The 60,948-nt window shown below is 42.2% G+C and overlaps 1 protein-coding gene across 1 annotated transcript; it reads left to right on the forward strand.

The window, feature by feature from the left end:
• Positions 1-30,922: 30,922 nt before the first annotated feature.
• dlgap4b (discs, large homolog-associated protein 4b) lies at positions 30,923-59,969 on the forward strand. The gene is made up of 13 exons (XM_083972479.1): positions 30,923-31,102; positions 31,724-33,028; positions 34,066-34,280; positions 35,812-35,913; positions 36,709-36,859; positions 38,279-38,534; positions 38,915-39,067; positions 47,778-48,217; positions 48,857-48,945; positions 51,438-51,937; positions 54,296-54,387; positions 56,827-56,997; positions 58,345-59,969. The coding sequence occupies exons 2-13, from the start codon at positions 31,799-31,801 to the stop codon at positions 58,591-58,593; spliced, it is 3,648 nt and encodes a 1,215-aa protein (XP_083828605.1). The 5' UTR covers positions 30,923-31,102; positions 31,724-31,798; the 3' UTR covers positions 58,594-59,969.
• Positions 59,970-60,948: the final 979 nt, after the last annotated feature.

Consider the following 60,948-nt stretch of genomic DNA (forward strand, 5'->3'; position numbering starts at 1 on the left):
CTTATATTAACACAAACATTCTTCTTCTGCTGCTTTAACAATGCTGAAATTTAGCTAATTAGAACCTAGCACATATTAGCCTATATGTCGAACCAAGTGAAATTTTGACCTGTTGATGGCACTAGATAAAAAGTTAGTTCTTGGGAACATGAATGATCCAAAGCAGGTGGATCAATCAACATTTCCCTCCATTCATGTTCATGTTTCCACCAAATTGTTGAACATGCACTGAACCTCACAAAGACATTAATTAAAAACATTAGTGATGTAAATTTAATGGCACATTGGTTACCTCTTCACTGAAATGTTCCCTGTGGTGTTTTAGACATCTAAAAGCACTACGCTCTGCTCCGCTCTGCTGCTCTGCTGCTCTGCTCATCTACAGGTGGTGGTAACATACAAACAGATACGCCTCAGTGCACCAGCACAGGCAGGAAAGAGCCAGACTGCAAAGTGGTAAATGTGGATTTAAACAACGTGAGATTTAAAATCAGATGAGATGCAAGATTTAATGTAAACATAACTTTTGCTTGTGTAAATAAAAACAGCACAGGATGCCGTAAGGTCTTGATCACCTGTCTCCTCCTTGCTTCACCTCCAGCCAGACTGTCTCCCTCATGCCATCAAAGGAAGTGAACGCATCGCCCCATTTTGTCGAATGCACCAAAACCCGTGGATCAAAGCCTTTCCAGAGGTTCAGTGACATTTTAAGCCTTCAAATGTCATCAAACATACAGTATGGTAATCGTTATTTGACGCAAGATCTGTCACTGTTTCAAGTGAGACGAAACATCAGTGTCTTCGGTATCGAGGAGCCATCTTCGGAAATTTTCTTTTTGATTGAGTTTATCTTCATTGAACGTCTCACATGGAGCCGGTCCCGGTGAAATAGTGATGAAACACCAGGCATGAGCTGCACAGCCAGGTGTGACATTCACACACCGGAGGCAAAGTGAATCAATTGAAAGGCAAAGCGTCGTGTTCATAGTTACCAGTCATTACACACAGAGACATCAGCACATCTGCTCTGTTTTTTTGTTTTTTTTCATACAGTACGACTCCACTTGCCATGATTACTGCACAACAAAGGCCAATCAAAGCTGTGCAATTATTACATCAGATAAATCTGTTCGGTAAACCCACAAATATGATGCAAATGTTACTGATTTATCTCTAATCACAGTGTCACTCACAACAAACCTGCAGATATCAGTTTTGCTTCACAGTGTTGGAATTCATTTTTTTCGGATTCTTTAAACATTTATCTCTGGTGCAGATGGTAACGGACGAAAAGCCGGTTGTCCTCGGTAACGGCTGGCTGCTGATCATTTGTCCGCCCCACCCCCCCAAGTCAAACAGCTGATAACAAATGAAGTGATTGTGTCAATTTCCCACACGAAGAAATCTGCGTGTATATTCTTGGAGGAACACCTGCGCAGTTGTCCGCACACAATCTTGTTGCTGCTGAGCCGCAGCAGATGTTTGTGCCAGCGCTCGAAGACCGTCCAGATGTCTGCTTCATGCTCGTTTTTTATCAGGAAGGAAAAAACAGAACACAAAGCAGACTGCATGGCATGCATGGGCCATTTAGAGACTATTATTCTGAGGAGAAGCATATTGAGACCATTCGGTGCTTAGCCTAGATTCCTCTCCATGCCCTTCTGTCCCCCTTTCTTCACTTAAAGTGGTTTTACTGAAGCTGCTTATTCTTCTGCATTATCTCTCTCTCTGAGAATAGCGGGTGGAGGGGGATAAATATAATTGGATTGCATTGTTTATTATGCCTCTGCACCGGCGACAACCACGGCCAGAGGCGTTATGCATTCAGGTTGTGTCAATATGGCCGCTCGTCCCATTTTTGTGAACGTCTCAGGAAGCCCTCGAGGGTCATTCTTCAAATTTTGGCACAAACATCCACTGGGACTCCTCAAGGATGCACTGATTGGAAATTGGTGGCCAAAGGTCAAAGGTCAGGGTCACTGTTACCTTGGAGCCACAACTCAAGAATTCACAAGCTAATTATGTTTATATTTCACATATACGTATGTGTAATCCGCATATAAATTACTTTATTAATCCCCAAAGGGAACTTCATTTAAATGATGTAGTAATTACATTTCATATCAAAAAGGTCAACAGTCTGCTTCATTTTTACTTTATAATGTTATGGAAAAACACTTTTGTAGCTGAGAAATACTTGGGGAGATGATGACTATGGTTCCCAGTTGGTCAGAAGCTGAAGACCTTGAAACTATGGCCACATCTGTCTTTGAAACAATGTCTACAATGTTATAATCAGCTTTACTGGCCAAGCATGCAAAAAAAAAAAAAAGATGCAAGAGTCAAACAAATCAGATGTATATAGGCTTATCCCTCTCACAAATCAAAAATTTGCCCCACTGGTAATACATTACTGGAGCAATAACCTCCACTCGTATATATTATGACCCTGGATAAACATAGATGTAAGCTGCTACCTGTTCTCTCTCTTTCCAGGTCAAACCAGCATAAAAAAGTCATTTTTCTGACACCTCTGGTCTGGTGGGATTTCAGATTGTTATAACCTTGAGAGTGTTAAATTATTGGCACGTCAGTTACACGTCAGGTTCCTGCAGCGGCTGTGAAACATACAGTATGCAGCTTTGTAGATATTTTAAGACCGTGACCTTCCTCCATTGGTCTCTCTCTCAGGTTTTCAGTGGCCACTTGAAATCACTGCTATTGAGGGAAAAAGAAAAAGGTAAAAAAAAAAAAAAAAAAACAGTTAGTTTCAGCTCAAATAGCACTAATACGCAGGAGCTGGTGACTTGTTGTAGCCACAGTAGGACCTTAAATAACTTAAATAAAAGCCTGTATAATCACACGTGCTGCACTGCTGCTGTTGTTCCGGCTCAGTAACGACAGGCAGCACTCCGCTGTCAGTCTGAGTGGTCTTTCTTTATCTATGAACATCCCGTGGGCTTTTACAGTAGGCCAGTCTGTTCTTGTCCTACTTTTCCAGTGTGCCTGCCTGTCCTCCCTTCCTTGTTGTCTGTTAAATGTGACGTGCGGGGGCCCTCCCTTTCGCCCCGACCTCTCTCCACGCGGTATCCACGATAGATAGACAGACAGCCGAGCCACTATATAGCCTTGGAGACGGCTTTGGCTTTGGCTCTGCGTCCATCCATCTTGTTTCCGTGCCTCTGTAAAAATCCAATTCCCTCCTCTCAATGCACGCATCCTCGCCGACACTCATCCATCTTTCGCTTCCCATGAATCTGGGCCGTCTGGTCAGGTGCTGCGAGCACATCATTTGTTTCAGTTAGTGTTTTATCCCCCTCAGCCTCCCTGCTCTCTCTTCTACACTCCCTCCTCCTCTTCTTCCTCTTCCTCCTCCTCTTTTCAGATGGCCAGGCTGTTGGCCTGTAGCTCACAAAGGGGCCCGGTGACGCTATGTTCAAGGATAACAATATCACAGTGGCAGGGACGCGATGAGCTTCGACTTTTTCCGCCGTCAGCAGCTGCTCTAAACCAATAAACAGGATGTTAAATGGAGAATCAGCGCCATATAGCCAGGTTGTTGGCAGTACCGTCGGCCATAGTCCAGACAGCGGTAATAGCATCATTGGTAATGCTGCGGGTCTCAATGGGCTGTAATTGAATGTGACTTATTCAGTTACACGTATACGTCCATGTCTCCCAGTGGGGCTCGGAAAGTGTCTCCTGAGTTTCGTCTTGCAATAAAGACAGCAGAGAGTTTAATAACAGTAATGTCAGCGTAATGGCTGCTTCCTGCCAGTGTAATTGAAAATCCGAGGTGTCATATTGCGTCTTTGTTTTTTATGGCTTAGTGATGCATTTGTGTTTCCTCCTCGGGAGATGGCTGAAAATAAAACTAAATCCCTGTGCGTCTCTTTGGTGATGCGTTTTTATTGCATATAAGTCCCATCAAAACAAAATACAAAAAAAAAGGGAGGGAAATAATCACATTACCATTAAGACCCAGCAGTCGCACACACTGACTGGTCTGATGTGGACACTTGTTGACCCCGGGCTCACTTCCCATTACCCACGTTGCCTTTCTGCAACCTTGCTGGGAGGCAGAAATCGCCACATTGTTCTCTGGTAGCTTCGCTGACATGAAATCGTTTTTTGCGTGGTTGCAGAGCTCGGTTGTGATGGAGTGTTGTTTTCTCAGCGAGAGCGTTTACTCGAATCAGTAATCAGTTGTATCTACACCATTTACAAACAAACACCCCCGCACAACAGAGCCTAACATCAAGTCTGAGTTTCTCTACTGGTACTGGCCAAAAAACATGAAGCTGTAGAGCTCAGCACTTGTCACGAAACACTAAATTAACAATAAATACACAACATATAAGATACAGAAACATTTGTGAACAGGTGAATTCACTGTTACAGGTCAAATATCAGATATGCATTCGTGTTTTCCCCTCTAGACATGTAGCTAGCAGATTAAAGGGATAGTTCACCCAAAATTCAAATTTCACTCATTATCTACTCACCCTCATGTCGTCTAAGGGCTGGGAGAATTTTCAGAGTCCTCCGTGCCTTCTCTGAGTTTTTTTTTTGGAACAATTTCTCATGTCGGGGCTTCAATACAAGACGGACATTACAGACGAGCAGTATGGAGGTATTTGGATGTTTTTTGGTGTGTCTTTTTGGACGAAGAAAAGTGAGCCCCATTCACAACCATCATATGGACAAATACTGCTGTGCGGACCCCCCCCCCCCCCCCGTAACTCTGAGAAGGCACGGAGGACTCTGAAAATTCTCCCAGCCCTTTGTCGACATGAGGGTGAGTAGATAATGAGTGCAATTTGAATTTTGGGTGAACTATCCCTTAAAGACACTTCATATCTTACATTTAGACAATGAAGAATGAAAGTAACAGTCAATAAATCAAAGACATTCAACATTTTAACTCTCTATCTGTCGTTAAATTATTATTATTGTTGCACATTTTTACCACTACCACTGATTTTATAACTTATTAGAGCCCAGTTGTTTTAAAGTAGAGTAGTAACAGACTGTTGGTGTGTTATTCTTTCCACTTGTAACAGCAGCTGTAACCTGTTGTTACTGCTAGGGTTACGTAAGCTCAGAACAGGCCCAGAGCTTCTGTATCCACCAGTCAGACATGCGTTAATTACAGCAGCTCTCTGTCTGTCTGTGAGACTGCAGGATACTGCTCTGATTCACAGCTGCAATATTCAAAAAATAATTATGGAAATCCATTGTCATTCATTAAAATTGTCAGCAGCGAATCGAGGCCCGTGACTGTCCAATCATTATCTTAGCAGCAGTCGTAATAATAAGGAAGAGCAGAGTTGGCAAGCCTGGGATTTTTCAACATGCTGAAGCTATAAGAGCAGAAAGAGGAGTGACGGTCGGTGTCCGAGGAGATTAGACGGTTGTTTCTTTGTCAAAATACAAACCAAAAACCCAAGAAAAGGACGTGTAGTTCAGAGTTCAACGTTTAGAAAAATAATCTGTACTCTGTCAACTCCAGCTTTAGTCAGGACTCCCACATTTCCAAGTAGTGTCAATGGTGGCACTGTCATCACAGACAAGAACATAGTACATTACATTACATTTATTTTTATCATCAATCAGACAATGAATTGTTTGTCAGCCAAGCTAGACCCATAGGAATCAAAACAACATCAATACAACAAAATCAATATGAAAAATCAATTAAAGAATGGATCATATCCTCATTAAACGTTTGCAGTTTAAATAAATCCCAGATTAAACAATTCTGGGACACAAAACTACACACACACACACACACACTCATGGATATAAAGATTGACAGTATTTTACCGGCATAAAATGGAAAGAAAGGAGGGCTTTCATTACTGTCCGTTTCATCTCCCTCACCACATTCAATCATAATATCAAGTAGGTAGTAAATAATACGTTTTACCACCTCATGCCTCACACACACACACACACACACACACACACACACACACACACACACAGAGGCAGCTGAGATAAATTGTTACTGACACTTAAAAACAGTCGGAAGAAATGATGTACTTTAGTCCAAGTCCTTCCTCACTGCCCCCTCGAGCCATCTGTCACTCTGGACTCCCAGACTCCTGGTCACCTGTGTTTACATGAATGTGTGTGTGTGTGCGTGCGTGTGCGTGCGTGTGCGTGTGTGTGCGGCGCGTACAGGTATGTGTGTGTGTGTGTGTGTGTGTGTGTAGCTAGTGACAGAAAAAGCACCTTTTCTCTTCATATCTTCCCGACTACTTCATCTTGTGCTGCAGCTCCAGAGAGAAAGACAAGCGAGACAGAGAGGGACAGGTGTTGTCTGCCTCGGGAGACTGCATCTCTGTCTCATGTGTGTGTGTATGTGTGTGTGTGTGTATGTGTGTGTGTGTGTGTGTGTGTGTGAATGCACCCGGGGCAGCAAGCCTGTAATTGTGTGTAGGTGTGTATGTTTTTGTGTGTTTTCATTTAATAGTCGCAGCCATGCACAAACACATATGTACAGTATGCTCAGCGTGTGTGTGTGTGTGTGTGTGTGCGTGTGCGTGTGTGTGTGTGTATTCGCTGAGGGCAGTGCATCCCTGTCTCCTGAGCCAGGTCCTGCAGAGTTAGCGTGCTGCGTTCACAGTCGGTCTGCATTTTACCAGCAGTCTCCATTTACACCGTCTGCCACTCGGCTGTCGTCGACTGAAACATACAGCAAAAGGCTTCTGCTGTTTATAAGAGATACAGGTGTAGGTAGGTGCAGAGTGTTTTATGGTTTACAGTCTTATACTTATAAACACAAATAGGCTTAACAATACTACCACATGGTTGAAACAAACACACACACACTGCTCTGTCTTTTATCATATTCAATAAACAATAAAACAAGTGAAGAGGATATATTGATTGAAAGGAGAGTGTGAGCTTTGGAAAGTCTGAGCTGAGTACACAAGACGAGGGGACTGGTGTTTCAGGACTAATTTATTCTAATTAAGGGATCTGTGCGATTGATTTGGGCAGCTAATTGACTTGTAACTTTTTAATTCTAGCAAATAAAAGGAACCAGCTTCTCTGTCAACAACCAGTTTCCTCCAGAGGCTCCTCCACATCTGAAGTCCTTTCATCCAATAAGGACACAGGCAAAGTTAAAATAAAAGTTTGACAAGTAGCAGCCGACTCATGCCGGCTCTGTACGAGTTTTAAATCACACAGGACCTGTTTTTAATGGGATTAAAAATCAACATTAGAGTTTAATTTATTTATTTTTCAATGCAAAGTCTTGTGATTTGAAGTCAACTGAATGCAATAACAATAACAAACTGAAACTTAAACTTCATAACACAAAAACAGAATGACAGTGAAGCAGACACGAATCAAGATGAACGTACTTGCAAATTACAGGGTGCTGCTATTTTCTTCTCTTTTTAAAAAAAAAAGCGTGGTTGAAGAATATAAAAAGTAATTTCTTGGTTCATCTCTAAGAAGTTTGAGTGTTTAGACCGGCTCAGCTCAAAACATTAATCAGACTCTTCGCTCCGCTGTCAAAAAAAGCTCCTAAGTGGTTCGAAATACAGCAGCTGATTAAAAGTTGCATCGGCGGAAAAAAGAATAAAATATCGAGGGCAAAAATTACATTTAATGAAATCCTGTCTGAAGGAAACCTTTGGTGATCCCATTAAAACATCTGCAGGAAACAGAAGGAAAAAAAGAAACTGTGTTCCCCTAAAATAACAGTTTTAAAACGTTCTTGTCTGAACTTGTTCTTTTGAACTTGTTCAAAGAGAAAACCTGCCTAAAGCAAAACTATAGCACCTTAAAGTGGCCCATTTGTAAAGTTATATGACCAAGAAGAAACTGGTTTAAATACACAGAGGAGAGACGATGGAGTAAACTGGACTGTAATGGCTTGTTATTATGTGTCCTAATGATGTAAATGTTCAAATGTTTAATGCCTGTGTGCATGTTTGAGGAGATCAGAGGACGTCTGTGTTTGTATTTGATTTGTGTGGGCTGATTTTATAATAAAGAGCGAGGCGAGCAGATCTTTGTCCAGTGCTTCAAAGTCAAACCTCCTTAGAGGAGCAAGACCAAAAACTTGGCTTGGACTTTTTCAACTTATTCTTGTGTGTGTGACTGTTCAGCCCTGAGGACGGCCTGAGCTGAGCTGGCTGCCTGTCCACCTCCTTCTCTCTGTACTTCATCCACTCACTCGGAGCAAACATGAAAACAGACGTATAGTCCTCAAACAGCTTCTGATCTGCTGCAGAGCTCAGTCCTCCTCAGTGGTTGTATAAGATTTGGGCTCATTTAAATGTTTGTGTGTTTAAGTGAACAAGCTTCTGAAGAGTTATCAGTGTTTTATTAAGTTTTTACTTAAATTCTCTCAGTTTAGTTTTGTCAGTATGACAGATACAAAGTTTTTGCCCACAGAATTTGATTAAATATGATAATGCACGTCTTGGAAATTAGCAATAAAAGTGAGTGTGTTTAATATATTTAATCCATCTCATTAGTGAGATTTAATATCTTGAGTGAAGAAGTTTGCAACCACTCCCCTCCCCTCTTGCACTTTCCAAACTTGCAGGAGAAACTACGGTGGCCTGCAGGTAACAAAAAAAAAGAAAAAACAAAAGGCACTCTTTGAACCAGTGTTAGGTTTGTCCACTCTGGGCTACTGTAGAAACATGATGAAGACCGGCTTCCTATATGCAGATATGTAATTCTCAGCCAATAACACACAAAATATCAAACAGTATTCAGATACCGACTCCACATCCTTCAGAAAAATTCAGATTACATCTAACCCTCAGTCTGTTAATCACCACATCATGATAATATGATTATACAAAAAAAAGTCTTTGTTTCACGATCAAAGGGATTCAACAGGATTATTTTCAAATATTACATTAATAAATGAATATAATGTTGGCACTTGTTTTGTTGCATTAACACCCCACCCAACCCCCTCCCCCTCTCTTTCTCTTTCACTTTCTGTCTCTCACTCACGCACATGCATGTAAAATCCATTATTGCAGTGACCACATTTAATCCAGTTGCCATATCCGCTGCCAGCTACTGAGTCATTAGCATAATTATAACATGCTGAGAGTTTTTGGAACGAGCGTGTGATTCTTTCCAAAAGCGTTGTCACACTGTCTCACTAGTGGGATTCATCTTCAGTCACACTCAAGTTGCCTCCCATCTGCTCCCTGAATACTACTAATTGTATAAGTGGGCAAAGTTCTCCTCGTCCTCTTGATGAAATGGCCCAACAGCTTTCAGAAGGACCCTCGTATCTTGGCCTCTTTTTCACCAGCGTTTCACTCTTCAGCTCGATATAGTTTTTCTACAGCATCGACGTAACTGTGAGAACAATTCGTACATGTACTGCAGTTAAAGCTTTGGCTTGATATTGCATCTGTAACTCGGTGACCTCCACCACGTTGTGCAGTAATTGGATTTCATGGTTGAGAAAATTATTTTCCCTCTTATCCTTGCACTCCTGCATTACTCCAGAATGAAGGAGGATATTAAAAACATACACTTACACTGCAGTGATGATGACAGTGTTTTTATCTCAGTGATGTGTCATGTCATGTGTGGGTAGAAGAGCAGCAGCCATCACTCTAACAACTTGAGTAAGATTCAGAAAGTATGTGGTGAACAGTCAACTCAACTTCACAAGTGACTTGTGATGTATGTGATGCAGTATTTATATTCACTGTTGAACCTGTGGGCAGAGACACAGTCTAAATGGAGCGACTTTACCTCAGCCCAGCGGTTGGAGCTGGTCTGAAAGCCTGGACTGTGTGGACTGGCACATCTGGATCCACCACTGCAGCTTCAGTAATAATAGTATGCTGTATGTACTAGTGTGAATTTAACCCAACATGTGACGGCTATAGGAATAAATAGAGCTGCCATCGCAATCTGTGCAGCAGTGTTATAAAGGAGACATATATGCCCCCTTTCCACAAATGAAAATACTTCCCAGGTGTCTTAAAGACACATGTGTGACATGCTTTGGTCAAAATACCCCAAGGATCAAACATCACAGCTCTTTTCATGCTAAACAGCCCTTTAAATGCAAATGGTCACATGCAATGACAATAAAGTTATTCTATTCTATTCTATTCTACACTACACACGTTAGCGTACACACTACACCTCATTGGTCTCTCCTGACGTGGAGCCAGGGCTCGCATAGTTGTCTTCTCCTTTCCTGCTGGCGATGATAAAGCCTCCGCATGATGAAGACGTTCATCCGAGTCCCAACTAGGCTCCATATTGGGCATGGCGTTGATGCTGCTGGTAGCAATAACAGTATAATTATCATTGCCCACGATGCCATGAACTTGTTAATTCAATTTGCAAGATTGCTACTTTGCTAAAGATCTAATTTGAGGAGAGCTTTGGTGACATGACTACACCATACGCACACCTGTTTACAAACCAATCAGTGTCAATTGTAGGGAGACGCAGCGTACGTAGGTAATGAGGCCAGGGCGCCATTATGTCATAAAAAGTTCTTTAGTGCACTCGCATTAATGTAGAGTGAAACTAGAATCAACCGGCTCAAATGAAGAAGATGTAGCAAAATCACCAACCTAATGAGTCGGACTTTCAGATGTGAAAATGCTCTAATGATTGGGATTTGATTATCTGACAATTATAGGCTACATAAAAAAAAAGCAATCAGGGATAGATTCAGTTACCATATCAGCTAATATTTTGTTTAAATGTATACGTGACATGTAAAGTAGCTTGTCCTAGTTAAAGATTCAAAATTCAAGATTCTTTATTGTCGTTGTATAAGAACATATAATACAATTTGGCGCAGTCACAGACCAGCTCATCATAATATGTATAAATCTCTAATACGTGACATGACAAATATAAATATGAGTAAATCCTGCACCTCGAAGCAGAACAAAAGTTTCTGCATCACCATATCCCTGTGTTCAAGAGGCATGGACAGACCATAATGACCCTCAAGAGCTCTCACTAAGTGATGAATAATGCATCAGTTCTTCCCAGGACACCACAGGGACTGTTATCGTGTTTAGATCCACTATCTGTTTTGTTTTTTTGTCACATCACCTCTTGCAGGAAAATAGGAAGTTAAAGTCCAAAGTCAGATTTGACCTTTAGTCCTCGTCCTGCTGAATAAATGTTTTAGTGAGATTTTTTTTTTTCAATTAAAAGCTGCACTTTTCCAGCTGTGAGACATCTGCTGTGGTAATCGTCAATCATCAGTGCTCTCGATTTAGCTGCAAAATCTGAAACATCTAATCTAATGTAATTGTTTCTCATTTGAGGCCAATTTCCATCAGGATTTAAAGTCCACGCGCTCCATCACTGAGAGAGATTCTCCACAGTGAACAGACATTTATAATGCATTTCCCCTAAATGAAGAGCCCAATCAGCAGATCCCCCCAGCCTGATACCTCAATCTGCTTCCCAATCTCATTTCTAATTTATCTTACTCTGCCCCAATAAACCCCGGTGCCGCGAAGTGCAATTTGACATTAGTCCTCCGAATCTGCAGTGGGCAATGAAGCAAGAGAAGAAGAAGAAGTGGTTTGGCACCGATCCCAACCCCCCGAAACTCCATAAAGTGCCTTTCATTTGTCTTCTGTTCAAGTTCATCTGTGCTTCATGAATGAGTTTAAGAAACGTGTGTGAGGATCTTTTCCTCGGAGGAAGTGTAATGGCTTCCTGGTGTAGCTTCAGCTGTAAAGTTGAAGGAGAATCAGCTTTACCCATTAGCACCCACTGTCTTATAGTACATCTGCAGTCACTTCACACTTTAAAGTAAAAGAAAACCCCTTTTATTCCATGGTGCAATTAATGTGTTCTGTATTGATAATGGTTACTAACAGGGAGGAGGGAGGGGGGTCTATTACTGTATGTTTTTTGTTCTTGTCATTTAAGTTCTTCTGAAGCCGATAGGAGATGACCTTTAACACTGTTCAGAGGTGTGTGTGCATTTGTGTGTGCATTTGTGTGTCTGTGCAATTTTCCTTGACATTTTATGGCAAAAGGTCACTGCACTTTTGAGTTTTGTGTTTGTTGATTCTGTCCCAAAAAAATCAAAACTAAACTCAGTGGCGGCGAAACTGTTTTTCTTTGTTGTTTTTTTAAGGAATTTTACATCAGTTGTTGTGTGGACGATGTTCAGGTCGAGCTGCTGCGTCCATTGGCCATTCTGGACATTTTGTGCTCGAGGAACATGACATTTTTGTATTTTCGTCCACCTCTAAAGCTGCAGCAGGTTCATGCTGCAGTATCTAGGTATTAACCAACCAACCAACCAACCAGGGGAAGCTTAACGTTTTTAAAACCAGCACAATCCCCTGGTTTCAGTCTCCAGTTCATCCTGCATATATATGAACCAATTACACACAGAGAGTCTGGTCGAGGTGTCTCATGGCTCCTTCTCTAACATGCTAATCAGCTCATACTAAAACACCTTATACCAAGGCTTAAAGGTATACGTTTGGGGTTTTTGACATGGGGTTGTGTGAGGAAGTCATGTATACTCAGTACATCACCTGCAGTAGATTCAGATTTGCATATCGTGATCCATGGCCATGTTACAGTGAACTCTGTAGGTGTGTTTGTGAGTAGGGATGTGGTTGTTCGCTGGTTTAAAAAATATAGCTCCAAGGGACAGTGGTGTTTTCACAGGAAGATACAAATTCTACATGAAATTTATTATTTTGGTGAATATTTGCATCTAAAACCAGTTTTTTGGGGGGAGTTTTGGCCATGTGCACAGCAGCACACAGCTCTGCTTCTCTACCTGTTATCCTCGTCCGCTCTCTTGACCGATCACAATCTGCTGCAGGTGATTTACTGTGTCTGCACAACAACCTCACACAACCTCACCTCAAATAATCCAGAACTGTCCCTTTAAGGGGAAAGAAAGAGGACTAAGGATGTCAACAGTTACATCCTACGGCCTTATGAAGAGTAATAGTAACATCCAAACATTTGAAAACAGGTCAGAAAACTACTACAACCAGACATGGTGGACGGGAACTCGTGTTTCATAATATTTTGAACCTCTCACAGTTGGTGAATATTCAACCCTGTCCTCCTCACACAGACGATGTGACAGCAGAGGTCTTTTATTCAGACACTTAAAATGGTAAATGGTCGACACTTCTATAGCACTTCTCCTCCTCGGCAGACAAATTCCTTTACAGATTGTGTCTCATTAACCTGCTCACAGCTAAAGGGTGATGTTGATGGTGGCTGAGCTGCCTTACAAGGCTCTGGCCTGCACACTGGGTTCAGCCTCTTGAGGTTAAATAAGATGATTTAGTTGCAAACCATTGTTGACTTTCTCCTGCCAGAGGCTTCTTATGGTTCTGTGAATAGTGACTGTTGCCACTCAGAGGCAAAGGCAGAGGTATTATGTGGTTGTCACACCAAAAAAAAAACCTATTTGCAAGTAAGTTTGGGATGCATGGTGAGGTATGAGTTTTACAGGAGGGAGTACCATCGCTTCTTTTCTCATGGTGGCTGTCAGAACTGATGTCATTTACCCATATTTCCCCAGTTTATATCACAAACTTAACCAGAGAGAAAGAAGTGTTTTATAATAGGCTCTGACAAACATTAATTTCCTCCCTGTTCATCAGAAAATACCACATGAGTCATTTGGATCACAAACAAACAATTTTGTTATTAAGAATCGGAGCTAATTTCCGATGCTTCCACCTGATTATACATTTGGGAGCACTTGGGTTTGAGACAGTGATGCAGCAGCAGCAGTGAGCGACTTTTCATATTCCACATAATGAATGCCTTCCAGGAAAGACTGTGCTTTAGTTATTCCCTTACAATATTGTGTCTCTCCGATTATTAGCTTCTCGCTCCATCTTCCAGTAAAGTCTCTGCAGAGCAGCTGAAAACAAAACTAGCTCTGTTCTGGTTTGACTTCATCCTAAAATCATGGATCTGTGCAGAGACGACGTTGTTGTTTTTCTCTACAGAAGAAGATGAAGAAAAAGAAACAGCCCTATGAGACGCTCTGTTTTACCGTGTGAATATTCATCCATGTATGTGTCATCCACTGTACATTCACAGGTTTCTGATGCTGTTTGTTCTTTTGCATTAATTACTGGTGTTGTTTTGCGTGCCACCCGCTCCCTTTGTAAACTCGCTACTATCAAATACTTGAACAACAGATGAATACCAAAAATATCAAAGAGAATATCCAACCGTTTCCACGCTGTGTGAGTTGGACGTGTGTGAGGGAATAAAACAGTAGCAGGAAAACGAAAAAAAAAAACACTCAACACAGCAGCACATGAATATTAACACCAAGGTTGTACCTTTCTACCACACCGTGTATCTGAGTGCTTCTGGGATTGATGAACAAATGTGTTTCCTTTCTGAATTTTTTTAAGGAAAAAGATAGAATCCATAATGCACAACAAGAGAGAGTGCTGGGATGCAGTTTTGATGTGTGACCTCAGAGAGATGGTCGGTCTCACAGAGATGTTAGATGGCACTTGTCAGACCATGAGCCTTTTGTAGTCGCTGCTGAGAAGCTTCAGCTGCTTCTCTGATAACGGAAATGATAAAAAAAATAAAAGAAAAAGAAAATATACAGTGTGTTTGACAGGGTTGTAATGTAAACTTAACACAGACAACAAGAAATAAATGTAATAAAGTCAATGAATACAGCAAATATGCAAAGGCACACCATGCAAGTGCAAACACACAATCTTGTGTCCAAGTGCTGATCAAACTCTCTGTCTGTGTGTTATCAGACGAGACACATGGAGTGTGTGCGACTGTTTGCACAGGCCCGGGGGGTGGGGTGGGGGGTGAAGAGAGCCCCCCGATCCAACATTGTCGTAGCTGCTGTAACACTGCAGGTGTTAGAAAAGCGACTGGAATATGGATGAGTGGGGTAGACTGCCGTGATTGAAATGTGCTAAAGCAAGTCGGTGCCTTTGTACTACGCTCCGAGGTGTGGGAGAGAAGAGGAAGTAAAGAAGAAGAGAGGGAGAAAGTAGGGCAGCGAGAGAGTAAAGTCGACAACAAGGTGGAGCTGCTTTCTGATACTTCTCTGGCCTGAGCCTGCACACAAGTTGCCCTCAAGCCACTGGTTCTCAATCAGATTATTTTAACCCGATTCGCAATGCGCCGTGGCAAAGCCTTATCCTCGGCTCTGTTCGCGCCTGTGTGTGGGTGTGTGTGTGTGTGTCTGTATCAAAGTATGCTCTGGGTTTTGTTGTGGGTTAACAAGGAAAGCATGACACGGTTTTATGGGTTCATAGCAGACACAAACGCTGACAAGTTTTTTTCTTCTCCTCCTATCTCTTTCAGGAAACTTGATCGAGCCTTGCGAGCGATGAGCAGCAGCCAATGTGAGTAATTATTTTCCTCAACACTCACTCAGCTCTGGGTTGTTTTTCAATTAAATGAACAATAAGCACACAAACAATCGTGCATGCAGAGGGCTGTAGCCTTGAACCTGCATGTGACCTTTAACTGCCTCCTCCGCGCTAACCATCAGGGAGCGGGATTCAACGCCGACACCGTTTGTCAGCAGCTAATTGCTATTCCCTGCAAACACACTGATGGGACATCAAAGGTTGACTCACTGCAGGACAAGCCAGTGAAATTCAAATTTTCAAACAACCCCTTGCTTCAGTGTTATGCTACCGAGTTGCCACTTCTCCTTCTTCTTCTTTTTTAAGTTTGTCATCCAGTGCAGAAGGAAGGCTTAAGGCGCCATTAATAATGGATGAGGATGTGAGACTTTGCAGCGAGTTTTCTAGAAGCTTCAGTGCTTGCATTTAAAAAAAAAACTGGCTCTCTGTGCACCTGGAAACTCGGGTCGTCGCTTTCAAGCAGATCTGGAGGCAAAGTGGTCAGACAGAGCCGCTCGCAGCAAAGATAAGACGCTGCAGCCAGGGCCGAAGCCAGGGTTAGAGAAATGGTGCGCTCTAGGGATGTGAGTGTATGTGTGTGTGTGTGTGTGTGTGTGTGTGTGTGTGTGTGTGTGTGTGTGTGTGTGTGTGTGTGTGTGTGTGTGTGTGTGTGTGTGTGTGTGTGTGTGTGTGTGTGTGTGTGTGTGTGTGTGTGTGTGTGTGTGTGTGTGTGTGTGTGTGTGTGTGTGTGTGTGTGTGTGTGGGCAAATACCAAAGCATATTATTTGATCACACCTTATTGTTTTCTCTGTGTCTCCCTGCAGCGCTTAGTCTCGTCATCATCATTAGTGTCTAAGTCATATCTTCAATATGCCTCTTTCTCCTTCTGTTTCACACACTATAAAGAATATGCAGCCTCACATCTTAATAGTGATCTTTAACAATATACTGTAGAAGCCAATATGCAAAGGTCTATATTATCTTTTTTTATTATATTTTTGTCCTAATGCATTATAAATGAGAGTCTGGGTGCAGAGAGAAACTTAATAGATTTCTTAATACTTCCAGTAGTGCTGATAATCAACAACCAGGGCATGAGAAGGTGCGAGTGTGTTTGAGAGAGAGGAGAAGATGTTTCTCTAAGTTATTTATCGTGCAGTCAGAAAGCTGCTTCATCACTTTTGGACCTGACCCACAAGAATCTATTGTATTGTATTTTCTATTGAGCTCAGCTGAACTCAGGCTGACCTGCACATTACTCGCAGGCAGGGAGAGTGCAGGTCAGGAGAGACTGACTGAGCAAGAAAAAAGTGCTACTTTCAACCAACACACACACACATCGCCACAACCGAAACAGCCCTAATGACACTCGTGCACTCTCACGTGAAAATAAAAGAAAGAAAGCCCTGGAAAATCCTCCACAACGACGTGCATTATCTTTTCATGGCTGTATCCTCCCGTGACCAGAGGCATCCCACCATGTAAATTCCTGTTGCTGTCAGTGGAAGTGCTGATGATGCACTCGTGCCCTCTCTCACAAATCACAGCGGACACTGAATAACTAATCTGAATTAAGCATTTACTCATCCATCCAGGAGGAAAAGTTCTCAACTACTGTTTTTTTTCTTTCTTTTCTATCCAATTGGATTTTGCTTTGACTTTTATTTTTATCTATGAAAAAAATGACCCAGGTCCAGACCTCAGTTTGAGCTTTCACAGAATAAATAAAAAAGCTCACAGTTAAATGTTTTATAGTGCATCCACTTTTCAAGTCAATAAATGTTGGTAGTAAAACTTCAACCCAGTGGAGTTAACAAATGCACTGCAAAATATGTTATTTTTACATTTTTATGGGAAACAATATTGCAATATTTTTCCACCCATTACTGACTGGGTGACGCTCTTATTTTGAAAAAGGACAGAGTTTCAGTCCTGGCTGCTATAATTGTGTGTGTTACAGAAGGATTGAATGCTGTTAGACTCACACTAAATATCAGTCAACACAAGTTGTACAAATCCCATCCGCAGCATCGTCGTGAACATGTGGATGTGCCACTAAAGGGATTTTACAAGGCTTCTTCTCCAGTCTGTCATTTAATAGAAATTTGAACCTCTGCACATGCCGCTGCACCGGATTCAGTTTAAGGATTATACCGACAAACATGACCACTTCTCACACACAATGTCAAGCCAGTGTCCTTTACACACACACACTCACACACACACAAGATTCTGTCTTTGTAGTTTCTCTCAAATCTTTACCACCACATGTCTTATAGCCTATCACATATGTGTGCTCTGAGAGATATGCATTTCCATACGATTCTTGACATTCACACACATGCATACACACATGGACACATCTGCAGACCCACACATAGACACACACACATCGCCACTTTTTCTGCAGAAACAGGGGTCCTGCCAGCCGTGTTGCTGTGGTTAGGAGATAACAGGGAAGCTCCAATCACAGGTCTCCTCACAATCCTCCCCATAAGGCCCCAGATGGGAGTCTCCTGAGGGTGGAGGATGAGAGGTTGTAGCTGACATCGCCATCACAATGGGCCATGGAAGAGGTGTTAGAATTGGATCTTGAGGTTGCATTTGACTCCAAGCTTTTGTACAGTAACCAAGGAACAAAAGGTGCGCCGTCGCTTGATCACCAATTAATCATACGAGCGCCACCGAGGCCGATTAATTCACGCTTTGCTTTACTGGGTCAAAGTGAGAGACATGAACGGCATTTGCCAGAGGATAATCAGATCAATGATATAGCTTTACAGGGGGAAAGGCAAAAAAAAAAAAAAAAAGGATACGGCCGCAATATTGAAACACTGTGATCAAAGCCGAGCTCGCTCTGTGAATGAGAATGCAAGGGGAGAGGAGAGCAGGGCTGCAGAGGACAGCTGTGATTGATGCCGTACTCTCTCCGAGCTGTCTGCACACACACGCACACACACACACACAAGGAAACTGTGGCAATTTCCGTGAATCAGAGAGTAGAACGTCTTTTGTCTCCTCACTCCTTCCCTCCTGTCTTGTCTCTCTCAACACACTCGTATTATAGAGTGTTCATCCCGCGCTGTTAAAAAGCCTCCCGTGAGAGCGGACAGTGAAAAGTAGGCATGGAAACACTTCACAGCCTGACTGGGACAGTGCAGAAGTGCTCTTATTACCATCCTACACGCTGAATACAGACTGGGAATCACTTCTGAAGGATGCAGAATTATTTCATCACCATTTGCCGCCTGTAATTTACCACATTCAGAATGAGGCGTGAACCACCCGAATCCTCTGCCTCTTGTGGTTTATTATGACGCCTAAACAAACATACTGTAGATGAATTGTTGCTTTCCCCCCCCCTCAGGGATGAGGTGTACCTCTGAAATCTGTGTATGTTTTTGATGAGTCATGCCAGAGAAAACATTAGTCAAATGGATATGTCCTAACGCACGAGGACAAACTCTCTCCCACTCACACCGTGAATAGAACATGTAAAAAATTAATTAATGTCACTGTGTGTTACTATGTCAAGGTCAACATCCTCTCTGACTCAGAAATCCTATCAGCAAAGATCCACATTACCTGCTTCAGTGCAGCCGAACGAGGTAATGAGTCCCAGTGGTGATATTCAAACCACGGTGGGAGGGAAACCTCTCGGGAGACGGTTGATTAAGGCTACGTCCACACTGATATACTTTGATATTGAAACGGCATTTTAAAATGAAAATAATCTACATCCAGACGAGTATTTTAGCCGCGTGTCATTAATAATTTACATCCACTTTAAGGCGTCTGATAACACACATCACTTGTCCGTCCATAGTCTTTAGCTTCTCTCATGCAGAATAGAGGCAATTATAGCATCATAAAATTCAGAATTTAAATGAACATCAACAGACGAGAAGGTCAGCAACGCTTGTAATTCGTGGTCCGTGCTGCGTTTATGACTGTCAGTTGAGGCTGATGCTGTTAGTTTCACCAGAAAAGGGTCGTGTGATATGAATGTGGCAAACCAGGGAAGGATATGATGTAGGGACTTACCGATTATCTGCATGGCTGATGATATCGGCCAGTATTTGGCATTTTTACGATAGTCGGCATCGGGAGTGTTTTTCACCGATATGTGATCAAATAAATTTATTTTAAAATGTGCTCCTTTGGCTCTGATGTCACCACAATGTCCCGCCCACTGAAGAACCAAGATTTGTGTTGGAGTTTGTGTTATTCTACAAAAACTGTAGGGTCTTTTTATTAGGGCTGGGACGATATGCTTTTCTCCCGATTCGATTCTTCTACGATTTTTTGGATGGCGATTCGATTTAAATTGCGATTCTACGATATTGCCGATTCTCTCGATTTTTAGTCTGCATTTTTAACATTTATCTGCACACAAATACTGTAGGAGCCTATAAATTAACATACTCCATTATAAAGTGAACTTAAACCCTTTTCAAAGCCTTTACTCCCTGTATGTAAAAGAAGCTAACAAATACACATTGCACAATATTTAAAAAATTTCAAAAAAAATTCAAAAAAAATATTTTTTTTCAAAAAAAAAAAAATTGATTTTTGAAAAAAAAATCGATTTAAAAATCGTCAAAAACGATATCACGATATCTATGTTAATCGATTTTTTCTCCCACCCCTACTTTTTATCACAGATTTTCACAGTGTACAAAAAAGAAACAAACAGTATTCAGTCTAATCCCAGTTGCTTTTCTAAATTTTGACACCAAAATTTTCAATTTTACTGCAAATGAATGTCGGTTATAATATCAGTTTCCTTAATTACTAATAAACAGTATCGGCCCTGAAAAAAACACAAAGTTCGACCCCCAATATGATGTCACTCTTTTAGGAATAGAGAGAACGTGTCTCCATTATTGTTTCCAAAAGTCTCAGTCTCTGTCCCTGCAGACCGGAACACAAAAGTTGAGCAGCGTTTCGAGAGGCCTCCATTTTAAGAGTCAAGTGTTAACATAGCAAATGAGATGTGTGTCAAAACTAAGACATACTTCGGTGGAGGTGGCTTAGTGCTGATAATGTAGAAAAAAACACCTTAATCATAACAATACAGCAGACATTTATTGTCCTTGTTTACATCTATTAACACCTGGGTGGTAAATTAAAACGTTGGCAGATAATCCTTTGTTTTCCTGAGTGTGGAGAGAATATATAAGAGCATCTTTGTCTCTGCTTTCAGCATGTGGTGCCCTCTTCAGCTGTCTGCTGTTAAAATTAGTTTTCCCATTATTCCATCTGTTCCTCTGTGTATTGAGTCGGTAACTTCTCAGCCCGTGGGGGAACGTGTCGAATTCACAAGTCCACAGGTTCTTCAACACCAAACTGAGTCATTTCACCTCCAAAGCAAAAATAAACAACAAAACACATGTTTTTTTTTTCATAAAATGGCAGAATGTATTTTGTTGCACTTTTTTGTGCACAGTGAAAGTGAATTGAGAGACAATAGTTGTCCTTTTCCACTACACAGTTACAGCTCAAGTTGGCTCGATTTGACTCGACTCGACTTGAATCAAATCGATTCAACTCAGTTTTGGTCATTTTCCTCGACGTGGGTGGGGTCATCATAGCATGGCTGCTGCAGTCACTCTGTCTAACTCTTTTTTTTAGATCCCCATCGACGGACAACAGGATGGTTTTCCACATGGCAGCCATTTAACTTGCGTGAAAGAATAACAGTTGCAGTACAGAGCAGTGGTCGCTGTTGCTGGTTTTTAAAGATTGCAGAAAAAGGTTTGATTCTTGTGTCGGACGTCAGGCTCACGACTCTTCCAGTGACGACACTCTGGCCAATCAGTGGCTTGGTCACTTGGTCGACGTCATGTTTTAGTAACGGCTCGGCTCGCTTGGAACCTCGCCTGAGGAGTTACCAAAAAAAAGTATCAGTTACCTGGTACTATCCCGGGTGGAAAAGAACTGAGAAAAAACTGAGTAGAGAATTGAGTCGAGTCAAGTCGAGTAGCGCTAGTGGAAAAGGGCTGGAAAAGTAGCTGATCAAGTAAATCTGTGAGCTGCATTTGATCTTGAAGTTCATAATGTCGTCTGAAAACAGAAGAAGACATTTGTTAACAACTGTGGGAACAAACTGTGAGCTGAAAATAGAGACCCAGGTGTAATTTATTTTACCTTATTACACGGCTCTATTGAATCCTGCTCTCTGATTGGTCCAGCGCTGCGTTCTGCGGTCTGTTATTTCTGTATAACGGACCGTCGTCATGTATAACAGACCGTTGCTAGGGACGCCGCTCTGATCAGCGCAGCACAGAAAAGAGAAACTATGCAGGATATTTACCTTGTGTTTCATTTTTACCGTCATTAAACAGCTTCGGACGCTTCGGACTAATAGCGATGTTAGATAAATGACTGGTAACTTGTTACAAGGAGAGTGGAGGCTCCTCCACATCGTGGCTGGAAACCAGACCTGCTGATCAGAGCCTCTGACCCAGTGTCAGCTCTCCTCTCGTCTCGGTGGCACCGCGACTCCGCGACACAAACGCACCCCGTAAACAGTAAAGTTAATCTCTTGTTTATGACAGATACGACTACACACAATACACACAATACACACATCTTAACACGTGTATGGTCATCTATCGATCCACTGATTGATTATCAAAGGCTTCAAATGCACGAACGGGAGGAGGCTCGGCAAAACAGCGGAAGTGACCGGTCTTGCAGATTCGCTAAATGCAATTTTAAATCGATGAAAGTCGTATTTTGATCAACATTATGTTTCAAATTAATTATTTCACTCGTAAACCGTGTAATAAGCGGGATAATGTACAGTTGGTCGGTTGTTATGGAGAAATAAACCCCTTCATGTTGAATGAAACCCCTCCGCTTCGCGTCGGGGTTCCATACAACCTGTCGGGGTTTATTTCTCCATAACAACCTCCGAACTATACATTATCCCTTACATACACAATATCAATCTCAGTGGTGATTTGATAACAGGTTACATTAACTATGGTGCCCACATATACTCACAAAAAGTTAGGGATATTTGGCTTTGGAATGAAATTTCAAAATGCATTATAACCTTTAGGCTACATGTGAACTTAATTTGGCCTTATTATAACATAACACGCTGTTCTCTAACAAGGTGAATAACCACAAAAAATTACAAGAACAAGTGTCTGAACCATGAATCGACCACTAAATGTTCTAGTTCATTGTGCCGTTCACTTTCCGGCTTCATGAGACCAAGACGACACCTAACGATCCATCAACAGTACCAGGACATGTCGAAGCTTCAGACGATGGGATGTTGTCAGAGGGAAGTGTCCACTGAGCTCAGGGTGTCAGAGTGTCATCAGCAGGTTGAACAGAGACACGGAGAGACTGGAAGAGTCACAGAAAGACAGAGAAGGACGTCCTCTGGCCACATGACAACTTATTGACACATGGTGTTGCTGTGTTATACCCACCACTGTTGTTAGCTTTTGATTCAATAACTAGTTTGAGAAGAAATTGCCATTCCATACTTCTACTTCAATATCCTACTTTCATGATATAATATCACTGCAGCGTAAACTTTTTTACAATTTCCATAAATTTCACCCAAAAGCCGAATGAATATCCCTATTTTTTTTTTTTATTATATATTTTTCAGTGAATACTGCAGGTCCAACTCAATAATGAGCTGTGATCACAAACCGAATCCTGCAAAACTAATGTAATGACGCTTCCATCACTCTCAGCTGTACTTTGTGTGAAGTTCTAATTAGCAAATGTGTTGCTACCAAAACTGCTGAAGAACGACCTTTAATGAACTCCCTCGTCTGTTGTTTATCAGAAAAAAAAATGCTCTGCCCACATCGCTCCTCTAAAAAATCCGAGCTCTGGGTTTTATAAAACTGAATATATATATACAGTATTATTATGTACCACATGTCTGCCTGTCCTTCTGGCTTTATGACTGTTGTCAAGACAACAGCTCATCCCCGGGCGGTTGACGGGTTGATGGGTTGACAGACGGCCATTAGGGTTATTATTGTGACGTCACGTGGGGGATTGCAAAGGCATGAAAATACAAGGGGGTTGACCCACTTGGCGTCCAGAAGGGACCTCTGTCCTCTGTCCCCTTGTCACATGACCAACCCCCACACGTTTCAACAGGAAGTGACTTTTCACCCTCGACTCTCACGGCAGGAAATCTCATCGCGCTGCTGCTGCTGCTGCTTCCTCTGTGTGTGTGTGTGTGTGTCAAGGCTTTGTGGATACGTTAGATTGAACTATGGCTATTGTGTGTCAGGCCAAGGGCATTTTGAAGTGGGTGAGGTTTACAGCTTATCCCCGGTGGGATTTATAGCTGTTGTGCCGTGGTTGTTCATAACAGGCTGTGGGTGACTGTTCACAGCTCATACACATGCGACGCTGCCTGCGACTCACGGACACAACATCAGGCTGCACAGCTTCACTCAAAAAAAAAAAAAAAAAACATGAACGACCGGCTGAACACTGGTCTGACGCTGTAATGTAATAATGACACCTCTGAAGTGGATCTTTGCAGTCTGTGTGAGAGCATGTGTTTGAATTGTGTCTTTGCATTCAATCTTCTTAATGTTTGTGCGTGTGTGCAATGCGTTCGTACTGTACAGTATGTGCACATCTCTTTGTCTGTTTGCATTAGTCCCTTGGATTTTGCCCTGAATCTAGAGATGGAGGCCACAGCTGTCGCACACAACCCTCTCCTCCTCCCTCTGTGCTTCCCTGTGTGTGCAGCACCCAGCAGAAGAGACACCCATCCCTCTGTCATTCCCCACTATAGAAAAACGCTCTCAAAGTAGCACGATGTCGCCCATGTCTGCCCACCTCGTCTTCAGCTTAAAATAGGGTTCGGATTGGCTGTTTTTATAATTAATAATACACTAAAATGTTTGGTCCTTTCAAATGTGGCTCTAATTCATGAAGTTAGCCCTCTGCAGATTTTAATATTTACAGCAGGAAAATGCAAAACACCTCATGTGGGCTGCAAAATGAAGCACTGCATTCAAAACCAGCTCCTCATTCATTCACCATATTATTGTTCAACTACTCATTGTTATGATCAATCAAAAGCATTTTTATCTTTGCTGGTCTTGTGTCCGTGTGTGAGCAAAGGATTCTGCTGAGAGAAACTGAGAGAGTCTATAGAAATCTGCAGAAACATAATTACTGTTGTAACTAAATGGTTTATGTTTCAACAACTCCAATTAGGCAGTGAATCAATCAATCTAATGCATCCATAATGGTTGTACTGTAAGGACAATTTGTGCTAAAAAAAAATGCCAATGCCAAAGCTGACTGTGAGGATGCAGCAGCAGCAGCATCAGCAGCCAGAATTAGGCTAAAATCATGTGGGTATCTTTCAAAATAAATGTCTTAGCATGAAATTCCTCTCATTGTGTTGCTCTCTGCTGCAGCTCAGTAAGAAAACACGGTGGAAACAGAAAAAGTAATTTCATGCTCAAAAGACTCCAAGGTAACTGTGGAAGACGCCCATTTGATTTCACTATCTCAGATCTCTTACACTGGATCATTTACAGCCAGTCTGAAGGAGCTGAATGATTCCACAGTCAGTGTGTGTGAGCGGGAGTATGGATAAAACCAGGCTGAACTTATTCTTTAATGCTCTACCTTAACCTCTTCATCCAACGTCATTGTGGAGCTGTTCTGTCGTCTTCACACTTCACAGTTGCAGAATCACAAAGGAACGTCAATAAGAAGGGAGGGAGGGGAGGGTTTGTACTGATAAGTTGCTGCCACGTAGATCTGAGGTTTAGGTCAGAAGAATAAACTACATCCTGTGTGTCATCTCACAGCTTCATGATAAAACCTCAGTAGCTCTTCAGTCGATTCAAATCCACTGTTTTTGGGGCTGATTTGTAATCAAACTTGACTTTGGACTTGAACCAGAGTGCAAACACGTCTGTGTGTTTGTTTATTGTGTGGATCATAGAAATTGATAATGATGCAAAATGTGACGCTGCTTTCAGCTTCACTGTTTGTTTGTATGTTGGTTTTATGTACATTTTCACATGAAACTACTGAGTTGCTCCAGAAATACAGAGATACAGAGAATACCATGGATATCATATCCCTGATGAGTAAACGCTGTCGGGAAAACAGTGTCTGGAAGTTGACAACAGTTTATGTATAAACGTGAGCCACATAAGAGTGTGTTTGTTTGTGACATTTCATTGACTCGCGCCTTTTAACTTCTCCCCTCCAGGCATCTATATCTATCTATATATATAAATATAAATCTGGTTGTTCAGAGCGTTTCTCATCTTCAGAGAGACAAGAAAGACGCTTCAAGTCTTGAAAGTTACAATAATCAGGTCTACATATTCATAAATAATCTGTGCACCGTTCCAAGAAAGAGCGAAAAGAGTTTTACACTTTCTTCAGGTGTAAAACACGAGCAACACCATCAAGATCTCCAGGTGGCACGTTTAGCTTCAGCTTTGGATGGAATCACTGTTTGTTTTTTGTTTTTTAATTTTAGATACAAGGCTTTTCCCATATCCTAAAAACAAAACAAAACACAACAACAACATAACATGCTCCTTTAACGTATACCAACTTCAAAATCAGAACTAGTTTTGAGGACATGGAAAGTTCCACTGGCACAATAAGCAGTGAAGTGGTGCCACTGTCTTTCACTGACTTCCTTTCTGGCTCGCAGTCTTCAGAGATGGGCTAAAATGAGTGGGTCATCTATCACAACAGAGGGGAGAGTGGTAAATTTATAGCTGTGAAAATAGGCCAGAGCACAGCACTGATGGAATAGATAGAGTGTAATTAGGGCAAGGTTAGCCTGCTTCACAGAGACACACACACACTGTGCACACACACACGCACACACAGGCATGCACGGCACGCACATATATACAATATTTATTATTAATTACGTGACACACATGCATAGAAGTGTTTGTGTATATGTGTGTGTGTGTGTGTTCGACACTCACAGGCGTTCAGTGACTGACAAATTATTCAATTACTTCTCACTTGAAGGAGCAAAGACTCATAACTAAAAAAAACAAAGCTAATAAAAAAAATCATTCCAACAGTCATAGGCAATTATTATTTTCGCAGACACACACACACACAAACACACACACATGCCTCACATATTCACACTCATTTACACCCTCACACCTTTTTCTGGGATAAACACATGCATCAAACACTCTGCTATCTGACACACACATCTCCTCCTCCATTATTGTCTGATCATCATCGCTCCTCTGGCTTGTTTTTTTTTCACATATGCAAAAAGGAAATTAACCTCCAGTGTTTGTCCTCCTCCTCCTCCACCTCCTCCACCACACGGCTTTCCTCTCTTCTCCCAAACTCCCAACTTCCACTCCTTCTTTACATTTCTCCTCCTGTCCCGTGTCTCCCCGGTGAACAGTTTACAACACATTTACTCATCTTCACGCCTTCTCGTTCCCTTCAGATTGCTCTCATTTTCACTGCAGTCGAAGCCCACGCCTTTCTCCCCACAGCTTTTCCCTCACTTCCTTCTGTCCCTTCCTCCTCACCAGCAGTCTGCAAGCGTTCGTCTGTCTTGTTTCATGTAACACACACACACACACACACACACACCGCCTTTAGACAGAGCACACACACACATACACACACACACAGAGAGAGAAGTGCCCCCCTGTCTTCCAGGGCATTGCTGTAAGCCTATGGAGCAGATGGGCTCAGGGCTGACTGACTGACTGAGCTGTGCTCTGACAAACCGCCTGTGTTGCTCAGATGAGGGGATGATGATGTCCTTTGAGCAGTTTCTCATCTTTATCTGGCCACTGGCTGAACAATCTGGCCACTCACAGGGTTTTTAACGCAAACAACACAAGAGACGTTTTCATTACAAGAATCAGCCAGTTTTATTATTTCCAACATGGTAACACTCTGATCTGTGAATGAATTTTTTTTTTTTTACTCTGTTTGACTATTTTCATCCCTAAATCAACACACAAGTGGGAAGCTGTTAAGTTAATTAACTCAAGTATTTCAGTTTTTGCCACCGGTGCATTTCTATTCCAGTACATTTGAGGGAAAAGCCTCTGATAGACTCATAAAATACAGTGTGTAATGCTTTTTTTTTTTTTTTTTTGCCAATAACTCTGGTTAGAGCGGCTCCTTGTCACACCATTTCATTTTCTCCACAGAAATTTATTCTAAACTTCTCAAATGGTTTCATAAAAATATAGATTTATGACCAGGTCAAATTGTCCAAAAACGATGAAAATCTGAGTTGTATACCTTTTTTCCTGCCTCATTAATCATCCAGTGAGTCCTTACACTTCTTTTAGGATGGGGCACAACTTCCACTTTGGGAACCACTGGATTAAAATACCAAATTTACCCATAATGCATCGGTATTAAGAATATAATAGTGAAACGAGTGCTTTTACTTTTTAAATTAATGTACAGGTACTTTTATTTAATAAGTAAATGGTCCGGTCACTTCTGGCACCACTGCAAATAAGCATCCAGGCTGAACTGTCCTGTCATTGCCTGATTTATGAACATCATCATTAGACAAAAAAGATACTTTTTAGAGACAAAATAGTTTCAGGCATGACTTTATTATTTTTTTTTTTTGCTTTCAGTCATTATTCAAACTTTATTTGACATCATCCACACGTAGCTTTTCATCACATCTCCAGTTCTCTGTCAGATTCTGTCACTGACAAACGACTCTGCTAATTCTCACTCTGAACAACTCTTCTCATAAAACCTCCTCACTCCATGCATGAAAAACAGCAGAGGAACCACGGATGGGAGCTTGGCAGGGATCACATAATGTGTAATGTGTTGACTGTGATCGCCCTCTTCTGGTCGGTGGCGTGAACTGCCCCGCTGCCCGGCTCTCATCAGAGTGAATGAGTATAAGGTCATGAATCGGACGTGAAGCCAAACGGCCCCTTTCCCCACTGGAGGAGCAGATGGCAGCTCCCCAGTGCACGAGGCGGGGAGATGCTGCCACCAGACGCTCCAAGCGGGGTGTAAAAACACACACAAGCGCAGACAAATTAACGGTGTTGTGTGTGTGTGCAATGTGTATTTGTGAGCACAAGCACTATCAATGAGTGTTGAGATGCATGCACACACATTTACACACATTTTCTGACACTTAGCCATTGAACACAGGCGTCAGGTGCTTTACCTAAATTCTTTACTTTGTCTTATCTGGGGGTTAAAATGTCTCTTGACCTCTGTTACCATTACAATACACTGTGACACTGCAGGTTTTGCATTATGCATAAACATTGGCTGCTGCTGCTGCTGCCAGGCTTCATTCTCACACAGCTCCTTTTTGTCCTGTGTAATATGAACCGTATTAACCTGCAATGACTTCCAGGCATTTTGAGTCACCATGGCGTGCTCACACACCAGGCTATTATTCAGCGTTTTCACTCAGAGGGAAAAGACTGAATCTTGAATTTTTTTCAAGAGGTGCTCTCTGTCTGCTATTGAACTTTTCTATTTTACAGAGTGACCAATAACTTAGATCTGAACCATTTGATAAACTTTTTTTCTCTCTCTTACACCTTTGTCTTATTTGTGTTTTCTCATTTTAAGTATGTACACTGACAGAACATGGACATAAAATGCTAAAAATGCTCTAAACATTTTGACTGGCAGTGTACAGTTTACAATCCTGTCTTCATTAATAACGCCACTATCACTGTCATTTCGAGCCGTACTGGTTGACACATTGCGGAGGGCATGCTAAGCTTAGCTGAGTGGCGTGTCGCGGCGGGATATGAGGCAGTTAGCTAATGTGGTGTAAAAGGATTTAGAGGATTTGACCCTATCAGCGGAGATGGCACTCAGAGAGGCTCTGTTAATGACACTAAATGAGTCTGTGCCTGCAGCATGCTAATAATGGTGCCATGAAAGCCTGGCTTATAATTCATATGCAGATTTTTTTTTTTTTGTAAATAGATGGTTGTTAGAAGTGTGTGAAAGTAAAAGGCAAAGTAACACACAACATGCGTTTCAGCACCTGCTCTGAAACTGTGAATTACAATCAGTGGCCTGGAAATGAAAAGTAATCTTGTCAGTGAGCTTCTTCTCTCACATCAGTTATTACCTGTTGAGCGCTGAACTGTAATTGTCTCACCCGCTTCCTCACTCCAGATTTTTTAGCTCTGTGATTGTGAATGAAATCACAGACAATTTTTTCAGTCAAGATCTGTTTATTCTGCACAAAAGATGTCTATTTGTTCCCTTGAGACAGGATGTGGCTGTTTTGTTTTCTGTTTTTTCTTTTATTTCTTCACTGTTAATTTTTCAAAGTGGTGATCGACCACGGGACACCTCATAGCAAACTTTCCAGTCAGGTGTTGTCGGCCTATAACCGACCTGACTTCCTTAAGATTAAATGTACCGTGCTGAGACTGAGAGTTATTAACTACTTTATTAGTTTTCTTCCCATCTGATGGAAGTCCTCAGGGGCCACTAATAACAAGATATCATTCATCTTCCTTCACTCCAATCAAAACCTAATTTACTGCATGCTGTCACACACAATAGACACTATTCATCAACCGTGGAAGAGCGATTAGACAGAGAAGTGTGGCTTATGACTATATTAAATTAGAACCAGTATACTTAAAGGGCATTTTGTGAATATTATAGACATCATCAGCATCATGGAACCTGATTTTAAGTGTCATTCTGGTGCCGTCATCGTTCTGCTCGTCTCAAATAGCTTCCAAAACTAACAATAGATCAAAGAAACATCTCTGATAGCCAAGGCCAGCAAGAAAAAGTCCAAATTTCTGCCTGGTTTGATCCACAAGCACAAGCAGAAAAAGAATCACTGATTTCAGGGGTTTCAGATAATCTGTATAGTCCCAGAGCAGAAGAGTCATTTCTTAAAGTGCATTCACTTTTTACGACACGAACAAAGATAAGGATGCAGCGTGGAAGATTGCTCGGTTTTGAATGTGACTTTCGACAATGGTATCTGCTTTATAGGGGAATGAAAAAAAGTAATCACATAGATACTAACCATTTTAGATGGCTCTCAAACCGGAACATTGAAAAATGAAAATCGCTCTTTTTGTTTAAGATGTAAGTATCTCCCTTTTTCTAAGGAAGAGAGCAGCAGACCATGGCTGATAGGAGGCCGAGATCAGATGTGTTTCCATTCTGTTTGTTTTCCATGTTTCTTTCACATAAAAAAAAAGCTGTTTTTCGATGTTAACATCCCATAAACGTCTGTGTCTTCTTTGCTTTACTTTTACATAATACTCCTCATCCATTGTCATCTATGCTTTTCCGTGACAAGAAGCACCATCCCTGCAGCCTCGCCAGCCCAGGGCATTGGCACAGCTTGACTATGAGGACAAGGAGGTGTAGTTGCCAGCTCCCGCCGCCCACCACCCGCTGGTCAAATCCTCTTTGCTGGTTTCACTATGACAGTCTGCCCACCATCCTTGGCTTGCCATGCAAAGATAGGACAGGAGCTGAGTGGCCAGTGCCAGGGATACCCACTGGAGGTGGGAATAGGAGAGAGGAGGAAGAGTGGAGGAAGAGAGAGAAAGAGAAACAGATGGAATAATGGGCAGAGACAGAGACAGAGTGCTACAAGCCGAAAAGAAAGGGCTCTCCCAGAAATTTGGCTCTTTTGTATCGCAGCAGCTAACCTGTAGGATGTGCAGAGAGGAAAGCCGAGGCAGCAGGTACTATTAAGATGTCTTTTTTTACTATAAAGATTTCTCATTAGTTGGTTTTGAAAGTTCAAATAATTCAAGGCAGCAACACAAAGTTTAATTGGATGGCGCTGTAATAGAAATGTTTGGGCGATGATTAATTCTTTGACTTCTAATCTCCATTTTCTGAATATGTTTAGACAGAAAAGGAGGAGATGCCTTTTCACTGGCAGCTGTAAAACCCCACATAGCTGTGGAGGTGTCTGGAGTTGCTGATGACTGCCGGCAATTGTTCTCTTTACCCATAATGGATGTCCTGACCCACTGGCTACAGCTTGTCTTTATTCCACAAGTTGTTTTTCTATCCATTTCCAGCGTTTTTAACACAGATGTTCGCTGTGGGAGGCGGTGGAAAGCTGGCTCATTCACTGCACAGTATTTCCCTCTCAGCCCTATACAGCGAGCCTGTTTGTTGTGTGGTTTGGCACATAAGTGGGTGTTTTTGTGTGGCTGTGCTGATGGGTGCTGTTGAGATTGAATATTTGCATCTGTGTGTTTTTATACTGTACATTTACCACATCTTAATCCTGCCTCCTTTTTTTTTGTTGTGTCGTGTCTTTCTCTTCTGTTTGTCTGTCTTCTGCTTCGTAGGAGTCACCCTCGAGGTCATCAGTCTACTCTACTCGGCCTGGAGGTCTTCTAGAGGGTCGGGGCCTCCTCGCCATCATGAAGGGGTTGGGGACCAACCGTAACCGACACCTGTCCGACTCCTGTGATCCTTCCTCGGGCCATCCAGAGGCCCTCTACCCTCAGAAGACCAGCACCCTGCCGCGCAGCCCTTACCTGCTGAGCCCGACGATGGACCACTACGGCACCATGGACCCCCACCTCTACCCTTCAGCCAACCCCGGCTCCTATCCACCAGACTGCATGCTGCCCCTCAACAACCAGCTGTCCAACAGCAGCACCTTCCCCAGGATTCACTACAACTCCTACGACCAGTCTGACTTCTCCCCGCCCGGAGACAGCATCGGGGGAATAAGTACGGGGACCATGGGGACGTCCATGTCCATGGGCATGGGAACGAGCATAGGCATGGCAGGGCTGAGCGGACGAACACCTATGATAACGAGCGGCTCGGCGACTATATCACACCACATGACCAAGAACCAGGCGCCGGCCAGTCTGATGGAGTTTGAGAAGCAGCTACCTGGAGGCCATGACGGATTCAGCACGTTGCAGTACCATCGAACGTCTGCTGTCGCTGCGGCCAAGCAGCGCACGGACAGCCCCGGTCGCATTCGGTACATGCTGCACTCTGTACAGAAGCTGTTTGCAAAGTCCCAGTCGCTGGAAAGCCACAACATGAAAGGAAATGTCAACGGTCGCTCCACCGGCAGCGGTGGAGGCTCCTCTGGCACCGAGGACAGTGGGAAGCAGAACCGTCGAGCCAAAAGCAAAGATCGGGGTACGAAATCTGAAGCGACCGCCAAGAGACGGCCACGCTCCAACATGTCAGGTTACTGGAGCTCGGACGATTTGGACAGCAGCGATCTGAGCAGCTACCACAACACTATGGCCATGATGACTCTGGGGCGTCCAACCGGCCACGAGAGCCAGGGGGGGCAGAGCAGATACATCCACAGCGGCTACAACACCATCAGCTCCTCCAAAAGCAGCAGTGAAATGAAGTTTCAGGCACTTCCTGGGCCTGGAGGAGGAGGAGGAGGAGGAGGAGGAGGGGGAGGAGGGGGAGGAGGTGTCGGACTAGGCGGAACAGTAGATATGGTAATGAATGATAACGATTATATGAAGGGAGGGTCCTGGTCCACGTTAACCATGGGCCATCCAAGACAGGTGATCCAGAAGGGCTCAGCGACTCTGGACAGGTCCATGCTCAAGTCCAAATCCTGCCAACAGGAACTAACCTGCAACTACCTGCAGGTTGGACGCAGGGTGAGTTTTTTATTTGAATTTGAATTTGAATTTATTAATGGATAGCCCCTTGAGATGTAGCATCTCATTTTCAAGGGGGTTCCTAGACAGACATATAGAACACATGACAACAATACACTACATTACATTATAGACATACATAACATAAGACAAATACAGACAAAAACAGACATCTTGCTCACACACTCCCACACACACCACCCCTACCCACATAAGTCTAACATACAGAATAGAGATATTGAATAACAATGTGAACATAAAAAAACATAGTAAGAATAACAAAAATGGAAAAAGAAAGAATAAAAATAAATGAATTAATTAGAAACAAGAGCAATTTGTTTTAAGATAGGAGTATAGTGACATCCTGAAACAATGAAAAGAGGTACAGTAATAGAACGCAAAAAAGGAGGGAGATCATTCCAATCCGATGGGGAGTTATGAAATATTTATATTTACAGACTCATAAATACCTATTCATTTGTGTAGGTTAATACAAGAAACACAGTATTACAGGGTTGACTTTATTGTGTTTGAAGTTGTTTATTTTTCGTAGGATAAGCCCCTCGAGTTGTCACAACTCATTTACACACATAACATAACACATAACATCAAGACATAACACAACTCAGCATGATACAATAAAAGGAAACAAGAGAATACAGTATAATACAATACAGACAATAAAATAAAAAGACAAGACAGACATACAAGAGTCACCTAGACAAATTGCAACCAAAGTTTGTACAAATGTTAGATGGGATATGGTGACAGAGTCAATTAAAGCATGAGCAAGATGTTTCAAGATAGGAGGATAGGACTTGATTAAAACAGTTTAGTGATTGATTATGGGTCTAATACCCACAGGTAAATGGTTCCAGTCATTTGGCCCTTTGAACATAAATGCTTTTCTACCTATTAATTTACTATTGTGAGGGACTGAAAAATAGGGATGAGTAGTTTGCCTGGTTTGATAGTTGGATGGTAGTTTATTATTCAACAGCTGAAGACTAATTTTAGCCACTTCGTCCTGCCTGTAGGGTGATTGGAGTAGCACATTAGGCCGAAGCGGGGGTGCCAATGAAATTCCATGTCGGCGGATGCGCAGCGGTAGCTACGTGAAGGCCATGGGAGACATGGAAGACAGCGACGACTCGGAGGGAAGCCCCAAACCCTCTCCTAAAACTGCTGCTCGCCGCCAGAGCTACCTCAGGGCCACGCAGCAGTCTCTGAGCGACCAGCTACCCCCACGCAAGTAAGCACATGACCTTTCAGCGGCCATCAAAAGAAGATGAATAAATAAATAAACAAACCACCCTTTCCTGAAGTGAAGAGGAAAAGGAAGGAAAGCACCATGCTAAGCTGCACTCAACGCCAGTACGCAGGAAAATATATAAATGCATAGAACATGCACACACACACACAGAGCCAAGCGGTGTCAGACTGACTACCACACCTCAGCTGTGATTTATCTCTCGGTCTCACAAAGTGTCAGTCTAGCTATGAGGTTGTAGACATCATTAGTGAAGGTTACACAAAATGACACAGAGTTTCCTTCGCACTCAGCCAGTAAATCACCACAAATGGGTTTTCTTCTGCAGCACGAGTGACTGGCACTGAGCCTCACTATACAGGCGATCTACATTACTGTACATACCTGAGTCAGCTGTGTCTTTTAAAAAAAATAAAATTAGAAACAGATTCACAGTATTTTATTTGTGTCTAATGTTTAAGAAAGACAAGTCTGGCATGTTTTGCAACAGCTACCCAGATTTCATTACTCAAAGTGTTTGGCACATTTACAGAGAGACATTCATAATGGTCTAAAATGATTGTGGCCTCGAAGTTTCGGCAGCGGTTACATCTGCTTTCTGAGAGTAATAAGTGATAATAATAGTAGTGTACTATTTTTTTTTTTTTTTTTTTTTTTTTTTTTTTTTACAATTCAAGGTCATCCTTCTATTGCTCTCATAAGAAACGGTTCGATCACCATGTGTGTAGGATTTATCAGCACACTTGTAATCAACTTTATATTCACTGAAGTAGTTCAACTGAATTGAACTGATTGACTGAATAAAGGGACAACAAAGCAGCTTTAGTTTTTGTTGTCAGGATTGCTCTCGAGTTTGAAGGTTACAGTGTCGAAAATGCCACAGCTTGATTCCATTCAACCGAAGCAATACTGCAAAAACTCAAAATCTTTCCAAGAATATTTGTCATATTTCTTGTCAAAATAACTAATTTCTTTCCACTCACAAATAAATCTCATCACCTAAAAATGTACTTGTTTTTAGATCATTTCACTTGTTTCAAACAAATCTTCACTTGAAATAAGTAGAAAAATCTGCCAGTGAAAGCAAGTTTTTTGTGATTGTAGTTAGAAAGAAAAACTTCCCACTAACCCACTATCAGATTTTTCTACTTATTTCAAGTAAAAAATATGCTTGAAAGAAGTAAAAAGTGTCAAAAACAAGCTACTTTTTATGTGATTTTACGTACAATGAGATTTGGTTTGACTAGAAATAAGACAAGAAAGACAAGTAAGATTTTGAGTTTTTGCAGTGAAGAGGACAGGATCTGGAGAAAGAAACACACCCACAGACCTACCTGCCTCACACACCTCCACACGAATAAAAGATTTCACATCACTTTAAAGTCTGTGTTTAAGAAATGTGAGGATTTGACTCTTCCCTAAAGCGTGTTTGAATGACTAACCGTACTCCCCCCCCTGCTAATCCCCCCGACCTATCCAACCCCACTCTCTCCACCTCGGTTGGTGTGAGCAGCAGAACCCTGGATTACACCTTGTTGCAGGGGGAGCTGGATGCCCTGTGGTCTCCGCTCCACAGTGTGTCTTCTCTGCACCAGCTGGGCAGGTCAATGAGCAGGTCAGTGATAGGTCTGTAAGCCACGTCTCAGGGGCGCGGTGCAAATACACTTATGTCTGATTGGATGGTATATCATCATCATTGACTTTGCACTGCCCCCCTCAGATGTACGTTAAGTCAGAGGCAATGCCAAATGCCAAACTCATGCTCTGCTGCCAACGACTGCCAATCTCCCTTAAGCTTGTAAATGCCATCTGCCTAGTGCTTTTAGGTGGAAAGAAGCTGAGTCTGACACTATTCAAACGGGGGAATGGGGGGGACATCTTTGTGCATAGACCATGGCATGACAGTTTACTGTCATGTTACAATCACTGTGTGCCAACAAAGAATATGTACCAACACGACTTGAGCGCTGCTGTTCAATTAAACCTACACCTGTTCTTTGGCTTTGGCACCATGATAGATCAGAGAGCTCTGTACATGCGTCGCCTCACATCACTGGCTTTGCATGCTCAGGTGCTACAACAATGGATGGTAACAAGTAGATGAAATTGTAATTCAGGCTGGACTCGGATTCATTACGGCTCATGAAAGTGGAAGTGAAAGGGATGACTTGAATAACAACTTTATCCTCCTTCGATCTCTCTTTCAATTCCAGATTTTGCTGATGTTAGTTTTCTCCCCCCGATCCATGTTTCCCTTCTGCCTCTCCGTCATAACACATGAGCATCAACTGTTTCTCAGAATGCGTCCTCATGCACTCCTGACATTGCTTTTTAATTTTCCTCTTGATGTCTTGTATCTTTAACACGTCTCCTTTATCTTGTCTCTCCTCTCATCTTCCTCCTTCACCAGCTGTCTTCCATCTCTCAGAGAGCTCTCCAATAACCGCAGCCTGGACAACCTTGACTGCATCGAGGGAACGGGTTCGTCTTTGCCACGCTGGGATGATGATGACTTCAGCCAGGCCTGCAGCACCTTGGGCAGACGCAGCTGCCTGGGACAGGTCAGTGCTCCTCTGCAAACTATCAGCAGAGGCCGAGGACTGTTTCTCTCTCCGTCGGTTTGTTTCTCTCTTTCTCTCATTAGCGTAACTCATATTTTCCTAATGAGTTACGAGTACATTTGTACTCATAATGTTCATAATTTACATCACTTAGCTCCGAGCAAACTCCCCTCTTTCAAATAACCAGTCATTTTCAAAGGACCCCTTTGTCTGCCTTGAGCTACAATCATTTCTGATGTATAATTAGCATTTTCCCAGATACAGCCCGACAGAATGACAGTAATAAAATGAGCCTCCGCTGAACAAAGCATCCATATTTTCCAACTGTATCTCATATTAATGTCGTGAACCTAAAAGCCAAATGAGTGACAGTGGTAGCTTTAAGTCTACTTCATCTACTTACATAAGAGCTATTAGCCTCCCACTGACAAGGTCACTGAGATGATGAACAGCTGTAAAAAGTGCCTCTGATCTTTTTCAATGAACTAGTCAAATGAGGCAGTCCGGGCTATTAGTACCGGATTTGCTCCCAATCTCTGACAGGTCACTGCTTTACAACAAATGTGGCCAGCACATGAATGTATCGCTATAATTTGCATGCACAGCTGCAGCATATGGAAACAAATTTAATATTCATTAAAACTTGAACTGGTTGAGGTCAAGTTGTGTGATTTTGAACTTTTTGAAACAAAATTGATTTGAAGAGGGAAAAGTGAAAATCACTCACAGCCAAAAACTTTAACATGTCTCTGAAATGTGCATCGCTGTAGCCGCCAGATGTTCTGCTTTGTTCTGCTTCATTTTCCATTTTTTTGCTGAGTCTCTTGTACTTACCCTCTTATATCCTTCTGTTACCAGTCATTAACCCATCAAAATACCTCACTTCTGTTTTTCTTTCACACATTTTTGACTTGCTGAGGCTGTTTTCTGTCAGCCTACAGAATGTGAAACCCATCATCTGCAAAACTGGCTCTTCCTCTTCAAAGGAAGTCGAGGAAATGCTTCACTCTTCTATGAGCATGTAGTTGCTGTATGAAAAAAAAGGACTCAAAACTTCAGTCAGACATCAGTCAAAGTGATGCCTCTTGCCTTGGCATTTCTTTCATTTTCTGCACCTTCACAGTCCTTATTGGGTAGATCATGGGAGAAATGTCAAAAAATGAAAATGCATTTGACAGATGAAATGACATCTCCTCCAGAGTCCCAGCCTTAGGGGAGTTATAGGAGCAACAGTGGTTTCGCTGGGCTCAGCTCTGCTCTTTCCACTTCTTAGTGTAGTTTTCACACAACTTTTACTATTACTACTTTTTGTTCCATTGTACTGTATCCCATCAAATTTGTCTCACGGGTGAGAAGAGCGTCCTTAAAAATAACTTTCCACACACACGCTGCCATGTCTTTGTCCTGTCCTCTCTGCAGCTACGGGACCTGGAAATGAGTCATCACTATGAGGACCGCAGCTCCGAGTCCACGTACAGAGATTCCCGCTCCCATTCTCAGGACAACCCAGAGCCTCCAGACTTGCCCATGCCAACATGCTTCCGATCCCGCAGCCACAGCTACCTGAGAGCCATCCAAGCTGGGTGTTCCCAAGATGACGACACGGCATCCATGGACTCGGGCTGCTCTCCGCCTCCAATCGACACCAGTGTTCGCACATACAGCACCAGTACTGGTGAGTCACTGGCTGAAAAACAGATGATACATGTGTCAGCTAATGAATTTGTTTGCCTCCTAAAAAGGAAAAATAGAAACGTTCAAACATGATGCATCGTTTTGTGCAGCTGAGATCATCCTGATGCTTTTTTCTATAATATAATCATATTGTTTATGTAGGTTACATTTGTTTTGCTTATTTTTGAATTTGGTTATTAAACCTGGGTCCTTTTTGTGACTTTTTAGACCCATGGGCCAAATTCTTGATTTTATTTGTATTTTCTATTAACATTACTTTGAATACTCTTCGTAGCCTTGATCCTGGGTGGGATGCTAGTCCCCCAACATGCACACACCTGCATTTTTTAGCTCAAATGCAGCCTCTTTTGCCCATGCTAGACGACCTTTCTGCGCAATGGAAGACTTGGAGAGAACAGTTTGGCTCTTACCTGAGAGCCACGGGCTTGGACAAAGCCCCAAAGGAGAAACAACTTGCAATATTTCTACAGCGTTTGGGAAAAGACAGACCACGCTTCCATCCCTCACACACAGGTAACAATTTGCAAAAAAAAACAGCTCCTCTTTATCCTAAAAGAAAAAAGAAAGTCAATCAATTCACCCATTCTTGGACTACAAATGAATGAAATGAGTCTCAACACTACAGCTAAACCAAATGGGAGTGTGTTGGCCAGTGATGTGCACACGGCTGCCCTGTCAGTTGTTGGACAGCCATTCATGCGAGGAACGCTGGCTCATGCTGCTGCTGCTGCTGCTGCTGCTACTGCTCCATGTGGAAGCATCACTGTGGAGCTTTGTTTATCACATTAGTTATTACAGGACGTGACAACAGCAATACAAGTACCCACTGGACAATTATCTTATAATCTCAATGCTGAATTTGCGTTAGCAGGGGAATTGTGGGTGTTTGTGGTGACACATGTTAGGTTAAAAGAAGCTTTGGGCTGTTTTCCAGAGTTCAGTGGATTTACTGGAAGTGCATAATGCTGGGTTATTATTACTGAGCATCCACAACGTGGCGCTCTTCACCACAGTCTTCTAAATACATCTTAGAGAATATGCTGCCTTCACGTTTGTGGAAATTTTCCAGTTTTGAAATATTTGGGTTATGGTAATAGCATAGCTTTGTGGGAAATTAAGATAGATGATGAGAAATGATCGAAGCAGGAAGGCCGAAGCTTTTACGTTTTGTCAAACCAAGAAATCTTCATGTCACTAGACTGCTTTTATGCATTTATTTAGTGCTGCTGTACAGTTTACTGGCGCAGTTCGGTGTTTCAATGGCCCCTACCTGAAATACTTACGATAATGAATAGCTTTTCAAGTCGGATATCATTAGCATTGAGCGATTCTACTCCAGTATCCCTGCGGTTGCAGCCGTCTGTAGGTTAGGTTTAGATTGTCCGAGGCGCTGTTGAACGCACCAGTAGCCGCCACCACGCCTCCCTCGGGCTCAGAGAAACGCTCCAAACAAAAGGCACCGAAACCCGGCGTCTCTTCCCCACACAGCTGTGACAGGGACAGAGGTGAAGCCAGCGTCCGCCCGGCTGCCCTGAAAATATCCAAGTTAGTATATTTTATTTTTTGCCAGTGTCTTGACAGCCCGGTAAGATTTTTTAAACTCATTTATTTTATCTATTTATTTTTGAGTGCACAGCGCGAACTTCAATGTAACTGTGCAGAGTTTGTTTCCCGTTATGTACGTCCGTTTACCGCTTCATCTACTCTTTTGACATATGGTAGCACTAACCTGAGCAGGTGCTGTAGGGGCCATTTACCATTACTTTCAGACGCGTCCAGTTTAGTTGCATCAAATATAGGTTAGTACAGTGGCATGCAAAAGTTTGGGCACCCCTGGTCAAGATTTCTATAAATGTGAACAGTTAAGCAAGTAAAAGATGAGATGATCTCCAAAAGTTACAGATGACACATTCCCTTTACATTTTAAACTATATAATTGTTTGTTTGCTTTTTAAATTTTCATCTTTTAGGCCTACATTTTCAATTTGACAGAAAAGGAAAGGGGCCCAAAGCAAAGGTTTGGGCTCAAGTCTCCTGCTGGTTTCCCATTCTTGAGTGCCACTTTGTTTTACTCTAAAATTAACAAAAAAGAATACACAGTATTGCTTAATATATTGCAAAAAGGTGTTTCATGTTTAACTTTTTGGAGATCAGTTAGTCTTCCACTTGCTTAACTGTTCACATTGACAGAAAATTTGACCAGGGGTGCCCAAACTTCTGCATGCCACTGTCTTCAGCCTCTCTCCCATCCCCTTTGCCTCTGGCTAAAGAACAACGTTATCTGTCAGCACTGAGCTAACACTTCAGTTTGCACATTTGTTGCTCAGTCGTAGCTAAATTGAGAGAAATTGGGGAAATCAGGTTAAGGTGGTTAAGAAAGAACTAAAACACTGTTTGGGAGAGTCACACATTCTCAGGCATCAGTTTGGTGTCTCCAGGTTTTATTGGGAGATTAAATATCCATGGAAGGCCATTTCTGCCAATGTGGAGAAAATGGTTATTCAAAATGAGAAAACACTCTCAACATATTGACTTATATGAATAATTTTGAGATAGTTTCACTTTATTTTGAGTTACCCAGTCATTTTAAACTTAAAATAAGAGAAACTAAGATTATTGTGAGATAGTTTCTCTGTTAAGTCACGCAGTAAGTATTTCGAGTGACTTTGTCATTATTTTGAGTTACTCAGTCTCTTTTTTTTGGTTATTAACTCAATATAATGAAAAACTAAGTCATTATCTTGAGATAGTTTCTAATTATATTGATTTACCAGGATCATTTTTCAGTCATATTGGAGGAAATGGGCTTTGATAAGTATCTGATGCGTCAGTTTCTACTCTTTTTTCCCCCACAAACTGCTCCAGTGATGCTGTTTGAAGTTCTCTTGACGACATTAATTATTGAGCGTTACCCACCCATGTACTCTGTACAAAGTGCTCTGTCATCATCTTTCATGGCTGTGATGCTCCAGCTGTGGAAGTCAGGATGAAAAAAGGGGGAGAGGAGGTGTTAAACTGTATGTGAACAAGTTAAATCTACTTGTTTGAATGACCATTTAGCAGCCTGCAGTTGAATTTGTTGTGTGTATTCATAAAAACTGCTTCTTTTTGGGTGCTGAAATGGAAAATTGGCCTTCACGGCAGATTATTTGAGGGCTGCCCCACTTTTGTGCCACATGTAGGCCTGTCTATTGCAACATGGATTAAACCCCATTTTAAGGTCACATTTAAAAGGCTGTGTGCAGTTTTTGCAACAGTGCTCTTGTTGCACACATTTAATGTGATAATTAATTGAGATAATGGTTCTGGTGACAAGGGAGTGGTAATGTTTCCGGCAAGGTTGTCTTTGTCTTTTGGCTGTTATTGGATTAAACAATACAGATGGGTCAACTGGCAGGCAGCAGACAACTTGGCAAACAATGCAAAACTGTTAAATAGAGCATCACAATCCATCTTTTGTCTTTCGCTGTTTGTGCTTTTTGTCCAGCTCCAACTGGCCACAGCACAGCACCAGTTCAGTAAATGAGCTTAAAAAACTAATATTGTTACCAGTCAAAGAGTTGGACAGGCTTTGTAACGTTAGAGGAGCAGGACAAAAAACTGTCATCTTCATTGTTTTACCTGTCCCGCGGCTGTTTTGACTGTTTGACCACACTAACCACTGCATTTCCCCCCCCCCACCTAAAGCAAGATGGGATGCAGATTAAAACAGGTTTCAGCCGTGATATGATTAATTCTGTAATGTGCTGATTTAATTCAAGTAAAATAAACATTTGACCCAGTTGTACTGTCTGGAATTTGGCTAATCTGATGTTGTACAGAAGATCTTATTATAGATGCAACTGTAACCTGCATTCATATCTTTCCCACGTGTCTTTAGTGTAGTTGTTCTCACTTGGCCACTATATGACATTCCCACCAAAGTAACTGAATTTGCTAACATATAAATTCCAAAATAAACATGTAAATATGTTTTTAAACTGATTTTAGGGATCTAAAAAGATGTGTATGGCCGGTGGTGATGTCATTGTGGGAACTGTGGTTGGTAAATCTCTCCGCTGTCTCCCCACGGTAAACAGCAAAATGCTACTATCTTGGATGAGACCACGGTGTGGGTTCCAGCACATTAAAGCTGACTAGAGTTTCCAATTTCCATGTCTTTTTCTTTCAGTTTGTGAATGTGCAGCCAAGATCTAATCTGGTTGTGTATGCATTATGCATCTAGTGCTGAGACGGGTCGGGACAGTTTGAAAAAGTGGGGAGAAACTTGACGGTTTACCCGGCCGGTGAAGAGAGAGCGGTCGTTGGCTTGTTGGAAGCTGTGTTGTGCTGACGCAGCCTCTTGCAGCTAATTGTTTTCTAGCCTTGAAAATCACATCTTGAACCGGGGCCTTGCAGTGGACAACAACACCACTGTCCAGATGGCATGAAAACAGCAGTGCTCACAGTGCCCACTCCAGATTCCACTTAAGCATTTCTGGCACAAAGCATCTGCTTGTTTCTCTTGTTAAATTGCCTTCTGTACAGCAACTAATGTGCTCTTCTGAACAGCTCCTGTATACAGATTCAGCTTCATTAAAAAGCAGCAGTACTTGGCTTTATCTCCTTTTGAGGTGAGTGTATGAGTTTAGAAAAAAAGGCTTTGTCTGGTACTATTGTTGGTGACTGGTCCATATTAAAGGTTGTGTTTAATGCATGCACAGCTGAGCATGTTTGTATTGCATGAGTTCTGTATCGTAAGCAAACACAGGAAGCCATCTGAATAAGGGCATGTGCCACTCTTGATCCATCTATCTGTGGGAAGTTTTTGCCATTGGCATCGGCTAAATTCTTCGGCTGTAATCTATTTGCCACACCATAAACTTATTTTTTACAGGCTTCATTTTAGGTTTTGGTCGTTATTCAATCACCAGTTTCTCAGCTGAGATCAGCGATGTGACAATAAGTGCCATCAGACAGGTTGAAACCTGTCTGATGGCACTTAGGTTGCAGTCTGTCAGCGCTCTTTGCTGTAGTCTTTTATAGAACAACTGTCTGATGATATTTCAAAAGCTGATAATCATTTTTAACATAACCATGTATCATATGCAGTTTTGTTTTGTTTAGGATTCCTTACATTTGGTGATGTAGTCGCACGATATTTGACATTTTACCAGAATTTCAACATGCTCACAATGAAAAGGCACAGAGATGCATTTGACATCACTCTCAGTATGACAGCGTCCACAGAAACTGATTTCAGATTGTGTTGAATCAATAAAACAATCATGCTGAAAACTGTTTACTTCAGCTCTGTTGGCAAATAGCTGTGGAAATCCTGCATGTTCTAACCAAATTTATGTAAAATATTATCTGCTTCAGCCTCTTTTCGATCCATCTTTTATCGTACGGTAATTTTCAACTTGGAAATTCCCAACATCTGATGTGAAATGAACTAAGCATAATAGCTGTACATCAAAATCGTAGAAACATTTTTATTTGATGATGGCTGTATTTGGAAAGTCATTGGACTCACAAATTATCCTGAATCTGCATCAAACCACAGTGCAGTCCATCCAACATTTGAATACTAGAGACTAGAGATAGAGTTTAGCAGTTTATACCATAGCAATGAATCGACCAAACAGACCATTCCTATGTTTAGAGTTCCTGTGCAGGAACACTGTGCCCAAATTAATGAAAAAAAATACATTATCTTTGTTATTTCTGTGCTGCAGCAACCTCTTGTGATTTATGAACTAATCTATATGGCTGTATTGAGATATTTGTGGTACTCTAAAAATCAGCTGGTAATAATGACCCCAGCCCATTTATTGTGTCCAGCTCTACTACTTTATCTCCGGCCTAATCTCAGAGACAGATGTCAGTTATGATTTGGGCTTGTTTTTTGTGTGGCTAAAGCAGATCCAGTGGTATTAAGACTTAAAGGTCAGTTCTGTTGAAAAATGATGAAAGCATAACGTGACACTTGGAAAACTGGAAACGCATACAAACACACACCTACTGTTTATGCCTGTTCACACCCAGTCGCCGTGAAAATTATGCTGCATACCGGGATAGTGCAGTCAGTGCATCACATAGTTGCACAACAGTGACGGCTCTATGCTGCCCCGCATCTATCTGTGTCATCAGCAGCAGCAACATGGACAGTTTAAAGCTGTCTCAGCACATTCCTCAGACAAGCAGAGTGATCTGTGACTGGTGGATAAAACACGACTACTGTTTTGCAAATGATGGACACTAAACTGCAGGTTTCTTAAAATAAATTTGTTAGATTTGGATTCCTATTTTTTCAAGATGTCAAGTGTGGACATGAGTGATGACAGCTGTGGATATGATGGAGATGCTGCCGGTTGACACATCTATTTACCATCTTGTGGATCTTTTTAGACAAGCAGAGTTTGAGTTTGGTGGTTCCCGTCTGTAAAATGTGGAGCTGAGGCCGTGTTCCTACATCCTACTATCAAAGAATCTCAATTTCTGTGGGAAAATTATGCTAAAGCTTTGGCATGGATCCTCTTACATCTGGAGCAGTGTTTTATTGTCAGCTTATTTACAATTAGGGCTTGACATCCAAAAGGGTGTGTCTGTCTCTGTGTGAGTGTAGGTGTGTCTAATGTCATCTTTGTGATGTTCATGTGCAGGATATAAAGGCACAGCCAAGGTCTACAGATGAGATAGTTTGGGTGTGGTTTTGCTGTCATCTATCATGATTACTACAGATAATATCAGTAGATTTTAGCCTCAGAGGAATGTAACCTTTAGTGCGTTGGAGCTGTTGGCTGATGATGAGTGTCACTGTCATAACTTGTTGGACTTAGGCCAGCGTTTTAACACATCTGACTGAGTTCATGACTCTATCGTGGAAAAAGCAAAGGTGGGGCCTGTGAGAGACCTACTTAGTTAGACACCTGGAGCCTTAAAGCTTGGAACCAGTTGTGGGACAGCGTTACGAGCTGGAACAATTATCTAAGAGGCTGACTGACAACTCGACTCTTAATGTGATCTGACAGGGAGAGAGAGATATGGGTGAGGTCATAGCAGTTTCGTGTGAGGTGAGGTTGCATGCACTTAAGAGATAAAGCTAAGAAGTGGATTACAATGAACAAAAAGCCTTTTGTTTGAGCGTTTCCTCAGCAGCTCACATGTTTGCTGCAAGTTTTTTTTTTTTTTTTTTTTTCAAAATCCTTGATGGCTTGTCGAAATTCCTGACTATAACACTCAGTGAAGAAACACAAAGAAGAAACATTGTTTAATGATGCATGCAGTGTCTCACAAGGTCTTCATACATTATACTGGCATGAACTTTCCTGTTCGTATTCATGACAGTTTGGCTCCTACACTAATACCTTTAAATCTGACCATGATGTGATGTGACTATGCAGCAGGCTTGGGCAAAAGTTTGAGTGCAAAAGCTTTTAGTGTCCAGCCAGCGGCAGAGATTTACAACAAGGTATGGGCCACGTTACCAGAATCAGCACATTGAGCAAATCATTCATATGCAGATTATAGCCTAGGTCTGTTTGGAAGTGACATCCTAAGGCCCAAACCTTCTAATTTCATAAAAGAAGCATTTCATTGAATTAGTACGTGTCATCTGATGGGACTGCATTTACAGCAGTCTCTAGAAATGCTTTCTGCCACATTTACATCTGGTAGAGCTACAGCTGATGTTAATATTAGGGTCTGTAGTTAATAGCTGTGGTTTCAAACTGTTTTAGTAAGTAGAAATGTCAACGGCAGCGAGTCCATAAGCATTAAATCTGTTTTAATAATGGGTCTTTAGGTAAGAAACCCATACTGTAAATATACTTTGCCATTTCCTACTGACACTACCATGCTCTTTATCAGGTTAAGGAAGCAGCTTGTGCTGTCAGAGCTGCTGTTATTTATACACACTGTATTTCCCTGTGTTGCTACTCTCCTCTGGGCTGGAGAGCTTGTGAAATCTACGGATTTCACAAGCTTTCCACTGTTTTACCAGTGTGGTGTCAAATAAAGCATCTGTTTGAGGGATTATATAGCAGCCACAAGGTTCATAATAATACAGTAAAATTCCCTGTTTAGATGATAGGCTTTTACTTCTCCAGCATCACACTTTCATCAGAGATTTTGAATTTTACTGTAGCAACAAAGGCACATTTGACTCTATGATATACATCTCCATGGAGGATTCTGTTATTTTCAATTAGTCTAATTTGCATTTTTATTTGAAGCCCATTAGTTGATCTCCTCGGTGGGTGAATTCTTTTTTCACAGACACCATTTATTTCATCTTTATTTCGTCTTTCACTGATACGCTGAAGTCTGACAGGGAAAGTATCGTTTGACCTCGTCACAGAGCACCTATTTGGTTGATGGATCATCAGATGAGATAAGTGAATGATAAGTGAATGATAAGTGGCTGTACGGGCGGTCTGACTGACAGAAAGCTGTGGATGTTTGACTGAGTCTTTTTCATGCAGTAAAACCAGCTTTTTATGTTGCGTGCTGGACACAATGTTGTGTGGATTTCATGTGCCCTCACATAAATGTTCCCACAGAGGAGCTCGGCTCTTTAACCCTGTATACCGTGTGCCTTCATGGGACTAAAGAGACCTAGCAGTATAAAAGAGTCCAACTTCAATAAAAGCTTTTTGGAGGCTTGTCAAATAGTCATTAGTGTCAGACTCTTTCTTTTGTATTTATTCACTGGAAGAGAATGGAAGTGAACATTATGTAAAGTGCATATGATATAACACTCTTCATACATGGCTAGTCTTTCTTTCCTTTGTCTCTATGGTTGATGTCCCTCTGTTCTGTCCTTTTCTAACTTCTCTGTTTGATATTAGGGAGTGGTGTAGATAAATGTCCTCCCTCAACTTCATTACTATATTTGGGCTGAAGAGTCAGATGGTCGTCTAATTGCCTTACTGATTCTATCACCTGTCTCATGATCGAGACTTTGAAGCGCAGCGTGTGTGTGATTTCATTTAGTCACCTGTGTGGCACAGTATGTTTGTTCAGCGCTCTTCTGATTTGATTTTCTGCTTCTCTGATTCACTGGTGTTCCAGCAGCTCTCATGCAACAAAGTCCTTTTTGTATTTATGCACACACACACGGTATGAAGAGCTCTTCTCAGGAGGACATGCAGAGAAAACCTAAGTCATTTCTTAGAAGGATGCTGATCTTTCTCATCTCTTTTTCCTCTTCTCCCTCCCTTTTACCTGCTTTCCTCCCTAGTCTCTACATGCATAACCACCTGTAAGAAGGCTGCTCCTCCACCAGTGCCACCGCGGACCACCTCCAAGCCCTACATCTCTGTGACGGTGCAGAGCAGCACGGAGTCGGCCCAGGACAACTACCTGGATCAGCACGACCGGCGGTCAGAGGTCAACAGCCAGTCCAGCCACGCTCACAGCAACTCCTCCGACAGCCTCGACAGCACCCGTGCCAACAGCCTGGCCCGGGGAATCCCCCGCCCGCCGCACATCATCCACACTCCCATCGCCACCCCCAGAGAGCCAATCGCCCCCGCCACCGCCAATGCTTCCACCGAGACAAGTGACTCAGCAGTCCAGCATGAATCCCTTAAATCAGGATTAAATAGAGGGAATCTGGTGGCAGAGGAGCCCCTAGTGGCCCCGGTACCCAGGCGGAAACTATCCTCCATTGGCATTCAGGTAGGTGGTGAGACTGTTGTACTACCCAGGGCGAGTACAGCTGAATCTTTCTTATGTTCTTACCACAAATGAAATACACCAGCTAGCACAGTCATTTTAATGCCATATTCAGTTTTTTCTCTTACATACAGTATAGCTCAACCCGTTCATTCAGTTTCATTCCAGAAGAGATCCTCTGGTGTATTGCCATGTCTGAGTGTGTCACTTTAAAGCCCAAAAAAATGTGGGCGCAAGCTAAAGGTCTCATTAGGGCGATCCTCCCTCTGTCATTAGAGCTGGCTATACACTGTAGTATAGAAGGCAGAAAATGCATTTTTGTGTTTCCCCATCGACCATCAACTTTCTTCTTTTCTTCTGCATGCGCTGAAATAGCAGTCCCTTTCTCCATTTTCCAAACCCCTGCAAAAATTAACAGAGCTCAGCCAGGGTTGCATTTTTATTAAAAACCAAGCACAAAATTATATGGATTTCTTCTTGTTTTTCTTCTGATGTTTTTGGTTTCATCACTTGGAAAAATGAAAGTCCTTGCTCAGCTTGCACAGTTGTGTTTGGTTTTGGTGGTTCTGTGTTTCGACCTGGTCACTGATTATGTTTTTTTTCCCCCGCCCCTCCTCCATATCACTGTTTATTTGTTCTAAGGTTGACTGTATTCAGGAAGTTCCACGCGAGGAGACCCCGCCACTGGCCAAATTCCAGTCAATCGGAGTACAGGTGGAGGACGGGTGGCAGTAAGTCCTCTTCCTGTCCTTGTTACAACGTGAGGAATTTATATTATAGCCATACACACTGTTTTGATATTTTTTCCCTTCTCAGGATTCATAAAAATGTGAAATAAATGTGTCATTTTTTGTCTGAAAACCATCTTGTGTGTGTTGTGTCAGTAATGCTGAAGCAGATTTGTGGTATGAGCATTTCTCTACACTTTTTTTTACTGCATATTGTGTCCATGTACCGAGACCCATTTCTTGTTTGTTGCAGTTTAGTTTGCATTCTCTGCTCACAATGTTTTGAATACCAGGAAGTTCTGGGACGCCTCACGCCTTCCTCCTGTATTTTCTCACTTTTGCATGCTGCATTTGGAGCAGCTGCTGCTCTGAGTCCTGATTGATATTTTACCAACATAACCAGAGGTCCTCTGTTTATTTGTACATTTTTTTTCCAGAACATTCTCATTCCTTAGTTTTTATTCATGTTGTATACACATTTGTGCCATATGACAATCCCTCAGCTGTGTCTGTTTGGTTTCAACAGTTACCATAATATGCAGCATCCTGTGTCCTCCCAGTATTTTTGCTGTTCTTATCCTCCCCTGATATTGGTTATGATTCTTCAATTAAGCCTTCATATTATTTCATTATCTGACTGAATCACCACTTCCGAGAATTTCTTGAGTAATAACAGGAAATAGAAAATGTGTTCAATGAAAACAAGAAGCTAAACGCCCAGTGATAGAGAAGTTGATGCCATTCAGAGTGCACTACCATCACACAGGATATACAAAGTCCTGCCTCTAATTGAGCCTGGTTATTTGCTGGACCGTAAAAGTGGGACCAGTCCTATAACCAAGAGTGTCTCTGACTGACCGGCTGATCATGAGTCCATCATTTGGTCCATTCAGTCCACTGAGACCACATCTTGAGCTGTGCCTCAACTCTCAAGACTATGGTGCAGTCTGTTTAACCTGCGCCCTGTGAATACAAAACATGTCAGGTTTGCTTTGCCCTTAAAGAGGACCTATTACGCTCATTTCAGGGGCTTTTAGTGTGATAATGGACCCCAGTGGGGTGCTACTGAAAGTTTCAATCTATAAAAAAAACTACTTATCGCATAAAAGCTGTTTGTGTACCCCTCCATTCTGGCTCTTTCCTGCTTCGCTCTGAAACGCTCGCATTCAGCGCTCTCGCCCACCTACTACCCCAACTCTTCTGAGATTGGTCAACGTATCGAGGGGCTGCTGCATAGTGACATGCCCCCTCTCTTACCACTGGCCACAGGGGCCACAGCCAGGCGAATTAAGTTCCCATTTTGGGACTTCCGCTGAAGTTGTGACTAGGGATGCACATGTTTAACTGTTAACCGATGACAAGAACTTTGACCGATTAATACTATCGGTTAACTTTTTTTTTTAATAGCTCTTTATGTCGTCAGCTCATGGGGACGATACAGACTTCCACATGCCTTCAGTGATATTTCGCAGCAAGAAGTTATACAGGAGGACTGACAATATGAGCCAGTTATGCAGCGCAGTCCCCATGAAGGAAGGTCAGACAACAAATGTAGCCTACATGGACACAGATGTAACAAGGGTGCTGCAAAAAAAAAAAGGATGCCGCTCCAGCCGGTTCTCCTGTAGCTCTCATTCAGCTGACCGAGCTGTCGGAGGAGCCTCTGCTGTTCCTCTCTCTTTAGCCTGGTGTTTGGCTGCACTTTATAGCTATAAAACAGTTTCACATTGGAAGATCTAGCTGCCGTGGATGCTGCACTGCTCAGCTGTTTTATAACGGCAAAAAAAAGTAATCGCAACAGATCACTGGTCGACCTAGCAAGCGTTTTAATCTTATCGCTTAGTGGTTAATAATCGGTTAACGAGCGTCGGTTATTGGTCAGAAAAAAAATTCAAAATGTGCATCCCTAGTTATGACGTTACAAAAAGAGACTTTAGAAAAAACTCTCCAAACTGGAGCGTTTGCAGCGGTTCAGAGCTGCCTGAAACTGCCCCCGGGGATTACTTCAGCACGTGCCTACCTCATGATATGGCACTTCCATATCCTCTAAAGCAATTACCCAACATTTTAAACATATTTAAACATAAGTCTGAAAAGCGGGAAGAGCATAGTAGGTCCCCTTTAAACATTGTGTTCGACAACAGAAACAGAAAAATGTAAATGAGAACAGTTTTATTTGTAATTCTGCTGTATTATAAATACAATACAATAGGATAAAGGGCAAAAAGCAGCTGACATGAGGCAGAATGCAAATAGCCAACAAAGCATTCCAGCCATACACTAGGTTTGACCCAGTCCTGTTTGTTCCTTCACTGACAAGCAGAGGTGACCTGAAGTGACGTGAGTGTTAAGACTAAGCAGTGCTTCTCTGTTCTAGTAATGTGGACATTATTCCTGAATCATTAGTTTCTCTCCCTCCACTGTTGTAAAAGCCTTGGAAAAAAAAACCCTGTTTGTAACTGTGAGCCTTGCTCCCCCATCTCCGTGTCTTTCAGGCTCAGTCGCTCCAGTAGCATGGCCTCAAAACAAGACACAGACTCAGACACACAGGACATCGCTGCCATCTCCCATATCATTACCAAACCCATTGAGAAGAAAGTCATGGTCAATAGCGCCAGCCAGTCCATGAGCTCCCCTCCCGGACACGGCTCTTTAGACAACGGAGACCTGGCTGGCGACACCGCTTCACCCCCACCGCCCAGGCAGATCCTCAACCGCTCCACCACACGAAGTAGCTCTTCCTCGTTCTCAGAAAGTCTGGACCCGGCGCTGGATCCCTCGTCCCTCCCGCCTCCTGACCCCTGGCTGGAGAGCGGGAACGGCAGTAACAGCAGCGTACCCCAGAGCGGCGGAGGAGGAGGAGGAGGAGGGGGGACGCTGTGTCGGAGAGATGGCCACTGGTTCCTGAAGCTGCTGCAGGCGGAAACGGGACGAATGGAAGGCTGGTGCCAGCAGATGGAGCAGGAGACCAAAGACAACCAGCTCTCAGAGGAGGGTAAGTAAGGCTGGCAGTGTTCACGTACTGCATCCCCCAGAACTCTTTGTTAGATCGCTTCCTTTGCAGTGGGAGCAGATCCTCCTGTTTCATCTCAAAGCTCTCCTAAATTAAAGCAACTACAAAGAACTAATAACTAGACATGCAAAAGCCTCTTGTTTCTGCTGATGTCTCTGTACAACCTACAACAGCAAATGAGGCCATCGGTGGGAAGATGAGCTATTTCTTAATAGTGTAACTCTATAGCTTTGGGAGGCAGTGGTCGTGTCGGTCCACCGGATGAAACTATTTACGGCACTCATGAGCCAGATAAGCGCATTTACGACAATACGCGCAACAGTTCATGGGAAATACAGTCTTCATTCCGGCAAACATTACTGCTTTTGTCCACAGGAGTCGACAAAATCAACACAAAATGGAAGTTCTTTGTAGATGCTTTTAAGAGGAACTATACAAGATGTTTAACTTAACTATCCTATATGTTTTACCTTAATTAAACGGTTTTAAATTAATTGCGATTGGTTCAATAATTGACATGTAACTTGTTACGGGGAGAATGGAGGCTCTCTGCCTTCAGCGTAGCGCCTCTTGGCTGAAAAACAACTTTGCAAGATCAGCGCCGCCGCCCCGGTGTCCCAGCTATCGTCTCTGCACACCGCGACACAAATGCACCCCGTAACCTGTAATCTCTTGTTTATGACAGAAAAGGCTACACAAATATACACGTCATAACATAAAGTTACCAATCTATTGATTGATTTCTCGCCGGTTTCGTTCTAAACAAATGCACATGGCCAGGAGGAGGGTTAGCAAAACAGCAGAAAAGCGACCGGACTTGCGTAGTTCCCCTTTAAGATAGGTCACCCAGAAACTGCAGAATGATGCCAAATGCACATCCAAAGCATCGCTGCAGTCAAATGGACTGTGGAGTCCCTCTGAATGAAGCGCCTTGAACCAGAGGGCTGATGCTGTCTGACCTGAACACGTGGTTGAGCGCTGCCTCGTAGGGTTCTGCCTCCGGCCCCACAATCACTCTATCAGACATACACAGCATGGAGGGGATGAGGCGGTAATACCTGGGGTGACCACACACAAGCGGGCCTGTAATCCCCAGAATTACACAAATCTACTCTGGAACTGATTAAACCTCCAGATTAGATTAGTGCTTCAACATCAGCCTGACAAGGCATACAGCAGTGAACACACACAAAATACACACTGTGTACACAAACAAGCAAACAATGAGGCGGCTTTGGATGCTCAGTTTTTTATCAGAAGTGCCGGGTCAATGTAATGAACAAGGCCCCAGTGGAAGTTGATATGTTTTCAAACATGAATTTGTTTGTATTTGTGTGTTTTTTTTGCTGTAGTTGGCTCTAAATCTGATGCAAAGCTGCGCTCCAGAGCTGGGTCTCACCACACTATAATCACATTGCCATAACTTTGCAATCCAGTGATCAGATAGAGTCCCAATTTTGTCAGGGCAGATGTTTGTCCTAGTTCAGCAACAGACGAGCATAGTGTACACTCTGACGGCAGAAGGCCGGAGTATCTATATAAGCTTATATGCTTTTAAAGAGGATAACATTGTCCATGTGCTGTAATCCTCTTCCTGCTATCCTGTGGAGTCAGTGGGACGCTGCTTTGCAAAATACACCTATATGTCTAGACACCTGCACTACGCATCTGGTTCGCATCAAACCACAGAGAAGCCAGAGAACGCTTTTTTTTTGCAGCCATGGCAGCTGTTGTACCTTTTGATAAAAGTGGGTTTTGATATGAACCACAATTTTCCATAACTTAAAGAAGAACAGATTAAGTTTTTGTGTCATTAGGGTTATCGCTACTGACTCACTGAATCGATTCATTTCCGATTCAATTTCCGATTCGATATTGATTCATTTAGAGATATTTCAGGTTTTAATACCAATTTTGCTTGGTCATGAAAGAGATTTTCTCAGAACTAATGCACAGCTCTCTAACCTTTTGCGTTATTAAAAATATTAGTGTTCACATAAAATATTTACCCAAAAGCAGTTATTTAACATGACCCACTCCAGAAATAAACAGTGCAACTCTTCACTACAGTCATGGGTGATAATTCAAGTACTGCAATCAATGTGTACATTTAAGCACTGAATGGACACAACGAAATGTAAACAGTGATCTCGTCCTGTTATTCTCAACTAACAGAGGAAACAGGAAATGGCATACATTGATCTAAGGATTTTATGAATCCATATTGGATATTTCAAATGAAGATCAAAATGAATCAGAAAATCAATTTTCTTTAAACCCAGCCCTATATGTCATCCATACTTGGAATAACAGGTCAATGTTTATTTGTTCTTTCCTCAGTGCTGGGAAAGGTTCGCAGTGCAGTAGGAAGTGCCCAGCTCCTCATGTCCCAGAAGTTCCAGCAGTTCCGGGGACTGTGTGAACAAAACTTGGTGTGTATAATATCTCCTTTTGTTGTGACACTTCCACTCTACAGGTCTGCACAGGTATCAAACGGAAACTTGCATCCACATCTTAAGACCAAGAACCAAACCCCAAATGTAACCTTTTACTCAAAACACAAGAACACAAAAAAAGGCTTTCACACTAATGAGAGCTGACTAATCTGCCATGATACGCAACATATTTAGTCTGCAAAAGAATAAGGCACGGTGGCACACCAGCACAAAATACAGGGAGCTTATAATAAGCCACTAAGTCATTCCTCTCTGGTGACGTGTTTTACTGGAAATGGCATTATACAGGCGGCAGCCAATTACCAGCACATGACACCATAATACTATAGCTCCTCAAATAAACCATCTGCTCTGTAGGTGGATATGATGTCCAACTTAAAAAATACTGGTCAAGTGAACGTGGACATAAACTCTTTTCCAGCTTGACTTCACTTAATGTTTCAAAATCCAGTTCACCACTGAGAAAAAAATATACTGTAGTGTTTTTAAGAAACCCTCAATGTGGGAGGAGAGAATTTTCCAAAGATGTAATATTTGTTGGTAACCACACCCGGCCTGAGCCTGATACTTGTCAAGAACGCCGTCACATGGTTGCATGCATCAGCAGTCATCATTATTTCTGTGCTGTTTAAACAACAGAGGTCGTAGCGTGAAATGTGCAAAAATGATTTTGCTTTATTAGTTAAGGAAATCAACAATGAATGCTTCATATTCATCAATATAAATGTACCGGATTCTGTCTCCCAACTGACTAAGCGCCTTATCAGATTCAGTGAGTAATTTCTCCTTTGCAGTGACTAAACATATTGTATTAATATATTAGACATTTGGCAAATTGGGTTTCTCTCCAGAAAATCTGCTTGGCGTATCTCCAACTGTACATCCACTCAGCTACGGGTGTAATTTGAGGCAGTAATTGCTCCTCTGTTCCCTGATCGTCATCCATCAGTTAGCAGAATAAGACATAACACACATATGGTTTGCCCGAAATGCCAGCACATACATCACAGCAGTGAGTCCAGCTGCTTAAATAGGAACAGAGTGGAGCCTGTGCAAACAAAAGCCCGGAGCAGAACAAACAGTGGCTGTGTCGGAGGATGTCAGGGCAGGATTTACTTTGTATTTATCTGGCAATCTGTGCACGGTTTGCACAGACATCAAACATAGAGACAGCTGTTTGTAAACAAGTGGGTGGTCATGTCTGTTGTTATTTATAATGTCAGTGGTGGATCCTGAATTATTATGTTCTTTTTTTCGTTTATATGTGATGAAGCCTTTATCAGTATTGTAATCAATATTAGTCATTTAGGATGATTAAAGCCTTTATTTCAACAGACACCGATAACAATCAGATGTGTATTATACATTTTTGCAATAACATCAGATCACATTGATTTATACTGTGTCATTTTCAGAATAGATGTTGAGATTGTTTTATTCTAGTACAAAATTCAGCCTGGCAGAATAATTCAACTGTAACATGGCGCCACCTAGTGGTTAATGTGAGAAGTGCAGCATCTGTCTACAATAAATACACCATACAACAGTAACTGGACAAAAAGATACACTTCTGAAAGATGTGACCTTAACTTTGTTCACTATTAATCTGCCTTTTTTTTCCATTGTTGTTGTTGTGATCACTAATTTTACAGATGGTGCATGTGTTTTTAATTATTTAAGGAGGTAAAAGTAAAATAAAAGGGAGTTGAGTTAAAAACAAGTTCTGGGGACAAACTGACGATCCTTTCTCAGCCTCTTTACATGACCTCAGCTCCTGTAGTCACATGAACACAACAGCTGTGAAGAGAAGACGTTGCACCATTTTCAGACCAGTACGACCAAAAACTGGGATGAGCGGTGTTTGGTGGCACAAACCCACAACAACTGGCCTAGATACCCCACCCACTGCCACAACTCTCACTTTATTGACACATCTAGGACACAGTATTTTAAGGATCACCCCAGTTTTGTTTTTTTTTTACTTGTGAAATCATCTCGAATAAAGTTTGGTCATCTTTTTACATATTGGGTGATTTATTTCTTAGATTTATTTAGCACCTGAATCCACATCTGCTGTCGGTGGCCCAGTTTTCGGAGCTTTGATTGTCGTCTCCACCCTGGAAGACTAACTAAGAACATGCAGTGGCCCATAACAAGAAGTGACATAGATGTGTATTTGGGTAATGGACTCTGACTGGTTGATTCACAGCTCTGTAATGTCAGACAAACAAAAAAGAGAGATTGAACTCCCATCAGTGTTTTTCTATTTGAATATAGATGGTAACATTTTCCACTGTCCACTAATTCTTTTTTCTTCTTCTTTCTAATATATTCCATATGATCTCTGTACAACATGTGCTCACTCTGCATCGTTCATACATCGTTCACTCATTTCCATCCATCTCTCTTGGTCAGAATGTGAATGCCAATCCGCGAGCCACAGCCCAGGACCTGGCTGGTTTCTGGGACCTGCTGCAGCTCTCCATCGAGGACATCAGCCTCAAGTTCGACGAGCTCTACCACCTCAAGTCTAGTGACTGGCAGCCCGTACCGTCTGCAGCTGCCCAGTCGCCCCCTGAGCGGAAGGTACTTCCCACCCCTGCTGCCCAGTGCCCTGGCTGGGGTAGGAAAGCCGCCGAAACCGGCCTCTCTCCTCCCACCACCACCACCACCACCACCATCGCTCCCACTCTTTTTTACCTCCCCTTCAACCTCCCACCCACACCCCCCGTCCGCGTCCGTCCCTACGTGGGATGATGAACTCTTAACAGGGCCTCCCTGTCCAACTCAAAGGGGCAAGAGAGGTCCCTTTAGGCATGCATGGAACGACTCATCTCAAAGAGGGCTGCCGTTGGTGTGTCTTTAATAAGTGTCGGGCCCTGCTTTGAGCATGCATGCGTCCCTCACTGATGTGTGTGCTGCAGTGGAGCATGGCTAAGGTGCACTGGCTCATGTGACAGAATGCAGATTTGCTCTATCTCCTGTTCTCTTTGAATGTTTATTCTTGTGTTTATGTGTCTGTGTTGGTTCCTGTCTGTCGCTCTCTGTCTGAATATGTGTGTTTGTCTTTTATAATATATTATTATAATTACAGATTGTACAGATCTAGACACACCAGAGAGACACGACAACACTACAAAGACATAACAGCCACAAAGACAAGACTCACAATAGAAAGAGACACAAGTTACAGTTTTTAGGTGTTTTATGCAACAGGAACACATCCATTTACATGATTTAACAACACCATCACCTAATTGTATTCTCGCATATTTTACAACACACATATTTCTCCCTAAGGATAAACTACAAAGGGCATTATTTATAGTATTAAAAGTCTAGGAATGGTCATTATTATATTAAAGTGACAGGAGGGGGCAAAGCTCTGAGACCCGAAATGATCTCATTGTCTCCCAGATACCGTCCTTTTTTACCTACCTTTGTGTGTGTGAGTGTTTGTGTGTTTGTATTTATGGATCTTTTAATGTTGTAGCTGAAGAGCTCTTGCTTTTTCGTTGCTATGCTATGCAAACGTGTCGACTCGTGTCTTGTGATCCTCTCCCTGTGCTTTAAGTTTGATCCACTGTGCCATCATTTCATGTTACCATCTCATGTCTCTGAAAATTGTCATTCAAATGACTGGTTTTCTCAATGTTTGCTTATTTTTTTTACCTGTTGTCTATAGTCTGTCTGTTTATTTTCCTGTTCTTTAAAAGCTTTAACAAAAACTTATCAGCGTTGGCATAACGTCTTTGTCAAAGTCTTGTCTGCTAAAACCTGCCTTAACAAACAGAACCTGTCCAACAGTTTTCCTTATGACCTTCTCTCATTGTCCTATATCTTGTGTTTTGTCCCTTCTCCTCCCACTGCACCTCGCTCCACTTCCTCTGTCCTCCTCTGTCTGTCATCTGTCATCGCTCCAAAACTTAACAGGACGAGGAGAAGGTGGCACCTCCGGCAGCAGCAACAAAGAAGGCCGGTAAGGGACGACCAACGCTGGGCCGCGAGAAGAGCGCCGACTCTTCATCCACCTCTTCTTCGGCCTCGGCAGAGAAGCAGAGACAGGAGGCTCGCAAGCGTCTGCTGGCTGCTAAGAAGGCCGCCTCGTTTCGCCAGAACTCTGCCACAGAGAGCGCAGACAGCATCGAAATCTACGTCCCCGAGGCCCAGACTCGCCTCTGAGACGGACAGCAAGACCGAGAAGGATGTAGAGCCGGATCAAAGGATAGATAAGTGTCACTGAAATACCTGGAGGAAAAAAAAAGTGGAGGACAACTTTTGCAATGCAAATGAGCTACTCAGAGTATGGATAGAGGTGGTGGTGGGGGGGAGGAGAGATCAAATTCCCAGAGACCGGGGAGGGGATGGGGAGGGAGGGGGTTTAATTTGGGCATTTTTGACACATTCATACAATTATAGGCTGGTCCTGGTGGCATCAAACACTCCATTAACAAATCAGAGAATTAAACATCGAACTTGTGCATAAGAGACTGTGGAGCAGGAGACTCGTCATTTGAGGCTGCCATTGAAAAAGAAAAAAAACCTCAGTTGATGAACTTTGATGACATTTCTTGTTACTACTCTTGATATCATAAAAATTGTTAATGAAGGTATTGTTATTATGACGATTATATCCTAAAGAATCTATATGAAGACTGTTTTAAACGTTCCTCTATCTTGGCTATAAGATCTATTAAGTGGACAGAAGACCGGCGGTGACGCTCTTCTGTCTCCCATTGTCGTCCTCTTCCCAGATCATTGGCCATCTTGTAGCTTTTTCACAACACCGCCTTGTGGCCATCGCACACACTGCGCACACTACATCCACTACACTTCCACTCGACAAACTCACACCTAATGTACGTCTTCCTTGTATTTATTTGTTTACTTTTACTCATCTTTTGTTTTGTATAGAAATCCATTTAGATCAGGTTATTATTATGAATATTTTTGGTATGATGAAATCAGAAGTGAGGTTCGAGGGGTTATTTATATAGTTCCTATCAATTAACTCTTGTGTGTGTTTTTATGTCAAAAGATTTTAAACACTGGTGAGAATCTGTAACGTTTAGTTTCTTAACGGTTTTGAATGAAAGCACATCCCAATGTAAACAACGACCGAGCATGAGGATCTCAGTTTCAGTCGGAACGACCGCGGCCACAGTATTTCTGAACATCATTTTTCTCTGTAGGATAAAAAAAATCCTCTTCAGTTTCTTTTGCTTCTCTCTGTTCCATTAACTTCATGTTTGTTCTTTAACTGCAGATACGTAACTATTTCAGTCTGTCCCGGGCTTCTTTAAGTGCTTTTATTAACCTCACTTAGCATTCAACTACTACGTACATCTCAAATGAATCTAGGGCTTTTACTTCAGTAATGCAGCAGATAACACTGTTACTGTTTGTGGGGACACACATTAGTACATGTCTCACTGTTACTTTTATACTGTTTTTCCAAAAGCATTTCTGTTTTATTTTGCCTCCATCACTCGACAGAATCGATCTTAGTTCTTTGTTACCATCATTGTTTTTCCCGCCATTGAAATCGTCCAAAGTATCTGCACTTTTTTTATTCAAAGAAACAAAAAATATTTAATTAAAAGCATTACATACATTAGTCATTGTGTTTTTCATCATTTATTGAATGCTGCTTGCTTTGTTTTTTTCTTTTTTTGTTTCTTGTTTGTTTCATGGGAGACTTGCGTAAGCCAAAGATGAATTCACTGTTTCAGATTCATCTCATGTATTTAAATGTCATCAGCAGGGAGCTCAATCGTAACTGTGCTTGCTGTGAAAACAGACAGAGTGGACTGTGGCCACAGCACAAATATCACAGATGTTCTCGCAGAGCTGTGACAACACCGAGTTATCGCTTCGGAGCGTTCAAGACCAGTTGCAAGTTTAGAAACATGAAATGTGGCTTCAAAACACAGAGCAGAGTTTGTTGTGTGTATGTGTGTCACTCCTAAAGGTGACATGGCTGCCCCCTCTCCTCCTGACCTCTAGAGGGCAACAGTTGCTAAATCTCAGTTTGAGGTAATGGCACATTGTTTAAAAATGTAGCCTACACATTGAAAAAAAGGTATTTACATTAGAAGTCAACATTCCCATCCTGCCCTGTTTTGCATTAAGAAGACACACGGTTTGCATTTCACATATTTACAGAATCATCTTTGATTTGAAGCCACTTCCCTAAAACCATGTGGTTTAAAATGAGGCCTGTTAGTTTACTTGTACATATTTTATTTAACTCATCTAGAAATCCACATCCAACCACATACATACACGGCTCTAACACATTTTGGTTGCTTCCCTAATAGTAAAGTAATGGTTAACTAATCTAAACTTTACCCCATCCTAATTAATTATGTTAAACTGCTGCGATGTCACTCCATTGCTTTGACTGCTGCACTGCTCCTCTCTCACCCACTGTGACTCAAAAATGCGGCCTGGGGCTTTGAATAGAGCCTGATGACCACCATTCTTTCTCTATCTTGGCAAGAGCTTTCTCTTGATGGCGGGCCTTTGTTTGCCTGT

This window comes from Trachurus trachurus (assembly GCF_905171665.1).
Source record: "Trachurus trachurus genome assembly, chromosome: 5".
Lineage (NCBI taxonomy): Eukaryota > Metazoa > Chordata > Actinopteri > Carangiformes > Carangidae > Trachurus > Trachurus trachurus.

Coding starts and splice junctions, on each gene's coding strand:
- dlgap4b (XM_083972479.1), top strand. CDS start 31,799: ATGAAGGGGTTGGGGACCAACCGTAACCGACACCTGTCCGACTCCTGT. Junction 35,914..36,708: donor CTGGGCAGGTCAATGAGCAG/GTCAGTGATAGG, acceptor CTCCTTCACCAG/CTGTCTTCCATCTCTCAGAG. Junction 51,938..54,295: donor CAACCAGCTCTCAGAGGAGG/GTAAGTAAGGCT, acceptor TTCTTTCCTCAG/TGCTGGGAAAGGTTCGCAGT.